The sequence below is a fragment of the Hypanus sabinus genome, chromosome 26, assembly GCF_030144855.1.
Source record: "Hypanus sabinus isolate sHypSab1 chromosome 26, sHypSab1.hap1, whole genome shotgun sequence".
Taxonomy (NCBI): domain Eukaryota; kingdom Metazoa; phylum Chordata; class Chondrichthyes; order Myliobatiformes; family Dasyatidae; genus Hypanus; species Hypanus sabinus.
In genome coordinates, this window is record NC_082731.1 from 17,752,598 (window position 1) to 17,823,142 (window position 70,545).

At 49.3% G+C, this 70,545-nt stretch overlaps 2 long non-coding RNA genes across 2 annotated transcripts; both read right to left on the minus strand.

The window, feature by feature from the left end:
• Nucleotides 1–6,789: 6,789 nt before the first annotated feature.
• On the minus strand, nucleotides 6,790–11,935 carry LOC132381844 (uncharacterized). The gene is made up of 3 exons (XR_009508132.1): nucleotides 11,883–11,935; nucleotides 8,063–8,120; nucleotides 6,790–6,827 (listed from the first exon to the last, which is right to left on the minus strand). It is a non-coding gene; the product is annotated as an uncharacterized LOC132381844 (long non-coding RNA).
• Nucleotides 11,936–20,582: 8,647 nt separating this feature from the next.
• Nucleotides 20,583–54,885, minus strand: LOC132381843 (uncharacterized). The gene is made up of 5 exons (XR_009508131.1): nucleotides 54,856–54,885; nucleotides 54,321–54,381; nucleotides 27,710–27,738; nucleotides 21,452–21,498; nucleotides 20,583–20,617 (listed from the first exon to the last, which is right to left on the minus strand). It is a non-coding gene; the product is annotated as an uncharacterized LOC132381843 (long non-coding RNA).
• Nucleotides 54,886–70,545: the final 15,660 nt, after the last annotated feature.

Consider the following 70,545-nt stretch of genomic DNA (forward strand, 5'->3'; position numbering starts at 1 on the left):
CTTCAGTGTTAAGCCTGAAAGCTGTGCTGCCACACACGATGGCAAATGTCCATGCTTCCATACCAATCTGCTATTCGATACACATAAAATTCCCAAAATCTTGTTGAAACACCTACAATACAGTAACAACAACTGGAGCACCTGTGGTGGTCTGAAAGCAGTTGTGTTGCTACTAGGACTGCAGTTCAGATACACCAAGTAGTTACTTCAATTGTGAACGGGACAGCTGTGCTAAAGACCCTCATTACATTAAAAAGGACTGGCCACTCCAGAAGCAGTTGGTTCCAGGGCAGAAAAGTGTGGCACAAATGCCACCTGCAGACCAAATAAAAGATATTTTGCCTCTGCTTCATATAAAACTGGGGCTGTTGAAAACTTTTGAGAAAGTGTTGAACAAGGAAGGTGAAGGATTTTGAAATTTGAGTTAGGTAGATAAATGCTTTATTGATCCCAAAGGTATTGGTGTCACAGTAGCATTATAAATATTAGAAGAGAGGAAGGAATAGAAACTAAGTTACCTCAAGCCGTCTTACAGGAGGAGGGTCATCACTGTCCCGGCTGTAGGTTGACTCATCATAGAGGGTAAGAATGACCTCATGTAGTGCTCTTTGGAGCAGCACAGTTGTCTTGGTCTATTACTAAAAGTGCTCCTCTGTTCAACCAAGGTGGTACACAGAGGGTGAGAAACATTGTCCAGAATTGCCAGGATTTTCCATAGGGGCTTTTGGGCTAACAGAGCCTCCAGTGTGTTTAGTTTGGCTCCTGTAACAGAGCCAGCCTTTCTGATCAGTTTATTGAGCCTGTTGGCATCACCTGTGTTGATGCCATTGCCCCAGCACACCACCGTATAGAAGATTGTACTGGCAACAACAGACTGGTAGAACATGTGAAGGAGAGGCCTGCATAACCCAAAAGAATTCAGTCTCCTCAGGAAGTAGAGGCAACTCTGGCCCTTCTTGTCCACAGCCTCGGTGTTGGTGATCCATTCAAGTCTGTCATTCAGGTGCACCCTTAGGTACTGGTAGGTCCTCACCACATCCACGTCCTCACCATCAATAGTAACAGGCTTGGTCTATCATCATCTACTTTGTCTTACTGATGTTGAGCTGCAGATGATTCAGCTTGCACCTCTTGACAAAATCCTCCACCAGGGTCCTGTGTTCATCCTCCCACCCTCCCTTTATATACCCAACTATTGCTGAGTCAACAGAGATTTCCACAGATGACATGACTCAAATGTTGTAGCTAAAGTCTGAGGTATACAGGGTAAACGGAAAGGGAGCCAATACAGTCCCCTGTGGGGCCCCAATGCTGCTTATAGCAATGTCTGAAACACAGCTCTGATGTTTCCCAGAATAACTGATGTCAAGATTAAGGAACGTATTTTTGTTGGTCCACAAATCAAACAGGTCATCAATGACAAGTAATTCAAAGAACTTCTCGTAAGACTGGAGAAAATCACATGGAAGACATTCAAGGGTGTTGTTGAAAACATAGTTGCAACTATGTGCAGCTGGCTGACAACGTGCTTCAAGCATACAAAACCATGAAGTGTAAGATGTCAGTAAAGAACATTGCAGTCGAGGAGAAGTGGGATCAGGGCAACTGGAATCCATCAATGCTTGCTGATTATTGTTGAAGCCTCAGACACTCAGTGCGAACAAAAATCAACAAAATATTTTTAACTTAGTTAAACTATTGCAAAGTGACAGCACCATTATGCAATTCAACACAAAATATTAGTGCTCAGCTTCAAGCAATCTACCATAACCACAGAAAATTTCTGAGGAAGCAACACTTTTGAAAACATTTTCTGTCCAGTGAAATAAATAAATAGTGCAAAAGATGAATAACGAGGGACAGGCAGAAGGTATGGGACAGGTGAGTGGGGAGTGGGTTCAAGGCCCATCTCATGACATTTATTGTGAGAACCAGAAGTCATTACTCTGCCCGAGACACCCTGGGAGAGTTCTGGCAGGTGGAGGTACTCCACGAGCAGTAGACTTACCCCCTAGCTGCAGTGGGTCGGTGTAGGTTCCAATCGCTGACTGAACTGTACTGTGAGAGAGCAGCCTAAAATCTCCGAGCCCCTGGGATTGCGAGGAGTCTCGACCTCTACTCAGGGAGAGGGTGAGCAGGGTCGGTGTTCTGCCCAGCGACCTGAGGAAGAGATGGTGATATTAACCTCCTCCAGCACAGAGCTCCAGGGCAAAATCGATACCTGAGTCCCCGCGCTAGAGTTAACCTGATTTCTAGCCCCCGTTAACCTTCAGATTCCCAATCCCTATAGTTAAACCTGACTCCCAGCCCCCAAACAACCCTCCCATCCCCAGCCCCAAGTTCACCTGACTCTCAGTTAAATCCCACCACCAACTCCCAGATTTAACTCCGACTCTAGAGTTAACCCTCTGACTCCCAGTCCTCAGAATTAACTCTAAACGGAGTCTCTAAATTAACCTCAAACTCCCAGTCCCACTAGATAACCCGATAACCAGTCAACACATGATCCCAGTCCTCACAGTTAACCCCCAACAACTCCCACAACATCCAGACCTCAGAATTCACCCCACTCCCAGTCTCCAGAGTTAACCACCCCCCACCCCCACCGATTCCCAGTCCTCATGCTTAACGTCCCACAGGAACATCAGAAGTGTTTCAATAAAGCATAGAAGTGGACACAGAGTGTGATGTATATACTCAGCATATCAGACAGCGGACAAGCAGAGTTAACAATTCACGTCGACAATCTGAACTAGGACAAACTGCTGGAGGAGCTCAGCAGGTCAGGCAGCAGCTAAGGAAAAGAGTAAACAGTCAACATTTTGGGCTGAGATCCTTCATCAGGACACACAAAATGCTGGAGGAACTCAGCAGGTCAGGCAGCATCTATGGAATTGAATAAACCGTCAGCCTGAAAGGTTGACTGCTTACTCTTTTTCCTAAATGCTCCCTGGCCTGCTGAGTTCCTCCAGTCAGTTGGTGTGTGTTACTTTCACTACCAGCATCTGCAGCTTTTCTCATTGTCAAATTGTCAAATTTTGTGACAATTTGAATTACACATTTTAAATTGCAGAGAAAAGGAAAGATCGGAAAAGGATATCCGTGACAGGCTGGAGAACGGGAAAGACTGACTGATGTGCCTGCTGGGAAATGGGGGTGAAGGCTTGTCCTTTGCAGCTGACCTGAATGGGGAGCAGGTAGGAGGAGGGAGGGAGGAAAAATGTGAAAGAACAAGAGAATAGAAAATCTGCAGGCATGGATATCTGAAATAAAAATAGGAAGAGGAGGCCCATGGAAGAAGAATCAGTAAATGCCTCAGATCTGGGACCCTTCATCAGAAAGCAAAAGAGCTGAACTGTAGCATGAAGAAGATTAGAGAAGTAAAACACTGCAGATGCAGGAAGTCTGGAATAAAAAAACAAAGGAACCTGTAAACACTCAGTGAATCAGTCAGCAGCTGTAAAGAAGGGGAACAGAATTAATGTTTCAGGTTGACAACCACTCATCAGAATTGGAAAGTAAAGCACTGGGAAGGGTTTGGGTAGCAAGAATACACAGGACTGTCAGCATCGAGTTTGGAAACAAGGAGAAAACTGAATGAGATCAGTTGAGGAGGTAAGACACAAAATGCCGAAACACACACTAAGTGCTGGAGGAACTCAGCAGGTCAGGCTGCAGCTAAGTCGATGTTCCATGTTGAGACTCTTCATCAGAATTGAAAGCAATGGGGAAGAAGCCAGGATAAGGTGGGGGGAGGGGAGGGAAGGAATACAAACTGGCAAATGGTAGCTGAGACCAGGTGAGGGAGAAGGTGAACAAGGAGGAGAATGAAGTGAGAAGCTGGGAGTTGATAGGTGGAAGAGGTAAAGAACTGAAGACAAGAAATCTAATAGGAGAGGACAGTAGACCATGGAATAAAGGGAATGAGGAGGAGAACCAAAGTGAGGAGATGGTCAGGTGAGAAGAGAAAGCGTAAGAGAGAAGCCAGAAATGGGGAATGGAAAAAGGGAAAGGAGAGGAGGAAAATTATCAGTAGTTTCAGAAATCAATGTTCATGCCATCAGATTGGAGGATACCCAGTTGGAATATAAAGTGTTGCTTCACAAAACAGAGTGGCTTGTTAATGGCAACAAAGGAAGGTACATTAGGATGGGAATGGGAAGTTAATTAAAATGGGTGACCACTGTGAAATTCCGCCTTCCATGGTGGACACAGCCAATGTGCTTGACGAAGTGGTCCTCTAATCTACATTGTGTCTCAGTGACGTTGAGGAGGACGTACTGACAGCACCGGATACAGTACATGACACCAAGAGACTTACAGGTGAAGTGTCACCTGACCGGAAAGGAGTGTTTGGGGCCTTGAAGGGTGGTGAGGGAAGAGGTCTAGGGGTAGGTGTACCACTTGTTCTGCTTGTAGGGTTAAGTGCCAGGAGGGAGATCATTGGGGAAGGATAAGTGGACAAGGCAGTCATGAAGACCACCATCCCTGCAGAAAGCAGAGAGTGGGGGGGGGGGCAGGAGAGAGGAAAAAGGTGTTTAGTGGAAGATGGCGGAAGCTGCAGAGAATGATGCGCTGGGTGTGGATGCTGTGGGGTGTTTGGTAAGGACAAAAAGAACTGTATCCCTGTTACAGCAGCGGGAAGATAGGGTGAGGGCAAATGTCTGGGAAACGGAGGCAATGCAGGTAAGAGCCACATTGATGGTAGAAGAAAGGAAGCCCCATTCTTTGAAGGTGTACATTTCAGATTATCACTGCCATACAACATGAAATTTGGTGTTTTGCAACAGTTGTGCAGCACAAAGACATAAAAATCTACAAATGACATAAATTTAAAAATATTTCACGAAAGGGAATAACAAGGCAGTGCTGACGGACTGTTAAGAAATCTGCTGAATGACGGCTGAAGAGGTACAGACCCCTTGGACGGCACAGTAGCGTAGTGGTTAGCACAACGCTTTATAGTACCAGTGACCGGGTTCAATTCCTGCTGCTGCCTGTAAGGAATTTGCACGTTCTCCCTGTGACTGTGTGGGTTTCTTCCGTGTGCTCTGGTTTTCTCCAAAAGACGGTTTCCTCCTAACCCTAACACTGTCCTGTGATCAGGCTAGAATTAAACTTGGGATTGCTGGGTGGCACGGCTTGAAGGGCCGGAAGAGGATGGATGGATAAAGATTAACAGGAATAAAGAACTGCGATGCGCTGAAATAAAAGTGCTGTAAATATTCAACTTATAGACAGAATCTGTGAAAGAAGGAATGGAGTAAGTATTTGAGATCAGTGGGTTTTTCTCAGTAATTTGTTTATAAGTTAAACTTTGACATCATATGTGATGTGGTAGAACAGTAGGCAGAGCTGCTGTCCAACACCTCCGGAAACCTAGATTTAGTGCTGACATTTGTGTGCAGTTTGCACGTTCTCCCTGTGACCTCGTGTGTTTCTCTAGGGGGCCTGGTTTCCTCTGACAACCCAGAGAGGTAGGTTAATCAGTCTCCGCAGTGTGAGTGAGGGGCAGAGTCTGGTGGGAGTTGATGGACACATAAAGGCAATGAAATGGGATCAGTACAGACGGCTCACATGGACAGTGGGCTGAGGGGCCTGCCTGTATGCTGGATGAATCTATAAGGTCGGGTAAGTGGTGACCTTTATTGACATGGCATAGCATACCTGCTTCCCCCTGAAACCCGTCTAGCACTTAGAGTCCAGACTGGGGCTGTATTTGCGGCACTGTGATCCCCTACCTTCACCCAGGAGTGACACAGGAACATAAGATATAGGACATGTGCTGGCCATCTGGCCTGTCCAGCCTGCACCACCATTAAATAATATCATGACTATCTGGTCATAGATTCAGCCCCACCAACCTGCCTTCTCCCCTTTATTCCTCTGCTACTTGAAACTCTTTATTAAATACATTTAATGAGGCAGACTCTACTGCCTCTCTGTGCAGAGAACTTCACCGATACCCTAGTCTCCGGGAAAAGCAGTTTTTCCTCATTTTTATACTAAAACCATTCACCTGGATCTTGAGGCTATGTCCCCTAGTTCTAGACTCACCTTTCAAAGGAACAACTGTCTTGCCTCAATCTTATATACCTGTTTTATAATTTTGTATGTTTCTATAAAACCAAAGCAAATAAGGGGGAACCCCACGGACACAGGGGCAAGGTGCAAACTGAACACACTGGAGGCCAAGATCGAAATGGGATCCCTGGAGCTGTGGTGCAACACTGTCTTGCTCCATTTCTCAAACACAAGGGGTTGTCCCAGCTGCTTCATAATCCTCTTCAGGATCAGCACCAAGGGGAACAGCATTGGTCGGGATTCTTCCCCTCAGCTGTTGTAGTTGCCTGCTTGGACGGAAGGGATAGGTGAGGCAGAGAGAGGGGAAGGTGAGCAATATAGAGAGGGAAAGTGAGGCAGAGAGAGGGAGGAAGTGAGGCAGAGAGGGGGGAGGTGAAGCAGACAGAGAGGTTGAGTCAGCGAGTGGGGCTGTTGAGACACAGAGAAGGGGAGGTGAGGCAGAGAGCGGGGGAAGGTAAGGCAGAGGAGGTAAGGCAGTGAGTGGGGGAGTTGAGGTATAGGGAGGGGGGAAAGTTATGCAGAAACAGGGGGAGGCGAGTCAGAGAAAGGCGTAGGAGAGGCAAAGAGGGTGGAGGTGAGGTAGAGAGAGAGGGGAGGTGAGGCAGAGAGAAAGGGGGAAGGTGAGGCAGAGATAGTAGCAGTGAGTCTGAGAGTTAGTGAAGAGGAAGGTAGTCAGGGACCAAGTCAGAGGCTCTGTCATTACCTGTACAATAAACTGTCTCCAGACTCTGTAGAAGGTGAATCTGAAATGAAAAGGAATTTGTTACTGCTAGGAAAGACAGACACTATCAAATCTCAGTAGGTCACAACGCCAGGAGCAGCAGCAGCTCCACAAACTGCACAGCCCAAGGTTTCCAAACTTGCCTGCAGCACTATCTGATTGCAGGTAAAGGAACTGGTCTCACTGGACGGATGGACTCACGCACACACAAACTCCTAAAGGCTTAAAGGAGTTCCTGTCACTGCCCACAACATAGAGATCACAGGCATGGGGTGGAGGCAACTTTCCAGAAGAGGAGCAAGGCCACACCAGCTGATGTTGAGGATTTACCAGAATTTTGCAGTGACTTGCGAACTGGAGTTATAGGGGAGAGGTTGGGCAGAACAGGGCTTCGTTCCTCGGAACATCTGACACCGAGGAGTCATCGCAGGGAGATGTCTAAAATCATAAGGATCACAGATAGGGTGAATGCACACAATTTTTTCCCCAAGGGGAAGAGCATCAAAAACTGGAGGGCACAGGTTTAAGTTAGAAGAGAAATACTTGAAGAAGACCTGAGGAACAACTTCTTCACATGTAGAGTGGTACATACAGTATACGGCACAATCTACCAGAGATAGTGACTGATGTGGGTATAATAATAAGATTTTAAAATATTGGGAGAGGCACGTCAATAGGAAAGGTTTAAAGGGATGAGACCAATTTAGATGGGCATCTTGGTCGGCATAGCCCAACTGCACCTATGGTTTTGTTTTCATACTGGGGACCGTGGGCTATTCAAAATGATGAAGATCGGATCAGTGTGGCTCACAGTGTGCTCAGGTAGACTTCAGTCAGCCTGACCTCACACAGTGCCTCTCCCTCTGAACTCAGTTACTCCCCCTCCAGCCCATCCCTTGGTACCTCCAACTACCTCCCACACTCCCCACATCACCTCTCCTTCCCCGTGTCCTGCCCCACTTTCCTCCTCCCCAATCATCTAGAAACCCTCTCTCCTTGTGCCTCTTACCTTCTCCCTTTTCCCTGGCAACTCCCCTGCTCCATCAGAGTCCTGCTGCCCTTTTCTGTGCATCCTGCACCCACCCACCCCATCAGCACATCCTTTCCTTTAGGACCTCTCACCCCCCCATCCCACCCCTTTCCCCTTGGTTTGCCCACCCAGCCTCTCCCTAGATCCAACCTCACACATCAGGTAACTACGCCCCGCCTCAACCTGGCCCTCCCCTCCAGCACTCTCTCAGCGGGAGTCCTACTCACTCATGATGATATCCCGAGGTGTGCTCCTCCCTGAGGCCACTGAGCTCCCCCTGGATGCCTGCAGGCAACAGAGAACAAGCTTACACCATCATCAAATCACCTTTGGCTTATTTTGGTGAGAGGAAGAGGGTTCAAAGGGAATCAGCTTTTGAACCAACCTAAACAATGCTACACTACTTCAGTCTAACAGATTGAGATTTATCATCACCGACATACCTTGTGAAATTTGTCATTTTACAACAGCGGTACAGTGCAAGACATAAAAGAAGTATTTTCTTAATTAAACGAAATAAATTTTATTCATAATAAAAATTATTTATGAACTTCCATTCATCACATACATGGTCAATGCTTTCCATACTTTTTTAGGACTGCTGACACATAAGTGGCACACTGGGGTTTTATATTAGATACAATATCTGAGGAGCTTCCTCCCCACAGCCAGACCCTCCCTCTCCAGTAGGTGGACTTCCCTACAGAGTGCTCATATGAACAATTAAATTGTGCAAAGAGCAGAATAGTGAAGCAGTGTTCGTGGGTTCACAGGCTGTTCAGAAAACTGATGCAGGAGGGCAAGGAGCTGTTCCCGAAACGTTGAGTGTGGGTCTTCAGGCTCCTGTGCCTGCTCTCTGATGGTAGTAACGAGAAGCAGGCACGTCCCTGATGGTGAGGGTCCTTAATTATGGATGCTGCCTTTTTGAGGCACTGTCTCTTAAAGGTGTCCTCGATAGTGGAGAGGCATGTGCCCACGAGAGAGGTGACTGAGCTTTCAGCACTCTGCAGCTGCTGTGATCCTGAATCTTGGAGCCTCCATACCAGTCAGAATGCTCTCTACCATACATCTGTAGGAATCTGCTGGACCAAATTAACACCGCCAAACCCACTTGCACTGCAGAGGACCTGTTTTTGTACCGTTCTGTTTTGTAAAGTTTGTGTATATTTAACTTGTGTTTTTCCTTATGAATACTGTGCATCTGATTATCTGCAGCCACGGTAACGCTGCTGCAAGGAAGCTTTTCTCATCCAACTTATGCATACATGCACTTGTGCAGATGACAGTGAACTTGACTTTAATGATATTTATTATAGTTTTGTGGAGGCATGGTTACCGTATCAAGTGAGTTCTGATGGTTGTTTTATACATTACTTAGGAATGCCCTGTTCTACGTCTGAACAGTAATTTTACAGACACTTGAAAAGGCAAGGTGTAGAAGCCCAAATGCTGGCAAGTAGGATCACTGAAGATGAGCAAAAAACGTCAGTTTGGACTCCTGATGAATGTTTTCGACCTGAAACATCGTCACTACCTCTTCCCTTAGATACTGTCTGGCCTGCTGAGTTCTGCCAGCATTTTGTGTTTTTATTTATCTCCAGCATCTGCAGATTCACTCGTGTGTCAGTTTAGATGGTTTGGGATGAAGAGCTTGCTTCTGTATGACGCTGTGACTCCTTTTTGTCCTTGCTCACCAGGTCTCCCGAGGAGAATGATTGCTCAGGAGAGCATCTGGAACCATCAGTCACACACAGCCTCCCTGGGCTGCCCCCCCCCCCCACCCCATCTGACAGAGCAGGCAGGCAAGCTGCAAACAACAGCAGGCCGCCCACCAGATGGTGGGTCCCCCCCCACCTTCCTCCCTCCTCCACCCACCTACCGCTCTAGTGGGATCTGCGAATGGCCTGGTCGAGGGTGGTACCATCCAGGTATGAGGGGCGTGAGTTAGGGAGGGGAGCACAGGGGCTTCAGCTGAGGCCAAGTGGGCAGCAGCAATCAAATACACAATCTCCTCTCCTGCAGTAAGGCACGGTGGTAAGGAGGGCTTCAATGCGCTGGATCAAAAGAGGCTGCAAACACTCACATCCAAATCATTCACGTAATGATTGAGTAACAGACAGCTCACCACTAGTCACAGGCCTCCAGTTGGAGAATCAACCTTGAACCAGCTTCCTATCATCAGCTTTGAATAAGGCTGCCCTTCAATCTTTGAAACATCAAGGAACACAGGCTCAAACTATTTAGAATCTCTTAGCAGGAAAACCCTCCTCCCAAAACCAGACTGTGCACCTCTGTTGCAGGGGAGAGAGAGAGAGAGAGAGAGAGAGAGAGAGTGAGGTTACTGTTTGCCTTAAGTGCTTGTTGGACATTCCTACCAGCTCATGCACCTAGACAAGGCATTCCCAACCTTTTTTTATGCCAGGGACCATTACCATTAAGCAAGGGGTCTGTGGATGCCAGGTTGGGACCCCCTGGCCATTTACTGTCTTTCTCTCTGTGCTGATGGTGATCACCCTTTTGATTGCTGTTGCTTATGGTGTGTGACCCTGACACTGTCGCTCCAGCTCATTGAAGTCAATAGTGCACTGATCCCTCTGGTCCTACTGGTACCTCTTTCTAGCCTGAAAAGGACCCTCTAATTCCATCGCTAAAAAGCAGCCATCTCTCAATCCACAGAGGCAAAGCCAAATACACATGCTGCATACCCGAACAATCAATCGAATGCTGGAGGAACTCAGATGGTCAGATGTTATTTAAGGAAGGAAATGGATAGTTAATGTTTCAGGATAGAGTGAAGGGCCCCAACTATTCATCATGTCAACTGTCTATTTCCTTCCATTGATGGTGCCTCACCTGCCGGGAATTAGAGCAAATCTGTCAACCATGCCTCACTTTCCGTAAAACCTGGAGGACTTCATTTGATAATATTAAGAGGGAGGAAGGGATGGGCAATGACCAAAGGGTGAAGTCACACTACACAGGGTCAGATACCAGAGGGAGAGGTCAAACTAAATAGGGTTATGGACCAGAGGAGGGAGAGGTCAAACTACAAAGGGTCATGGACCAGAGGGTGAGGTCACACTAGACAGAGTCACTGACCAGTGGAGGGTGAGGTCACACTATACAGGGTCACAGACCAGAATAGGAGGTCACACTACACAGGGTCACAGACCAGAGGGTGAGGTCACACTATACAGGGTCAGATACCAGAGGGAGAGGTCACACTATACAGGATCACAGACCAGTGGAGGGTGAGGTCACACTTCAAAGGGTCACAGACCAGAAGAGGGAGAGGTCACACTATACAGGGTCACAGACCAGTGGAGGGTGAGGTCACACTATACAGGGTCACAGACCAGAGGAGGGAGAGGTCACACTATACAGGGTCACAGACCAGTGGAGGGTGAGGTCACACTATACAGGGTCAGATACCAGTGGAGGGTGAGGTCACACTTCAAAGGGTCACAGACCAGAAGAGGGAGAGGTCACACTACACAGGGTCACAGACCAGTGGAGGGTGAGGTCACACTTCAAAGGGTCACAGATCAGAAGAGGGAGAGGTCACACTACACAGGGTCACAGACCAGAAGAGGGAGAGGTCACACTATACAGGGTCACAGACCAGTGGAGGGTGAGGTCACACTACACAGGGTCACAGACCAGAAGAGGGAGAGGTCACACTATACAGGGTCACAGACCAGTGGAGGGTGAGGTCACACTATACAGGGTCAGATACCAGAGGGTGAGGTCACACTACACAGGGTCAGATACCAGAGGATGAGGTCACACTATACAGGGTCAGATACCAGAGGGTGAGGTCACACTATACAGAGTCACAGACCAGAGGAGGGTGAGGTCACACTATACAGGGTCAGATACCAGAGGAGGGTGAGGTCACACTATACAGGGTCAAAGACCAGAGGAGGGTGAGGTCACACTATACAGGGTCAGAGACCAGAGGACAAATAGGTCACAGAGACAGGAATCAAAGTAGGGTGAGGTCACATTGCACAAAGACAGGGACCAGAAGGGATGGTACCTACTTACCACCAGCCCTCCAGACCTTGAAACGCTGCTCCCAGTCACTTGTGATATTAACTCAGATCTGGAAATTGAAAAAGTCATGGAGAAACTTAAATCTGTTGAATTTTTTCCAACATTACCCCAGATGTTAGCAAGTCCACTTCAGTGTATACTCTCAGGAAATCTGTCTCTACAGTCCCCATGAATGCTTCCTGCTGTATCTCACTCCACCTCAATCTGGTGTGCATTTAGACATGACCTAATTAAACAGTGTCCTAAAACACTGTTTTAATGCCAGTGGAGAATTATTCCCAGAATTCTGAGGCAGCTAATATTCATCGCCCAGATAATGATTTAGTAGAATACTAAATGGGGAAACTTTGTCCAGAAGGAAAGGTCAGAACAGTGTCCTAATGCAGAATTTGGACTCAAACCATCGTTTTACCTTCACTGATGCTGCTTGACGCATGGAGGGCTCATTTCTCCAACTCGATGGGCCAGACGGATTGAAAAGGCAGGGCATCCGGACCTGTGCTGAGGGTTGGACTGGTTCCGCTCTCCACTCCATGACATTAATTTGACTCTGTGCTGAAGTTAGGCTGAGGCCCGCTCCGATTGCCGATGTCTGAGGGCTCTGTGCCATTTAGAAACACAGAAAAACTACAGCACAATACAGGCCCTTCGGCCCACAATGCTGTGCCAAACAATTTATAAATTACCTAGGGTTACCCATAACCCTCTATTTTTCTAAGCTCCACATACCTATCCAGGAGTCTCTTAAAAGACCCTATCGTATCCACCTCCACTACTGTCGCTGGCAGCCCATTCCACACACTCACCACTCTCTGCGTAAAAACTTACCCGACACCTCCTCTGTACCTACTCCCCAGCACCTTGAAACTGTGTCCTCTTGTGTTAGCCATTTCAGTCATGGGAAAAAGCCTCTGACTATCCACACGATCAATGCCTCACATTATCTTGTACACCTCTATCAGGTCACCTCTCATCCTCCGTCACTCCAAGGAGAAAAGGTTGAGTTCACTCAACCTATTCTCATAAGGCATACTCCCCAATCCAGGCAACATTCTTGTAAATCTCCTCTGCACCCTTTCTATGGTTTCCACATCCTTCCTGTACTGAGGCGACCAAAATTGAGCACAGTACTCCAAGTGGGGTCTGACCAGGGTCCTATACAGCTGCAATATTACCTCTCAGCTCTTAAGCTCAATCTCACAGTTGATGAAGGCCAATGCACCGTATGCCTTGTTAACCATACAGTCAACCTGCATAGCAGCTTTGAGTGCCCTATGGACTAGGACCCCAAGATCCCTCTGATCCTCCACACTGTCAAGAGTCTTACCATTAATACTATATTCTGCCATCATATCTGACCTACCAAAATGAACCACTTCACACTTATCCAGATTGAACTCCATCTGCCACTTCTCAGCCCAGTTTTGCATCCTATCTATGTGCCGCTGTAACCTCTGACAGCCCTCCACACTAGCCACAACACCCCCAACCTTTGTGTCATCAGCAAACTTACTATCCCATCCCTCCACTTCCTCATCCAGGTCATTTATAAAAATCATGAAGGGGTCCCAGAACAGTTCCCTGAAGCACATCACTGCTCACCAACTTCCATGCAGCATCTACAATCATTTTTTGCCTTCTGCGAGCAAGCCAATTCTGGATCCACAAAGCAAGGTCCCCCTGGATTTCATGCCTCCTTACTTTCTCAATAAACCTTTCATGGGGTACTTTATATAATGCCTGCTGAAATTGATATACACTACATGCACTGCTCTACCTCCCTGCCAGGAAATTAGTCACCCATGGATTCATTTATCCTCCACCTCACTCTTTTCCTATGTTCACTGTTGTGTGGCACAGTCAGTAATCCTGACAGTACTACCTTTAGAGGTCCTGCTTCTCAACTTCCTTCCTAACTCCCTGTAGTCTGTTTTCAGGACCTCCTCCTTTTTCCTACCTATGTCGTTGGTACCAATATGTACCACAACCTTCCCACTGTTCCCACATGCAGGTGGAACTCAGCAGGTCAGGTATCAACTATGCAGGAGAATAAACAGTCGAAGTCAGTCTCTGCCCAAAACATCAACTGTTTGACTGTTTATTCTCCTCCACAGATGCTGCCTGTGTTGCTTTGGATTTTCAGCATCTGTTCACCTTCCCACTTCAGGATATTGTGGACGAGATCAGAAACATCCCAGACCCTGGCACCTGGGAGGTAAACAATCATCCGTGTTTCTTTCCCGTGTCCACAGAATCGCCTGTCTGACCCCCTAACTATAGAATCCCCTATTACTGCTGCCTTCCTTTCCCTACTCTTCTGAGCTACAGTGCCAGACTCTGTGCCAGAGGCGTGGCCACTGTTGCTTCCTCCAGGTAGGCTGTTCTACCCCCCCCCCCCAACAGTACTCAAACAGGAGTACTTATTGTTAAGGGGGAACAGCCACGGGGTACTCTTTAATATCTAACCCTTGCCCTTCCCTCTCCTGATTGTTACCCACTTATCTATCTCCCGAGGCCCCAGTGTGACTGCTGGCCTATAGCTCCTCTCTATCACCTCTTCTCTTTCCCTGACCAGATGAAGGTCATTGAGCTGCAGCTCTCGATGTTTTAGGATCCGCTTTTCCCCCTCCTCCCCCAGATTTCTGAATGGCCCATGAATGCTACCTTGTTATTCATCTTTACTCTACTTACTTTGTAACTGACAAGAAATTTTATGTTTTGCACTGTTGCTGAAAAACAATGAACTTCTCAACATGTGTCAGTGATAATGCAGGTGGAACTCAGCAGGTCAGGTATCAACTATGCAGGAGAATAAACAGTCGAAGTCAGTCTCTGCCCAAAACATCAACTGTTTGACTGTTTATTCTCCTCCACAGATGCTGCCTGTGTTGCTTTGGATTTTCAGCATCTGTTCACCTTCCCACTTCAGGATATTGTGGACGAGATCAGAAACATCCCAGACCCTGGCACCTGGGAGGTAAACAATCATCCGTGTTTCTTTCCCGTGTCCACAGAATCGCCTGTCTGACCCCCTAACTATAGAATCCCCTATTACTACTGCCTTCCTTTCCCTACTCTTCTGAGCTACAGTGCCAGACTCTGTGCCAGAGGCGTGGCCACTGTTGCTTCCTCCAGGTAGGCTGTTCTACCCCCCCCCCCCAACAGTACTCAAACAGGAGTACTTATTGTTAAGGGGGAACAGCCACGGGGTACTCTTTAATATCTAACCCTTGCCCTTCCCTCTCCTGATTGTTACCCACTTATCTATCTCCCGAGGCCCCAGTGTGACTGCTGGCCTATAGCTCCTCTCTATCACCTCTTCTCTTTCCCTGACCAGATGAAGGTCATTGAGCTGCAGCTCTCGATGTTTTAGGATCCGCTTTTCCCCCTCCTCCCCCAGATTTCTGAATGGCCCATGAATGCTACCTTGTTATTCATCTTTACTCTACTTACTTTGTAACTGACAAGAAATTTTATGTTTTGCACTGTTGCTGAAAAACAACGAACTTCTCAACATGTGTCAGTGATAATGCAGGTGGAACTCAGCAGGTCAGGTATCAACTATGCAGGAGAATAAACAGTCGAAGTGAGTCTCTGCCCGAAACATCAACTGTTTGACTGTTTATTCTCCTCCACAGATGCTGCCTGTATTGCTTTGGATTTTCAGCAGCTGTAGAATATCTCATGTCAGTAATAATAAATCTGATTCCAAATCAATTCCCAATCCAAGCAGCCATGCCACGGTGAATCCCACGGTAGATTAGTGCTGCGCATTCCTCTTCTATAATGAAGGCTGCTGGGCAAGGATCACTGGCTGGCCCCTGGATTATGTAGCTGGATCAGCAAGAGGCCTCTCAAAACTGTTATGCCACTTAATGAGGTTGTGGCTGATCTGGTCGTACTTTCATCCCCACGTTCCCACTCCAGTGATGTTTCATGACATCCGCCCCTGCTGTACGAAGAACAGCAGAGTGGTGCTAGTCACAGCTCCAGTGACCCAGGATAAAGCCCCGCCACTAGCACCGTCTCTGTGTGTGCATGTTTTTCCTGCAACTGGTGGGTTTCTCTCGTTCCCTCCCTGTCCTTCACCATACCCCCACGCCTTCATCCCCCTTTGGCAATCAGCAGGGATCGGAGGGGGAAAAGTTCCACCCTCTGTTCCCAAGAAAAGGAAGACTCATCATGCCTCACAGCTTAAACATTCAATCCTGGCTATGTGTGGGTTTATGTTCTTCCTTTGACCTATGCATTTCCACTGGCAGCTCCAGATCCTTCTCAAGAAATGAGTTGTCCATCGTGTGTGTGTGTGTGTGTGGCGGATTCTGGGGGAGTTGATGGGAATGGGATCAGTGAGTTGAGGTGCTGGGAACATGAGAGAATTAAAGTGGGATCAGTGCAGGGAAATGGGTGCTTGATGGTTGGTGCAGACCCAGGCCAAAGGGCCTATATCCAAGTTTGATGACTCCACAGTCTACCTACCTGTGACAGACGTCCGCAGGCTCTGTTCCCACCACCCTTTGTATCAAACCAGAACCAAGTTCACTATCACTGGCATATGCTGTGAAATATATTGCTTTGCAGCAGCAGTACGTTACAACACATCATTAAAAACTAATTATAATAAGAAATATATACAGTATATAAAAATAATTACATTTGTAATGCAAAATGAGCAAAAAAAGAGAGGTAGTGTAATGGGTTCTTTGTCCATTCAGAAATCTGATAGCGATGGAGAAGCTGTTCCTAAAACATTGAGTGTATGTCTTCAAGTTCCTGTACCTCCTTGAGGGTAGCAATGAGAAGGGGGTATGTCCTGAATGATGGGGGTCCTTCGTGACAGTGCTGCCTTTTTGAGGCATTGCCTTTTGAAGATGTCTTCGATGTTGAGGAAGCTTGTGCCTATACTGGAGCTGGCTCAGTATGCAACTTTCTGAGGCTTTTTCCAATCCTGTGCAGCGGTCCCTCCATCATCCAGAGGTGATGCAAACAATCACAGTACATCCGTAGATATTTTCAAGAGTTTTTGATGACATACCAAGTCTCCTCCAATTCCCAATGAAATATAACTGCTGCCATGCCTTCTTTGAAATTGCATCAATATGTTAGGTCCAGGATAGTTTCAGAGATGTCTGCACTCAGAAGCCTGAAACTGCTCATCCTTTCCACTGCTGATCCCTCCGTATGTGTTCCTTCAACTTCCCCTTCCTAAAACCCACAATCAATTCCTTAGTCTTACTGACACTGAGTGCAAGATCAATGTTTTTCCATTACTCAACCAGCTGCTTTGTGTCACTTCTGTACACCTCCTCATAACCATCTGAAATTCTGCCAACAGTAGTTGAATCACCGGCAAATTTATAGATGGTGCTTGAGCTGTTCCTAGACACACAAATGATGGGTGTAGAGAGAGTAGAGCAGTGGGCTAAGCACATATTTTTGAGGTGTGCCAGTATTGATTGCCAGTGAGGAAGAGATGTTATCCCCAGAAGGTCATAACATATAGGAGCACATTCACGCTATTTGGCCCATCACGTCTGCTCTGCCATTTCATCACAGCTGATCTAATTTTCCTCTCAGTCCCAATCTCCTGTCATCTCCCTGTACCCTTGCATGCCCTGACCAATCAAGAATCTATCAACCTCTGCCTTAAAAATATATATATAAAGACGGTCTCCACAGCTGAGTGTGGCGAAGAATTTCACAGATTCAGCACCCTCTGGCTAAAGAAATTCCTCAATTCCATTCTAAAAGGACGCCTCTCTATTCTGAGGATGTGTCCTCTAGTTTTAGACTCTCCCACCATAGGAAACATCCTCTCTACATCCACCCTATCAAGGCCTTTCACCATTTGACAGGTCTCAATTAGGTCACCCTTCATTCTTTTGAGTGAAGACAGGCCCAGAGCCATCAAATGCTCTTCATATGACAAGCCATTCAATCCTGCAATACTAGAATTTCGTGAACCCTCTTTGAATCCTCTCCAGTTTCAGCACATTCATTCTAAGATAAGGGGCCCAAACCTGCTCACAACACTCCAAGTGAGGCCCCACCAGTGCTGTATAAAGTCTCAACGTTACATCCTTGCTTTTATATTCTAGTCCTCTTGAAACAAATATTAACATCGCATTTGCCTTCCTCACCACAGACTCAATCAACCTGCAAATTAACCTTTAGGGAATCCTTCACAAGGATTCCCAAGTCCCTTTGTATCTCAGTTTTTTGTATTTTCTCTCCATTTAGAAAAGTCAACCCTTTAATTTCTTCTACCAAATACATGACAATCCACATCCCCACACTGCATTTCAACTGCCATTTCTTTGCCCATTCTTCTAACCCGTCTACCCTTCTGTAGCTTCTCTACTTCCTCAAAACCACCTGCCTCTCCACCTTGCTTCATATCGTCTGCAAACTTTGCAACACAGTCATTAATTTCCATCATCCAAATCATTGACATATAAAAAGAACTGGTCCCAACACAGACCCCTGTGGAACACCACTAGCTACGGCAGCCAGCCAGTAAAGGCTTCCTTTATTCCCACTCTTTGCCTCCTGCCAATCAGCCACTACTTTATCCATGCTAGATTATTTCCTGTAATACCATGGGCTCGTAGCTTGTTAAAGAGCCTCATGTGTAAAGGCCTTCTGAAATTCCAAGCACACATCAAGCAATTCTCCTTTTCTATCCCACTTGCTATTTCTTCAAAGAATTCCAAAATATTTGGCAGGCAAAATTTTCCCTTGAGGAAATCATGCTGACTGTGGCTTATTTTATCATGAGCATAAAATTCCGATTGTATTGACTGGGCAAGGCGAGCATCCAGTTACAGAGGGAGGTGCAGAGGCACAGGTTTTGGAGCTTGTTGAACAGTACTGAGGGGGTGATGGTGTTGAACATTGAGCTCTAATCGACCATCAGCAGCCTGATGCAAATACCGCTACTGTCTACATGGTTCAAGTCAGTGAGGCTGCATCCCTGTAGACTTATTGTGTCAACAGGCAAATTGCAGTGGATCCAAATCCTCACTTAGGGAGGAGCTGATTCTTGCCATGACCAGACCAGCCTTCATCCCAATAGATGTGAGTGCAACTGGGTAACAGTCATTGAGGCAGCTCACCCTGCTCCTCTTGGCTGCTGGTATGATTGTCGCACTTTTGAAGCAGGTGAGATATTGAAGATGTCCTTGCACACACCCACCAGTTGGTTGGCACAGGTTTTCAATGTCCTACCAAGAACACCATCAGGGTCTGTAATGCCTTGAGAGGGTTCATCCTAATGGAAGCTGTTTTGATGCCGACCTCCAGACAGAGATCTTCTGAGGAAGAGAGTTCCAAACACTCACTCCACCCCATTTTTCCCTTCTAGATGGACCACCCCTTTATCTTTACACAGGGATCTACAGAAGAAACGCTTCTGGTGGACGTGCAGCACAACTTTCTGAGCTCTGCCTCCATCCCCGTACCCATCTGGACCTCCAGGGTCCCTCTTGCATTCTGCCTGCAGTCACGGACACCAGCAGCAGGAAGGAGAGCTGCTGCTTAACATTAGGTCAGGAGGGAAGGTGGGCAGTGTGCTGAGTACCACCTTTATTCTCCCACCACCTGTGCCCCCACAAACCCAGCTCTTTGCTGATCCCAACCTCACAGGGAGGCTGCCAACACCCTTGACTCCTCTCTGCCCAATCTGTGCTATCAGTTCTGCTGTGGGAGGGTGTCGGCCTTTCTCAGCCTCATCCAGTAGGCAGGAGTCCCCCAGTCCCTCAAACCACGTCCCTTTTGGTGAGCTCAGCTCCTCGCACTAAGACCACTATCACCTCCATTCCCCCTCTGCCTGTGTTGCCACCAATCTGTGTGGGCTGGAGGGTTCCTGCAGGAAGGGAAGAGAGGCTGATGGAGGGAGAGAAGGGGAGAGGGAAGGAAGGGGAGTGGAGATGAGGAAAGGCAGAGAGAGGAATGAGAAGGGAGAAGGTGGAAGGTGAAGGGAGAGGAAAGGGGGTAAGGGAGGAAGGAGTAGGAGAGAGGACAGGTTGACGAGGGGCAGAAAGAGAGAGAGAGAGGCCAATGATGAAAGGAGAGAGAATTTGGGTTAACAGAAATTGGAAGGAGGGAGGCCAGGGTGAGAGGGCAAGAGGGAGGAGAGATCGGGTTGTGAGAAAAAAAGAGTATAAGAGAGAGAATGAGAGAGAGTGAGAGAGAGAGAGGGGGGGAGAGAGGGGGGAGAGAGAGAGGGGGGGAGGGAGAGAAGGGAGGAGGGAGGGAGGGAGAGAGAGAGGGAGGGAGGGAGGAAGGGAGAGAGGGAGGGAAAGGGAGGAGAGGGGGAAAGAGAGAGAGAGAGAGAGAGAGATATTCAGATAGAAACAGACAGTGACTGGGACGTAGGAGTGGGGACAAGTGCTCCCCTGTTGATATTCATGCCCTAACAGCATAACATACCTCTCACCATCCCACTTCCCATTTCTACAACCTCCCACAGACTGCCCTACCAAACTGTTAGCCTGAAAGATTTGGAAATCCCTCTACACCTGACCGTGGACGCCTGCTTTACCACCATACATCACCCCACCCCACCCCACCCTCCACCCCGCAACACTGGCAAGAGGCATCTCGCGAACCTGAGCCCTGGAGATCTGGCTGTACACAGACCGGAACGCACACCCCTCCCTTCCACGCTGCCCACTTCATGTACCTGCTGGCGTTGATGATGCCCTGTGGTGTTCGCTTGGGTGTGACTGGTGTGGAAGACAAGATTCATGTCAGCAACAGGACATTCTTATCAGCATCAATTCCCCCCACCCATCCTGATCCCAACCAGACACATGGCTCCCACCTACCCCTCCCCACTGGGATCTCCAGGGTCACTCAACCCAGGCTAGTTCTTGCCCACTGTCAGTCACGGATGGGGTTTGGGGTTTGGGGTATGAGATCCCACGCATTGTGGGCGATATAGACAGAGAGTAGTTATATCCTGTCAGTCAAAGAGGGGTTTTCAGATATTAGATCCCACCTACTTTGGGAGTTACATGGCAGGGGGAGCGGTTCTGCCCTCCATAAGTCACCCATGGGATCTGGAGTATAAGATCCACCCAATGTGGGGAATGGAGGGGGGGGGGGTTGGGCAGTTCTTTCCTTTTGGTTGGGGGGGGGGGTCTGGGGTATTAGATCCCACCCACTGGGGGAGGGTCTGGGGAATGAAGACCCACTGACAAAAAGACAGACAGATAGCTTCAACTGCCCTTCTCTTTCCACCCAGACTCCTGCCCCCTGAAGGCAGCTGGCTCAGAGGGAGACTCGGTGATCAGACCTATCACATGGAAACAAGGAGGAGACCATTCAGCCCCTCCTGTGCCTGTCAGCAGGACTCCCAGCTCGGTATCTTTCTGCCTTCACCCAGGTGAGAGGGTTGACTAAGTCCAAGATTCCTTGGCCTGTGGACAAGCCATACGCTATTGCTGTGGGATCTCTCGCATTTCCTCCCCTCTCCAGTGACCTATCGGAGGAAAGTGGTGAACAGACCTCAGACCTCTGGAGAACAGAGGGAGCACTCCCAGGTGTAATTCACTTACCCCTGCTGGAGGGAGGAGTGATGGCGATAGGTCGCGGTGTCGTGGACCTGCAGGGGGAGAAGGCATTTAGTAAAGAGAGGTATGGAGGCTGGAGGCTTGACGCAAAGAACCTCAGCCCTGCCTCTTTCAACATCACCACCTCATCTTTCAAATTATCTGAACAAATTAACTCTGGTTTGCTCTGGGGAGAGGGCAGGAAGCAGAGACGTCCTGGTTGCACAGATCACACTGATGGTAACAGAACACAGGCCCTTCAGTTCGCCATGTGTGTGTTGACCTTACTGACTTTAACCAATCCCATCTGCCTGCAGATGGTCCATACAGTGCCTATACTAAGTATTACCCCTCCCCCGCCTGAAGTTTTACAGTATTGAATCACAGTGGATTTAATTTGGCTTTTTTTTACACTGATTTAATTTAGCTTCTTTCATGTCAAAGTAAAAACAGATCTCTACAAAATGATCAAAATTAATTACAAATATAAAACACAAAATAATTGATTGCATAACTATTCACCCCTTCAAGTTAGTACTTAGTAGATGCACCTTTGGCAGCAATTACAGCTTTGAGTCTGTGTGGATGGGTTTCTATCAGCTTTCCACATCTGGACACTGCAGTTTTTCCTCATTCTTCTTTACAAAACTACTCAAGCTCTGTCAGATTGCATGGGAATCGTAAGTGCACTGCCCGTTTCAAGTCCAGCCACAAATTCTCAATTGGATTGAGGTCTAGACTCTGATTTGGCCACTCCAGGACATGAACTTTGTTGTTTTTAAGCTTTGGCTTTATTTTTAGAGTCATTGTCTTGCTGGAAAACAGATCTTCACCCAAGTTGCAGTTCTCTTGCAGACTGCATCAGGTTTCTCTCTGGAACTTCCCTGTCACTCATTTTACCCTCTACCTTCACAAACCTTCCAGGGCCTACACCAGTGAAGCATCCTCACAGCATGATGCAGCCACCACCAAGCTTCACGGTAGGGAGGATGCATTCTTGAAGATGAGCTGTGTTTAGCTTACGCCAAACATAGCACTTAAGTCTAATGTGCCAAAAAGCTCAATTTTGATTTCATCAGACCATAGAACCTTCTTCCAACTGACTTCAGTCTCCCAACTGCCTTTTGACAAACTCTAGCTGAGAGTTCATGAGATTTTTTTCAACAGTGGCTTTCTCTTTGCCACTCCCCCACAAACCTGTGACTGGTGAAGCACCCAGGCAACAGTTGTATGCACAGTCTCTCCCATCTCAGCCACTGAAGCTTGTAACTCCTCCAGAGTTGCCATAGGTCTCTTTGTGGCCTCCCTCACCAGTCCTCTTCTTGCATGTCACTCAATATTTGAGGATGGCCAGCTCTAGTCATATTTTTCCATTTCTTGATGATTGACTTAACTGTATTCCAAGGGATATTCAGTGACTTGGAAATGGATTTGTATCCATTTCCTGGCTTGTGCTTTTCAGCAATTTTTTTGCAGTGCTGCTTGGAGTGTTCTTTTGTCTTCATGGTGTAGTTTTTGCCAGGATACTGACACATTAGCAGATGGACCTTCCAGATACAGGTGTATTTTTACAACAATCAATTGAAACACCTTGACTGTACAGAGGTCTCCAAAAACAGATCTCAATTTAACTAACACACACAAAATGCTGGTGGAATGCAGCAGGCCAGGCAGCATATATCCCTTATTTATTTATTTACTTACTTTTCCCCCTCCTTTTTTTCTCTCTCTGCCCCTCTCACAATCGCTCCTTGCCTGTTCTCCATCTTCCTCTGGTGCTCCCTTCCCCCTTTCTTTCTCCCTAGGCCTCCTGTCCCATGATCCTTTCCCTTCTCCAGCTCTGTATCCTTTTCGCCAATCACCTTTTCAGCTCTCAGCTTCACCCCAGCCCCTCCGGTCTTCTCCTATCATTTCGCATTCCCCCCCCCCCTACTTTCCAATCTCTTACTATCTTTTCTTTCAGTTAGTCTTGACAAAGGGTCTCGGCCCGAAACGTCGACAGCGCTTCTCCCTATAGATGCTGCTTGGCCTGCTGTGTTCCACCAGCATTTTGTGTGTGTTGCTTGAATTTCCAGCATCTGCAGATTTCCTCATGTTTGCTCAATTTAACTAATTAAGTAACTTCTAAAACCAACTGGCTGCACCAGTGATGATTTGGTGTGTCATATTAAAGGGGGGGTGGTGAATACTTAAGCAATCAATTACTTTGTGTTCTATAATTTATGATCAATGTCTATCACTTTGTAGAGCTCTCTTCACTTTGACACAAAAGTGCCTTTTCCTGTTGATCAGTGTCAGAAAAGCCAAATTAAATCCACTGTGTTTCAATGTTGTAAAACAATAAAGCATTCACCTGGGGGGTGAATACATTGTTATCTCCCCATTCCAAGCACCTGTAAACATGCCTCTAAACTTTGTTGTTTTATCTGTTTCTACCACCTCCCCAGCTGCCAATTCCAGGCACCAGCACTCCCCATGTAAAAAAAACTGCCTCATAAAATCTCCTTTAAACTTTCCCCTTTACACCGAATATTAGAAATTGCTAGCCTAGGGAAACAGATTTGTCTACACCAGGGGATCCCAACTTTTTAATGCCACGGATGCCTGTCGTTAATCGAGGGTCTATGGATCCCAGACTGGGATGCCCTGATCTACACTAATAATGTCCCTCATAATTTTATATATTTCCATCAAGTACAGTTTCTGAGTCTCCATTTCTGAATTCTTCAATTGTTTTAAACCTCTTGATCTGCTTAAGCTCAAAAGAATGAAAGCCTGCACTATGCACCCAGACTCCTTAGTTTAACCCTTGCAGCCCCAGTATTGCCCCATTCCCTTCTCTCCAACTGGGATATCCTGCCTGAGCTGAGCAGCCAGCTGTTTATTTTTATAACCTGAAGCAACTTTTCTGTCTCGCACTGTAGCATTGCAGTTAAAAAAAATTCATAACATATGTCAGTAATAAAAATGAATGGCAGGATTCTTAGCAGTGAGGAGGTAAAGGGTCGTGGAGGCCACGTCTATAGATCCCTCAAAATTGACTGGGTGGTAAGAAGGCATATGGTGTGATGGCTTTCATAAATCCGGAGATTGAGTTTAAGAGTGCAGCTCCATAAAACTCTGGTTATATCACACATGCAATATTATATTCAGTTCTGGTTGTGGAATTACAGGATGGATGTGAAATCTGTAGAGAGGTGCAGAGAAGCTTGACCAGAATGCTGCCTGGATTAGAGATCATATCTGAAGTGGAAAGGTCAAACGGGCTGGAACGAAGGAGGACTGACAGAGTGGACAGCCAGTGCCTTCTTTCCCCAGGGCAGCCAGGGCAAACACCATTAAGGTGGCGGAGGAAAGTGGAGGGGAGATGTCAGAAGGAGGTTGAATTACACAGACGAATACCTGGAATGCACTGCCGGATGGTGGTTGTTGTGCCGATCCAATTAAATCAGCAATCAAATGGCCAAACGAACTAATCCCCTCTGCAGACATAATCCAGCTACCTTTCCATTTTGCTCACAATCATGTGCCTATCTAAAAGTCTTTTAAACATCCCGAATGTGTCTGCCTCGACCATCACCCCAGGCAGTGCATCCTGCACACCTACAACTCTATGTCTCATGTCTCCTTTGAAAATACAACCTCTCACCTAGACAGTATGTCTCTGGAATTACACATATCAATTTGACAGTTCTCTGCTTCTTCCCAGCTCTACTCCTTCTTCTGCTTGGCAAGATTAAGTTAATGGGAGGGAGGAGAGGGGGGACTGTGTGAGAATAGAAGAGGGGACAGTGAGAGAAGGGGGAGGGGGCAAGAGACAGAAGGGGGTAGAGGGGAGGGGGATGAGACAGTGATGGAAGAGGTAGGGGATGGGACAGTGTGGAACGGGGAAACGGGACAGTAAAGGGAGAGGGGAGGAAGGGTACAGTGTGCAGATGGGGGGAGGGAACAGTGTGGGGAGGGGGAAGGGAGGGGACAGTGTGCAGATGGGGGGGGAGGGAACAGTGTGTGGAGAGAGGAGGGGGAGAGGACAGTGTGCGGAGGGGAGGAGGAAAGGACTTTGTGGAGAGGGGACGGTAGAGGACAATGTAGGGAGGGGCAGGGTGAATGAGAGAGGACAGAGTGGGAAGGGGAGGGGGATAGGACAGTGTGGGGAGAGGGGAGGGGGAAGGGACAAAACAGGGACAGAAGAGGGGGCACGGACAGCGTGGGGAGAGAGGAGAAGAGGGGACCGTGTGAGCAGAGGGGAGGGAACAGTGTGAGGAGAAGGAACAAGTGGGGACAAGTCTGAGAGGGGTGGGGGAAGGGAGAGGGTGGGAGGGAAGTGTGGGAGTGGGGGGAGGTGGGGTCAGTGTAAGGAGGGGGGAGGGGAAGGGGACTGTGGGAAGAGGGGATAGGAAGGGGACAGTATGGGGAGTAAGAAGGGGTGGGGTCAGTGTAGGGAGGGGGGACACTATAGTGTGAGGAGAGGGCAGGGATTGTTGACAGTGTGGGGATGTTGAGAAGAGGGGACAGCGTGGTAAAAGAGGAGGGGGAGGAGGGGATGTTGTGGGCAGAGTGGAGGGGGAGGAGATAGTGTGGGGAGAGGGGACAGTGAGGGGTGAAGGGAAAATACTGGGTAGGGAGGTGGAGAGAACAGCGTGGGGAAGAGGAAACGGACAGTATTGGGAAAGTGGGCAGAGTGGGGAAGGGAAGGGGACGGCGGGGAGGGGAGTGGAGGTGGAGGGAACAGGGTGCTGCAAAGGGAGGGGGAGGGGACTGTGTGGAGAGGGGAGAGTGAGGTCAGAAAGAGGAGAGGAGAGTGAGATGGGATATTGAGGGGAAAGGAGAAGTAGGGAGGGACAATGTGGGGAGAGGGGAGGGGGAGGGAACTGTGGTGATAATGAAGAGTGAGGGTACAGTGTGGGGAGGGGTTCTTGAGTAGCCAGGGCATCAAAGGGTATGGGGAGAAGGTAGAGGAGTGGGGATGACTAGAAGAATTGGATCAGCCCATGAGTGAATGGCAGAACAGACGCAATGGGCCGAATGACCCACTTCTGCTCCTATATCTAATGGTGTTATAGGTCAGTGTGGGGAGAGGGGAAGGCAAGGGGCAGTAGGGAGGGGGAGAAGACAGTGTGTTGGGAAGAGGAGGGGATAGTGTGGGTACAGGAGAGGGGAAAAGGACAGTATGCGTAGAGGGGGAGGGACCGTCTGGGGGTGGGGAGGGAGAGGATACAGTGTGGGCAGTGAGGAGGGGTCAGTGTGGGTCAAGGGGAAGGGACAATGAGGGGAGAGGGAGGGGACTGTGAGAACAGTGGGGAGTGGGAGGGGGTCTTTGTGGGGAGAGGGAACAGTGTGGAGAGGAAAGGGAAGAGGACAGAGAGGGGAGGGGAATGGAACAGTGTGGGGAGAGGAGAAAATGGTGAGAGGGGAGGGGTCAGTGTGGGGAGAGGAGGTTGGGACAGTGTGAACAGAGGAGAAGATGGAGTGGGAGGAGAGGGGATGGAACAGTGTGGGGAGGGGTAGAGGGGTAGAGGACAGTACGATGAGAGGGAAGAGCCCAGGAACAATGTGGGCAGATGGGAGGGGGAGGTGGCAGTGTGGGGGAAGGAGAAACAAAAGTGAGTGGTGACGGGAGGAGGACAGAGTGGGGAGGGAACAGTGCGGTGAGAGGAAGGGGAGAGGACAGTGAGGAGAGAGTGGAGTAGGAGGGGATGTTGCGGGGACAGGGGACGGAGTGGGAAAAGGAGAAGATGGGACAGCTTGGAGAGGGGTAGCGGACAATACTTTGAAAGGGGAGAGCCGGGGGACAATGTGGGAAGATGAGAGGAGAAGGGTCAGTGTGGGGAGGGGGGAGCAGGAGAGTGGGGTGGGTGGAACGGGTAGCCTGGGGATAGAGGAGTGGGAGAGTGAGGGGAGAGGGCAGGCGGAGGGGAGAGTGTGGGAAGTGGGGAGAGGGGGTGGTGTGGAGAGCAAGGAGTGGGAGGGGGCACAGTGGCTGGAGGGAAGGGGTAGTACAGTGCTACTGTTGATGTTGTGGATAGCTCTGTGACTACGTTGCGTATCAGCTATGGTGTTTGGGATCGTGTGTGAGCGCCTGCTCCCCGACAGGTTCAGCAAAGCCAGGATCGATGCACAGAATCACACGGTTCCTATCCTCCCCCTGGGGAGATGTATGTAAAAGAACCAGAAGGGCTTCTACTGGAAGTCAATGGTCAAGGGCAGAAGGCAGCGAGTAGGAATTCTGGCTGAATATTATCACATGCTGGATAAATGACTGACCTTCTGAGCTGGCTTATGTTGGGTGAGACCTGCAGCAGACAGAAAGAAAATAATAAAAGACGCTACACCGATGAGGGCCTGGACAATCACAGCAAGTTGAAATCATATGGTGAAAAAACAGAGCAAAATCATCAAAGCTGCATTTCCATCCATTATGGGGGACCGGATCTGCACACACAGATTCTCAGTGTAAAGGGTCTGGGAGGTGGGGTTCAGTAGGTGTCAGAGTGGAGACACTCAGTGTAAAGGGTCTGTGACGTGGGGTTCAGTAGGTTTCCGAGTGAGGACTCTCAGTGTAAAGGGTCTGGGAGGTGGGGTTCAGTAGGCGTCAGAGTGAGAACTCACAGTGTAAAGGGTCTGGGAGGTGGGGTTCACTAGGTGTCAGAGTGAGAACTTTTGGTGTAACGCGTCTGGGAGGTGGGGGTTCAGTAGGTGTCAGAGCGGGGACTCTTAGTGTAAATGGTCTGGAAGGTGGGGTTCAGTAGTTGTCAGAGTGGAGACACTCAGTGTAAAGGGTCTGGGACGTGGAGTTCAGTAGGTTTCCTAGTGAGGACTCTCAGTGTAAAGGGTCTGGGGGTGGGGATCAGTAGATTTCAGAGTGAGGACTCATATTGATTGTAAAGGTTCTGTTGGGTGGTGTTCTGTTGGTGTCAGAGTGATCACTCTCAGTTTAAAGCGCCTGGGATGTGGGGTTCAGTAGGTGCTACAGTGCTGACTCTCAGTGTAAAGGGTATAGGAGGGCGAGTTCAGTAGGTGTCAGTGGGGACTCTCAATGTAACGGGTCTGGAAAGTGCGGTTCAGTAGGTGTCAGTGACTACTCTCAGTGTAAAGGCAGTGGGAGGTGGGGTTCAATAGATGTCAGACAGGACTCACAGTATAAAGGGTCTGGCAGGTTGGGATCAGTAGGTTTCAGAGTGAGGACTCATATTGACTGTAAAGGGTCTGGGAGGTGGGGTTCAGTAGGTGGCAGAGAGGGGACTCCCAGTGTAAAGGGTCTGGGGGATGTGGTTCAGTAGGTGTCAGAGTGGGGACTCTCAGTGTAAAGGGTCTGGGACGTGGGGTTCAGTAGGTTTCCGAGTGAGGACACTCAGTGTAAAGGGTCTGGAAGGTGGGGTTCAGTAGGTGTCAGAGTAGGGACTCTCAGTGTAAAGGGTCTGGAAGGTGGGGTTCAGTAGGTGTCAGAGTGTGGACTCAAAGTGTAAAGGGTCTGGGAGGTGGGGTTCAGTAGGTGGCAGAGTGGGGACTCTCAGTGTAAAGGGTCTGGGGGATTTGGTTCAGTAGGTGTCAGAGTGGAGACACTCAGTGTAAAGGGTCTGGGACGTGGAGTTCAGTAGGTTTCCTAGTGAGGTCTCTCAGTGTAAAGGGTCTGGGAGGTGGGGTTCAGTAGGTGTCAGAGTGAGAACTCTCGGTGAAAAGCGTCTGGGAGGTGGGGGTTCAGTAGTTGTCAGAGTGGGGTCAGTGTAAAGGGTCTGGAAGGTGGGGTTCAGTAGGTGTCTGAGTGGGGACTCTCAGTGTAAAGTGTCTGGGAGGGGGGGTTCAGTAGGTGTCAGAGTGGGGACTCTCAGTGAAAAGGGTCTGGGAGGTGGGCTTCAGTAGATGTCAGAGTGGGGACTCACAATGTAAAGGGTTTGCGAGGTGGGGATCAGTAGGTTTCAAAGTCAGGACTCATATTGACCGTAAATGGTCTGGGAGGTAGGGTTCAGTTGGGGTCCGTGTGGGGACTCTCAGTGTAAAGGGTCTGGGGGGTGGGGATCAGTAGATTTCAGAGTGAGGACTCATATTGATTGTAAAGGGTCTGTTGGGTGGTGTTCTGTTGGTGTCAGAGTGATCACTCTCAGTTTAAAGCGCTTGGGAGGTGGGGTTCAGTAGGTGTTACAGTGCGGACTCTCAGTGTAAAGGGTATAGGAGGGCGAGTTCAGTAGGTGTCAGTGGGGACTCTCAGTGTAACGGGTCTGGGAAGTGCGGTTCAGTAGGTGTCAGTGACTACTCTCAGTGTAAAGGCAGAGGGTGGTGGGGTTCAACAGGTGTCAGACAGGACTCACAGTGTAAAGGGTCTGGGGGATGTGGTTCAGTAGGTGTCAGAGTGGGGACACTCAGTGTAAAGGGTCTGGAAGGTGGGGTTCAGTAGGTGTCAGAGTGGGGACTCTCAGTGTAAAGTGTCTGGAAGGTTGGGTTAAGGAGGTGTCAGAGTGGGGACTCTCAGAGCAAAGGGTCTGGGAGGTGTGGTTCAGTAGGTGTCAGAGTGGGGACTCTCAGTGTAAAGGGTCTGGGAGGTGGGGTTCAGTAGGTGGCAGAGTGGGGACTATCAGTGTAAAGGGTCGGGGGATTTGGTTCAGTAGGTGTCAGAATGGAGACACTCAGTGTAAAGGGTCTGGGACGTGGAGTTCAGTAGTTTTACTAGTGAGGACTCTCAGTGTAAAGGGTCTAGGAGGTGGGGTTCAGTAGGCGTCACAGTGCGGACACTCAGTGTAAAGGATCTGGAAGGTGGAGTTCAGTAGGTGACAGAGTGAGAACTCTCAGTGTAAAGTGTCTGGGAGGGGGGGTTCAGTAGGTGTCACAGTGGGGACTCTCAGTGTAAAGGGTCTGGGAGGTGCGGTTCACTAGGTGTCAGAGTGAGAACTTTTGGTGTAACGCGTCTGGGAGGTGGGGTTTCAGTAGGTGTCAGAGCGGGGACACTTAGTGTAAATGGTCTGGAAGGACGGGTTCAGTAGGTGTCAGAGTGGGGACTCTCAGTGTAAAGTGTCTGGGAGGGGGGGTTCAGTAGGTGTCAGAGTGGGAACTCTCGGTGTAAAGCGTCTGGGAGGTGGGGGTTCAGTAGGTGTCAGAGCGGGGACTCTTAGTGTAAAGGGTCTGGGAGGTGTGGTTCAGTAGGTGTCAGAGTGTGGACTCTCAGTGTAAAGTGTCTGGAAGGTTGGGTTAAGGAGGTGTCAGAGTGGGGACTCTCAGAGCAAAGGGTCTGGGAGGTGTGGTTCAGTAGGTGTCAGAGTGGGGACTCTTAGTGTAAAGGGGCTGGGAGGTGGGCTTCAGTAGGTGTCAGAGTAAGGACTCTCAGTGTAAAGGGTCTGGGGGATATGGTTCAGTAGGTGTCAGAGTGGGGACTCTCAGTGTAAAGGGTCTGGGAGGTAGGGTTCAGTAGGTGTCAGAGTGGAGACTCACAATGTAAAGGGTCTGCGAGGTGGGGATCAGTAGGTTTCAAAGTCAGGACTCATATTGACCGTAAATGGTCTGGGAGGTAGGGTTCAGTTGGGGTCCGTGTGGGGACTCTCAGTGTAAAGGGTCTAGGGGGTGGGGATCAGTAGATTTCAGAGTGAGGACTCATATTGATTGTAAAGGGTCTGTTGGGTGGTGTTCTGTTGGTGTCAGAGTGATCACTCTCAGTTTAAAGCGCTTGGGAGGTGGGGTTCAGTAGGTGTTACAGTGCGGACTCTCAGTGTAAAGGGTATAGGAGGGCGAGTTCAGTAGGTGTCAGTGGGGACTCTCAGTGTAACGGGTCTGGGAAGTGCGGTTCAGTAGGTGTCAGTGACTACTCTCAGTGTAAAGGCAGTGGGAGGTGGGGTTCAATAGATGTCAGACAGGACTCACAGTGTAAAGGGTCTGGCAGGTTGGGATCAGTAGGTTTCAGAGTGAGGACTCATATTGACTGTAAAGGGTCTGGGAGGTGGGGTTCAGTAGGTGGCAGAGAGGGGACTCCCAGTGTATAGGGTCTGGGAAGTGCGGTTCAGTAGGTGTCAGTGACTACTCTCAGTGTAAAGGCAGTGGGAGGTGGGGTTCAATAGATGTCAGACAGGACTCACAGTGTAAAGGGTCTGGCAGGTTGGGATCAGTAGGTTTCAGAGTGAGGACTCATATTGACTGTAAAGGGTCTGGGAGGTGGGGTTCAGTAGGTGGCAGAGAGGGGACTCTTAGTTTAAAGGGGCTGGGAGGTGGGGTTCAGTAGGTGTCAGAGTAGGGACTCTCAGTGTAAAGGGTCTGGAAGGTGGGGTTCAGTAGGTGTCAGAGTAGGGACTCTCAGTGTAAAGGGTCTGGAAGGTGGGGTTCAGTAGGTGTCAGAGTGTGGACTCTCAGTGTAAAGGGTCTGGGAGGTGGGGTTCAGTAGGTGGCAGAGTGGGTACTCTCAGTGTAAAGGGTCTGGGGGATTTGGTTCAGTAGGTGTCAGAGTGGAGACACTCAGTGTAAAGGGTCTGGGACGTGGAGTTCAGTAGGTTTCCTAGTGAGGACTCTCAGTGTAAACGGTCTGGGAGGTGGGGTTCAGTAGGTGTCAGAGTGAGAACTCACAGAGTAAAGGGTCTGGGAGGTGGGGTTCAGTACGTGTCTCAGTGGGGTCTCTCAGTGTCAAGGGTCTGGCAGGTGGGGTTCAGTAGGTGTCAGAGTGGGGACTCACAATGTAAAGGGTCTGGGAGGTGGGGTTCAGTACGTGTCACAGTGGGGACTGTCAGTGTAAAGTGTCTGGGAGTGGGGGTTCAGAAGGTGTCAGAGTGTGGACTCTCAGTGTAAAGGGTCTGGGAGGTGGGGTCCAGTAGGTGGCAGAGTGGGGACTCAGTGTAAAGGGTCTGGGGCATTTGGTTCAGTAGGTGTCAGAGTGGAGACACTCAGTGTAAAGGGTCTGGGAAGTGGAGTTCAGTAGGTTTCCTAGTGAGGTCTCTCAGTGTAAAGGGTCTGGGAGGTGGGGTTCAGTAGGTGTCAGAGTGTGGACTCTCAGTGTAAAGTGTCTGGAAGGTTGGGTTAAGGAGGTGTCAGAGTGGGGACTCTCAGAGCAAAGGGTCTGGGAGGTGTGGTTCAGTAGGTGTCAGAGTGGGGACTCTTAGTGTAAAGGGGCTGGGAGGTGGGCTTCAGTAGGTGTCAGAGTAAGGACTCTCAGTGTAAAGGGTCTGGGGGATATGGTTCAGTAGGTGTCAGAGTGGGGACTCTCAGTGTAAAGGGTCTGGGAGGTAGGGTTCAGTAGGTGTCAGAGTGGAGACTCACAATGTAAAGGGTCTGCGAGGTGGGGATCAGTAGGTTTCAAAGTCAGTACTCATATTGACCGTAAATGGTCTGGGAGGTAGGGTTCAGTTGGGGTCCGTGTGGGGACTCTCAGTGTAAAGGGTCTAGGGGGTGGGGATCAGTAGATTTCAGAGTGAGGACTCATATTGATTGTAAAGGGTCTGTTGGGTGGTGTTCTGTTGGTGTCAGAGTGATCACTCTCAGTTTAAAGCGCTTGGGAGTTGGGGTTCAGTAGGTGTTACAGTGCGGACTCTCAGTGTAAAGTGTATAGGAGGGCGAGTTCAGTAGGTGTCAGTGGGGACTCTCAGTGTAACGGGTCTGGGAAGTGCGGTTCAGTAGGTGTCAGTGACTACTCTCAGTGTAAAGGCAGTGGGAGGTGGGGTTCAATAGATGTCAGACAGGACTCACAGTGTAAAGGGTCTGGCAGGTTGGGATCAGTAGGTTTCAGAGTGAGGACTCATATTGACTGTAAAGGGTCTGGGAGGTGGGGTTCAGTAGGTGGCAGAGAGGGGACTCCCAGTGTAAAGGGTCTGGGGGATGTGATTCAGTAGGTGTCAGAGTGGGGACACTCAGTGTAAAGGGTCTGGAAGGTGGGGTTCAGTAGGTGTCAGAGTGGGTACTCTCAGTGTAAAGTGTCTGGAAGGTTGGGTTAAGGAGGTGTCAGAGTGGGGACTCTCAGAGCAAAGGGTCTGGGAGGTGTGGTTCAGTAGGTGTCAGAGTGGGGACTCTTAGTTTAAAGGGGCTGGGAGGTGAGGTTCAGTAGGTGTCAGAGTAGGGACTCTCAGTGTAAAGGGTCTGGAAGGTGGGGTTCAGTAGGTGTCAGAGTGTGGACTCTCAGTGTAAAGGGTCTGGGAGGTGGGGTTCAGTAGGTGGCAGAGTGGGGACTATCAGTGTAAAGGGTCGGGGGATTTGGTTCAGTAGGTGTCAGAGTGGAGACACTCAGTGTAAAGGGTCTGGGACGTGGAGTTCAGTAGTTTTATTAGTGAGGACTCTCAGTGTAAAGGGTCTAGGAGGTGGGGTTCAGTAGGTGTCACAGTGCGGACACTCAGTGTAAAGGATCTGGAAGGTGGAGTTCAGTAGGTGACAGAGTGAGGTCTCTCAGTGTAAAGTGTCTGGGAGGTGGGGTTCAGTAGGTGTCACAGTGGGGACTCTCAGTGTAAAGGGTCTGGGAGGTGCGGTTCACTAGGTGTCAGAGTGAGAACTTTTGGTGTATCGCGTCTGGGAGGTGGGGTTTCAGTAGGTGTCAGAGCGGGGACACTTAGTGTAAATGGTCTGGAAGGTCGGGTTCAGTAGGTGTCAGAGTGGGGACTCTCAGTGTAAAGTGTCTGGGAGGGGGGGTTCAGTAGGTGTCAGAGTGGGAACTCTCGGTGTAAAGCGTCTGGGAGGTGGGGGTTCAGTAGGTGTCAGAGCGGGGACTCTTAGTGTAAAGGGTCTGGGAGGTTGGGTTAAGGAGGTGTCAGAGTGGGGACTCTCAGAGCAAAGGGTCTGGGAGGTGGGGTTCAGTAGGTGGCAGAGTGGGTACTCTCAGTGTAAAGGCTCTGGGGGATTTGGTTCAGTAGGTGTCAGAGTGGAGACACTCAGTGTAAAGGGTCTGGGACGTGGAGTTCAGTAGGTTTCCTAGTGAGGACTCTCAGTGTAAACGGTCTGGGAGGTGGGGTTCAGTAGGTGTCAGAGTGAGAACTCACAGAGTAAAGGGTCTGGGAGGTGGGGTTCAGTACGTGTCTCAGTGGGGTCTCTCAGTGTCAAGGGTCTGGCAGGTGGGGTTCAGTAGGTGTCAGAGTGGGGACTCACAATGTAAAGGGTCTGGGAGGTGGGGTTCAGTACGTGTCACAGTGGGGACTGTCAGTGTAAAGTGTCTGGGAGTGGGGGTTCAGAAGGTGTCAGAGTGTGGACTCTCAGTGTAAAGGGTCTGGGAGGTGGGGTCCAGTAGGTGGCAGAGTGGGGACTCAGTGTAAAGGGTCTGGGGCATTTGGTTCAGTAGGTGTCAGAGTGGAGACACTCAGTGTAAAGGGTCTGGGAAGTGGAGTTCAGTAGGTTTCCTAGTGAGGTCTCTCAGTGTAAAGGGTCTGGGAGGTGGGGTTCAGTAGGTGTCAGAGTGTGGACTCTCAGTGTAAAGTGTCTGGAAGGTTGGGTTAAGGAGGTGTCAGAGTGGGGACTCTCAGAGCAAAGGGTCTGGGAGGTGTGGTTCAGTAGGTGTCAGAGTGGGGACTCTTAGTGTAAAGGGGCTGGGAGGTGGGCTTCAGTAGGTGTCAGAGTAAGGACTCTCAGTGTAAAGGGTCTGGGGGATATGGTTCAGTAGGTGTCAGAGTGGGGACTCTCAGTGTAAAGGGTCTGGGAGGTAGGGTTCAGTAGGTGTCAGAGTGGAGACTCACAATGTAAAGGGTCTGCGAGGTGGGGATCAGTAGGTTTCAAAGTCAGTACTCATATTGACCGTAAATGGTCTGGGAGGTAGGGTTCAGTTGGGGTCCGTGTGGGGACTCTCAGTGTAAAGGGTCTAGGGGGTGGGGATCAGTAGATTTCAGAGTGAGGACTCATATTGATTGTAAAGGGTCTGTTGGGTGGTGTTCTGTTGGTGTCAGAGTGATCACTCTCAGTTTAAAGCGCTTGGGAGTTGGGGTTCAGTAGGTGTTACAGTGCGGACTCTCAGTGTAAAGTGTATAGGAGGGCGAGTTCAGTAGGTGTCAGTGGGGACTCTCAGTGTAACGGGTCTGGGAAGTGCGGTTCAGTAGGTGTCAGTGACTACTCTCAGTGTAAAGGCAGTGGGAGGTGGGGTTCAATAGATGTCAGACAGGACTCACAGTGTAAAGGGTCTGGCAGGTTGGGATCAGTAGGTTTCAGAGTGAGGACTCATATTGACTGTAAAGGGTCTGGGAGGTGGGGTTCAGTAGGTGGCAGAGAGGGGACTCCCAGTGTAAAGGGTCTGGGGGATGTGATTCAGTAGGTGTCAGAGTGGGGACACTCAGTGTAAAGGGTCTGGAAGGTGGGGTTCAGTAGGTGTCAGAGTGGGTACTCTCAGTGTAAAGTGTCTGGAAGGTTGGGTTAAGGAGGTGTCAGAGTGGGGACTCTCAGAGCAAAGGGTCTGGGAGGTGTGGTTCAGTAGGTGTCAGAGTGGGGACTCTTAGTTTAAAGGGGCTGGGAGGTGAGGTTCAGTAGGTGTCAGAGTAGGGACTCTCAGTGTAAAGGGTCTGGAAGGTGGGGTTCAGTAGGTGTCAGAGTGTGGACTCTCAGTGTAAAGGGTCTGGGAGGTGGGGTTCAGTAGGTGGCAGAGTGGGGACTATCAGTGTAAAGGGTCGGGGGATTTGGTTCAGTAGGTGTCAGAGTGGAGACACTCAGTGTAAAGGGTCTGGGACGTGGAGTTCAGTAGTTTTATTAGTGAGGACTCTCAGTGTAAAGGGTCTAGGAGGTGGGGTTCAGTAGGTGTCACAGTGCGGACACTCAGTGTAAAGGATCTGGAAGGTGGAGTTCAGTAGGTGACAGAGTGAGGTCTCTCAGTGTAAAGTGTCTGGGAGGTGGGGTTCAGTAGGTGTCACAGTGGGGACTCTCAGTGTAAAGGGTCTGGGAGGTGCGGTTCACTAGGTGTCAGAGTGAGAACTTTTGGTGTATCGCGTCTGGGAGGTGGGGTTTCAGTAGGTGTCAGAGCGGGGACACTTAGTGTAAATGGTCTGGAAGGTCGGGTTCAGTAGGTGTCAGAGTGGGGACTCTCAGTGTAAAGTGTCTGGGAGGGGGGGTTCAGTAGGTGTCAGAGTGGGAACTCTCGGTGTAAAGCGTCTGGGAGGTGGGGGTTCAGTAGGTGTCAGAGCGGGGACTCTTAGTGTAAAGGGTCTGGGAGGTTGGGTTAAGGAGGTGTCAGAGTGGGGACTCTCAGAGCAAAGGGTCTGGGAGGTGTGGTTCAGTAGGTGTCAGAGTGGGGACTCTTAGTGTAAAGGGGCTGGGAGGTGGGCTTCAGTAGGTGTCAGAGTAAGGACTCTCAGTGTAAAGGGTCTGGGGGATATGGTTCAGTAGGTGTCAGAGTGGGGACTCTCAGTGTAAAGGGTCTGGGAGGTAGGGTTCAGTAGGTGTCAGAGTGGAGACTCACAATGTAAAGGGTCTGCGAGGTGGGGATCAGTAGGTTTCAAAGTCAGGACTCATATTGACCGTAAATGGTCTGGGAGGTAGGGTTCAGTTGGGGTCCGTGTGGGGACTCTCAGTGTAAAGGGTCTAGGGGGTGGGGATCAGTAGATTTCAGAGTGAGGACTCATATTGATTGTAAAGGGTCTGTTGGGTGGTGTTCTGTTGGTGTCAGAGTGATCACTCTCAGTTTAAAGCGCTTGGGAGGTGGGGTTCAGTAGGTGTTACAGTGCGGACTCTCAGTGTAAAGGGTATAGGAGGGCGAGTTCAGTAGGTGTCAGTGGGGACTCTCAGTGTAACGGGTCTGGGAAGTGCGGTTCAGTAGGTGTCAGTGACTACTCTCAGTGTAAAGGCAGTGGGAGGTGGGGTTCAATAGATGTCAGACAGGACTCACAGTGTAAAGGGTCTGGCAGGTTGGGATCAGTAGGTTTCAGAGTGAGGACTCATATTGACTGTAAAGGGTCTGGGAGGTGGGGTTCAGTAGGTGGCAGAGAGGGGACTCTTAGTTTAAAGGGGCTGGGAGGTGGGGTTCAGTAGGTGTCAGAGTAGGGACTCTCAGTGTAAAGGGTCTGGAAGGTGGGGTTCAGTAGGTGTCAGAGTAGGGACTCTCAGTGTAAAGGGTCTGGAAGGTGGGGTTCAGTAGGTGTCAGAGTGTGGACTCTCAGTGTAAAGGGTCTGGGAGGTGGGGTTCAGTAGGTGGCAGAGTGGGTACTCTCAGTGTAAAGGCTCTGGGGGATTTGGTTCAGTAGGTGTCAGAGTGGAGACACTCAGTGTAAAGGGTCTGGGACGTGGAGTTCAGTAGGTTTCCTAGTGAGGACTCTCAGTGTAAACGGTCTGGGAGGTGGGGTTCAGTAGGTGTCAGAGTGAGAACTCACAGAGTAAAGGGTCTGGGAGGTGGGGTTCAGTACGTGTCTCAGTGGGGTCTCTCAGTGTCAAGGGTCTGGCAGGTGGGGTTCAGTAGGTGTCAGAGTGGGGACTCACAATGTAAAGGGTCTGGGAGGTGGGGTTCAGTACGTGTCACAGTGGGGACTGTCAGTGTAAAGTGTCTGGGAGTGGGGGTTCAGAAGGTGTCAGAGTGTGGACTCTCAGTGTAAAGGGTCTGGGAGGTGGGGGTTCAGTAGTTGTCAGAGTGGGGTCAGTGTAAAGGGTCTGGAAGGTGGGGTTCAGTAGGTGTCTGAGTGGGGACTCTCAGTGTAAAGCGTCTGGGAGGTGGGCTTCAGTAGATGTCAGAGTGGGGGGACACAATGTAAAGGGTCTGCGAGGTGGGGATCAGTAGGTTTCAAAGTCAGGACTCATATTGACCGTAAATGGTCTGGGAGGTAGGGTTCAGTTGGGGACCGTGTGGGGACTCTCAGTGTAAAGTGTCTGGGGGGTGGGGATCAGTAGATTTCAGAGTGAGGACTCATATTGATTGTAAAGGGTCTGTTGGGTGGTGTTCTGTTGGTGTCAGAGTGATCACTCTCAGTGTCAAAGTGTCTGGGAGGGGGGGTTCAGTAGGTGTCAGAGTGGGGACTCTCAGTGTAAAGGGTCTGGGAGGTGGGGATCAGTAGGTTTCAAAGTCAGGACTCATATTGACCGTAAATGGTCTGGGAGGTAGGGTTCAGTTGGGGTCCGTGTGGGGACTCTCAGTGTAAAGGGTCTGGGGGGTGGGGATCAGTAGATTTCAGAGTGAGGACTCATATTGATTGTAAAGGGTCTGTTGGGTGATGTTCTGTTGGTGTCAGAGTGATCACTCTCAGTTTAAAGCGCCTGGGAGGTGGGGTTCAGTAGGAGTAACAGTGCGGACTCTCAGTGTAAAGGGTATAGGAGGGCGAGTTCAGTAGGTGTCAGTGGGGACTCTCAGTGTAAGGGGTCTGGGAAGTGCGGTTCAGTAGGTGTCAGTGACTACTCTCAGTGTAAAGGCAGTGGGAGGTGGGGTTCAATAGGTGTCAGACAGGACTCACAGTATAAAGGGTCTGGCAGGTTGAGATCAGTAGGTTTCAGAATGAGGACTCATATTGACTGTAAAGGGTCTGGGAAGTGGGATTCAGTAGGTGGCAGAGAGGGGACTCCCAGTGTAAAGGGTCTCGGAGGTGGGGTTCAGTAGGTGGCAGAGTGGGGACTCTCAGTGTAAAGGGTCTGGGGGATTTGGTTCAGTAGGTGTCAGAGTAGAGACACTCAGTGTAAAGGGTCGGGGACGTGGAGTTCAGTAGTTTTACTAGTGAGGACTCTCAGTGTAAAGGGTCTGGGAGGTGGGGTTCAGTAGGTGTCAGAGTGAGATCTCTCAGTGTAAAGGGTCTGGGAGGTGGGGTTCAGTAGGTGTCAGAGTGGGGACTCTCAGTGCAAACTGTCTGGGAGGGGGGGGTTCAGTAGGGGTCAGAGTGTGGACTCTCATTATAAAGTGTCTGGGAAGTTGGGTTAAGGAGGTTTCAGAGTGGGGACTCTCAGTGTAAAGGGTTTTGGAGGTGGAGTTCAGTAGTTTTACTAGTGAGGACTCTCAGTGTAAAGGGTCTGGGAGGTGGGGATCAGTAGGTGTTAGAGTGAGGACTCTCAGTGTAAACGGACTGGGAGGTGGGGATCAGTCGGTGACAGAGTGGGGACTCTCAGTGGAAAGGGTCTAGGAGGTCGTCTTCAGTAGGTGTCAGTGTGGGGACTCTAAGTGTAAAAGTACTCGGAGGTGGGTATCAGTAGGTTTCAAAGTCAGGACTCGTATTGACTGTAAAGGGTGTGGGAGGTATGGTTCAGTAGGTGTCAGAGTGGAGACACTCAGTGTAAAGGGTCTGGGACGTGGAGTTCAGTAGGTTTCCTAGTGAGGTCTCTCAGTGTAAAGGGTCTGGGAAGTGGGCTTCAGTAGATGTCAGAGAGGGGACTCACAGTGTAAAGGGTCTGGGAGGTGGAGTTCAGTACGTGTCACAGTGAGAACTCTCAGTGTCAAGGGTCTGGGAGGTGGGGTTCAGTAGGTGGCAGAGTGGGGACTCTCAGTGTAAAGGGTCTGGGGGATTTGGTTCAGTAGGTGTCAGAGTGGAGACACTCAGTGTAAAGGGTCTGGGACGTGGAGTTCAGTAGGTGTCAGTGTGAGAACTCTCAGAGAAAAGTGTCTGGGAGGTAGGGTTCAATAGGTGTCAGAGTGAGAACTCTCTGTGTAAAGCGTCTGGGAGGTGGGGGATCAGTAGTTGTCAGAGTGGGGACAGTGTAAAGGGTCTGGAAGCTGGGGTTCAGTAGGTGTCAGAGTGGGGACGCTCAGTGTAAAGTGTCTGGGAGGGGGGGTTCAGTAGGTGTCAGAGTGGGGACTCTCAGTGTAAAGGGTCTGGGAGGTGGGCTTCAGTAGATGACGGAGTGGGGACTCACAATGTAAAGGGTCTGGGAGGTGGGGATCAGTAGCTTTCAAAGTCAGGACTCATATTGACCGTAAATGGTCTGGGAGGTAGGGTTCAGTTGGGGACCGTGTGGGGACTCTCAGTGTAAAGGGTCTGGGGGGTTGGGATCAGTAGATTTCAGAGTGAGGACTCATATTGATTGTAAAGGGTCTGTTGGGTGGTGTTCTGTTGGTGTCAGAGTGATCACTCTCAGTGTAAAGTGTCTAGGAGGGGGGGTTCAGTAGGTGTCAGAGTGGGGACTCTCCATGTAAAGGGTCTGGGAGGTGGGCTTCAGTAGATGTCAGAGTGGGGACTCACAATGTAAAGGGCCTGGGAGGTGGGGATCAGTAGGTTTCAAAGTCAGGGCTCATATTGACCGTAAATGGTCTGGGAGGTAGGGTTCAGTTGGGGTCCGTGTGGGGACTCTCAGTGGAAAGGGTCTAGGAGGTCGTCTTCAGTAGGTGTCAGTGTGGGGACTCTAAGTGTAAAAGTACTCGGAGGTGGGTATCAGTAGGTTTCAAAGTCAGGACTCGTATTGACTGTAAAGGGTCTGGGAGGTGTGGTTCAGTAGGTGTCAGAGTGGAGACACTCAGTGTAAAGGGTCTGGGACGTGGAGTTCAGTAGGTTTCCTAGTGAGGTCTCTCAGTGTAAAGGGTCTGGGAGGTGGGGTTCAGTAGGTGTCAGAGTGGGGACTCTCAGTGTAAGTGTCTGGGAGGGGGGGTTCAGTAGGTGTCAGAGTGGGGACTCTCAGTGTAAAGGGTCTGGGAAGTGGGCTTCAGTAGATGTCAGAGTGGGGACTCACAATGTAAAGGGTCTGGGAGGTGGGGTTCAGTACGTGTCACAGTGGGGACTCTCAGTGTCAAGGGTCTGGGAGGTGGGGTTCAGTAGGTGTCAGAGTGAGAACTCTCAGTGTAAAGGGTCTGGGAGGTGGGGTTCAGTAGGTGGCAGAGTGGGGACTCTCAGTGTAAAGGGTCTGGGGGATTTGGTTCAGAAGGTGTCAGAGTGGAGACACTCAGTGTAAAGGGTCTGGGACGTGGAGTTCAGTAGTTTTACTAGTGAGGTCTCTCAGTGTCAAGGGTCTGGGAGGTGGGGTTCAGTAGGTGTCAGAGTGAGATCTCTCAGTGTAAAGGGTCTGGGAGGTTTGGTTCAGTAGGTGTCAGTGTGAGAACTCTCAGAGAAAAGTGTCTGGGAGGTAGGGTTCAATAGGTGTCAGAGTGAGAACTCTCGGTGTAAAGCGTCTGGGAGGTGGGGTTCAGTAGGTGTCAGAGTGGGGACGCTCAGTGTAAAGTGTCTGGGAGGGGGGGTTCAGTAGGGGTCAGAGTGTGGACTCTCAGTGTAAAGTGTCTGGGAGGGGGGTTCAGTAGGTGTCAGAGTGTGGACTCTCAGTGTAAAGTGTCTGGGAGGTGGGGTTCAGTAGGTGTCAGAGTGGGGACTCTCAGTGCAAACTGTCTGGGAGGGGGGGTTCAGTAGGGGTCAGAGTGTGGACTCTCATTATAAAGTGTCTGGGAAGTTGGGTTAAGGAGGTGTCAGAGTGGGGACTCTCAGTGTAAAGGGTTTTGGAGGTGGAGTTCAGTAGTTTTACTAGTGAGGACTCTCAGTGTAAAGGGTCTGGGAGGTGGGGATCAGTAGGTGTTAGAGTGAGGACTCTCAGTGTAAACGGACTGGGAGGTGGGGATCAGTCGGTGTCAGAGTGGGGACTCTCAGTGGAAAGGGTCTAGGAGGTCGTCTTCAGTAGGTGTCAGTGTGGGGACTCTAAGTGTAAAAGTACTCAGAGGTGGGTATCAGTAGGTTTCAAAGTCAGGACTCGTATTGACTGTAAAGGGTGTGGGAGGTATGGTTCAGTAGGTGTCAGAGTGGAGACACTCAGTGTAAAGGGTCTGGGACGTGGAGTTCAGTAGGTTTCCTAGTGAGGTCTCTCAGTGTAAAGGGTCTGGGAAGTGGGCTTCAGTAGATGTCAGAGTGGGGACTCACAGTGTAAAGGGTCTGGGAGGTGGGGTTCAGTACGTGTCACAGTGGGGACTCTCAGTGTCAAGGGTCTGGGAGGTGGGGTTCAGTAGGTGTCAGAGTGAGAACTCTCAGTGTAAAGGGTCTGGGAGGTGGGGTTCAGTAGGTGGCAGAGTGGGGACTCTCAGTGTAAAGGGTCTGGGGGATTTGGTTCAGTAGGTGTCAGAGTGGAGACACTCAGTGTAAAGGGTCTGGGACGTGGAGTTCAGTAGGTTTCCTAGTGAGGTCTCTCAGTGTAAAGGGTCTGGGAAGTGGGCTTCAGTAGATGTCAGAGTGTGGACTCACAATGTAAAGGGTCTGGGAGGTGGGGATCAGTAGGTGTTAGAGTGAGGACTCTCAGTGTAAACGGACTGGGAGGTGGGGATCAGTCGGTGTCAGAGTGGGGACTCTCAGTGGAAAGGGTCTAGCAGGTCGTGTTCAGTAGGTGTCAGTGTGGGGACTCTAAGTGTAAAAGTACTCGGAGGTGGGTATCAGTAGGTTTCAAAGTCAGGACTCGTATTGACTGTAAAGGGTCTGGGAGGTGTGGTTCAGTAGGTGTCAGAGTGGAGACACTCAGTGTAAAGGGTCTGGGACATGGAGTTCAGTAGGTTTCCTAGTGAGGTCTCTCAGTGTAAAGGGTCTGGGAGGTGGGGTTCAGTAGGTGTCAGTGTGAGAACTCTCGGTGTAAAGCGTCTGGGAGGTGGGGGATCAGTAGTTGTCAGAGTGGGGACAGTGTAAAGGGTCTGGAAGGTGGGGTTCAGTAGGTGTCAGAGTGGGGATTCTCAGTGTAAAGGGTCTGGGAGGTGGGGTCCAGTAGGTGGCAGAGTGGGGACTCAGTGTAAAGGGTCTGGGGCATTTGGTTCAGTAGGTGTCAGAGTGGAGAAACTCAGTGTAAAGGGTCTGGGACGTGGAGTTCAGTAGGTTTCCTAGTGAGGTCTCTCAGTGTAAAGGGTCTGGAAGGTGGGGTTCAGTAGGTGTCTGAGTGGGGACTCTCAGTGTAAAGGGTCTGGGAGGTGGGCTTCAGTAGATGTCAGAGTGGGGACTCACAATGTAAAGGGTCTGGGAGGTGGGGATCAGTAGCTTTCAAAGTCAGGACTCATATTGACCGTAAATGGTTTGGGAGGTAGGGTTCAGTTGGGGTCCGTGTGGGGACTCTCAGTGTAAAGGGTCTGGGGGGTGGGGATCAGTAGATTTCAGAGTGAGGACTCATATTGATTGTAAAGGGTCTGTTGGGTGGTGTTCTGTTGGTGTCAGAGTGATCACTCTCAGTTTAAAGCGCCTGGGAGGTGGGGTTCAGTAGGTGTTACAGTGCGGACTCTCAGTGTAAAGGGTATAGGAGGGCGAGTTCAGTAGGTGTCAGTGGGGACTCTCAGTGTAACGGGTCTGGGAAGTGCGGTTCAGTAGGTGTCAGTGACTACTCTCAGTGTAAAGGCAGTGGGAGGTGGAGCTCAATAGGTGTCAGACAGGACTCACAGTATAAAGGGTCTGGCAGGTTGGGATCAGTAGGTTTCAGAATGAGGACTCATATTGACTGTAAAGTGTCTGGGAGGGGGGGTTCAGTAGGTGTCAGAGTTGGGACTCTCAGTGTAAAGGGTCTGGGAGGTGGGCTTCAGTAGATGTCAGAGTGGGGACTCACAATGTAAAGGGTCTGGGAGGTGGGGATCAGTAGGTTTCAAAGTCAGGACTCATATTGACCGTAAATGGTCTGGGAGGTGTGGTTCAGTAGGTGTCAGAGTGGAGACACTCAGTGTTAAGGGTCTGGGACGTGGAGTTCAGTAGGTTTCCTAGTGAGGTCTCTCAGTGTAAAGGGTCTGGGAGGTGGGGTTCAGTAGGAGTCAGAGTGGGGACTCTCAGTGTAAGTGTCTGGGAGGGGGGGTTCAGTAGGTGTCAGAGTGGGGACTCTCAGTGTAAAGGGTCTGGGAGGTGGGGTTCAGTAGTTGTCAGTGTGAGAACTCTCAGAGAAAAGTGTCTGGGAGGTAGGGTTCAATAGGTGTCAGAGTGAGAACTCTCGGTGTAAAGCGTCTGGGAGGTGGGGGATCAGTAGTTGTCAGAGTGGGGACAGTGTAAAGGGTCTGGAAGCTGGGGTTCAGTAGGTGTCAGAGTGGGGACGCTCAGTGTAAAGTGTCTGGGAGGGGGGGTTCAGTAGGGGTCAGAGTGTGGACTCTCAGTGTAAAGTGTCTGGGAGGGGGGGTTCAGTAGGTGTCAGAGTGGGGACTCTCAGTGTAAAGGGTCTGGGAGGTGGGCTTCAGTAGATGTCAGAGTGGGGACTCACAATGTAAAGGGTCTGGGAGGTGGGGATCAGGAGGTTTCAAAGTCAGGACTCATATTGACCGTAAATGGTCTGGGAGGTAGGGTTCAGTTGGGGTCCGTGTGGGGACTCTCAGTGTAAAGGGTCTGGGGGGTGGGGATCAGTAGATTTCAGAGTGAGGACTCATATTGATTGTAAAGGGTCTGTTGGGTGGTGTTCTGTTGGTGTCAGAGTGATCACTCTCAGTGTAAAGGGTCTGGGAGGTGGGGTTCAGTAGGTGGCAGAGTGGGGACTCTCAGTGTAAAGGGTCTGGGGGATTTGGTTCAGTAGGTGTCAGAGTAGAGACACTCAGTGTAAAGGGTCTGGGACGTGGAGTTCAGTAGTTTTAGTAGTGAGGACTCTCAGTGTAAAGGGTCTGGGAGGTGCGGTTCAGTAGGGGTCAGAGTGGGGACTCTCAGTGCAAAGTGTCTGGGAGGGGGGGTTCAGTAGGGGTCAGAGTGTGGACTCTCAGTATAAAGTGTCTGGGAAGTTGGGTTAAGGAGGTGTCAGAGTGGGGACTCACAGAGCAAAGGGTCTGAGAGGTGCGGTTCAGTAGGTGTCAGAGTGGGGACTCTCAGTGTAAAGGGTTTTGGAGGTGGAGTTCAGTAGTTTTACTAGTGAGGACTCTCAGTGTAAAGGGTTTGGGAGGTGGGGATCAGTAGGTTTCAAAGTCAGGACTCGTATTGACTGTAAAGGGTCTGGGAGGTGTGGTTCAGTAGGTGTCAGAGTGGAGACACTCAGTGTAAAGGGTCTGGGACGTGGAGTTCAGTAGGTGTCAGAGTGGGGACTCAGTGTAAAGGGTCTGGGAAGTGGGCTTCAGTAGATGTCAGAGTGGGGACTCACAATGTAAAGGGTCTGGGAGGTGGGGTTCAGTACGTGTCACAGTGGGGACTCTCAGTGTCAAGGGTGTGGGAGGTGGGGTTCAGTAGGTGTCAGAGTGAGAACTCTCAGTGTAAAGGGTCTGGGAGGTGGGGGATCAGTAGTTGTCAGAGTGGGGACAGTGTAAAGGGTCTGGAAGCTGGGGTTCAGTAGGTGTCAGAATGGGGACGCTCAGTGTAAAGGGTCTGGGAGGTGGGCTTCAGTAGATGTCAGAGTGGGGACTCACAATGTAAAGGGTCTGGGAGGTGGGGATCAGTAGGTTTCAAAGTCAGGACTCATATTGACCGTAAATGGTCTGGGAGGTAGGGTTCAGTTGGGGTCAGAGTGTGGACTCTCAGTGTAAAGTGTCTGGGAGGGGGGGTTCAGTAGGTGTCAGAGTGGGGACTCTCAGTGTAAAGTGTCTGGGAGGTGGGCTTCAGTAGATGTCAGAGTGGGGACTCACGATGTAAAGGGTCTGGGAGGTGGGGATCAGGAGGTTTCAAAGACAGGACTCATATTGACCGTAAATGGTCTGGGAGGTAGGGTTCAGTTGGGGTCCGTGTGGGGACTCTCAGTGTAAAGGGTCTGGGGGGGTGGGGATCAGTAGATTTCAGAGTGAGGACTCATATTGATTGTAAAGGGTCTGTTGGGTGGTGTTCTGTTGGTGTCAGAGTGATCACTCTCAGTGTAAAGTGTCTGGGAGGAGAGGGTGTTCAGTAGGTGTCAGAGTGGGGACTCTCAGTGTAAAGGGTCTGGGAGGTGGGCTTCAGTAGATGTCAGAGTGGGGACTCACAATGTAAAGGGTCTGGGAGGTGGGGATCAGTAGCTTTCAAAGTCAGGACTCATATTGACCGTAAATGGTCTGGGAGGTAGGGTTCAGTTGGGGTCCGTGTGGGGACTGTCAGTGTAAAGGGTCTGGGGGGTGGGGATCAGTAGATTTCAGAGTGAGGACTCATATTGATTGTAAAGGGTCTGTTGGGTGGTGTTCTGTTGGTGTCAGAGTGATCACTCTCAGTTTAAAGCGCCTGGGAGGTGGGGTTCAGTAGGTGTTACAGTGCGGACTCTCAGTGTAACGGGTCTGGGAAGTGCGGTTCAGTAGGTGTCAGTGACTACTCTCAGTGTAAAGGCAGTGGGAGGTGGAGCTCAATAGGTGTCAGATAGGACTCACAGTATAAAGGGTCTGGCAGGTTGGGATCAGTAGGTTTCAGAATGAGGACTCATATTGACTGTAAAGGGTCTGGGAAGTGGGATTCAGTAGTTGGCAGAGTGGGGACTCTCAGTGTAAAGGGTCTAGGGGATTTGGTTCAGTAGGTTTACTAGTGAGGACTCTCAGTGTAAAGGGTCTGGGAGGTGGGGTTCAGTAGGTGTCAGAGTGTGGACTCTCAGTATAAAGTGTCTGGGAAGTTCGGTTAAGGAGGTGTCAGAGTGGGGACTCTCAGAGCAAAGGGTCTGAGAGGTGCGGTGCAGTAGGTGTCAGAGTGGGGACTCTCAGTGTAAAGGGTTTTGGAGGTGGAGTTCAGTAGTTTTACTAGTGAGGACTCTCAGTGTAAAGGGTCTGGGAGGTGGGGATCAGTAGGTGTTAGAGTGAGGACTCTCAGTGTAAACGGACTGGGAGGTGGGGATCAGTCGGTGTCAGAGTGGGGACTCTCAGTGGAAAGGGTCTAGCAGGTCGTGTTCAGTAGGTGTCAGTGTGGGGACTCTAAGTGTAAAAGTACTCGGAGGTGGGTATCAGTAGGTTTCAAAGTCAGGACTCGTATTGACTGTAAAGGGTCTGGGAGGTGTGGTTCAGTAGGTGTCAGAGTGGAGACACTCAGTGTAAAGGGTCTGGGACGTGGAGTTCAGTAGGTTTCCTAGTGAGGTCTCTCAGTGTAAAGGGTCTGGGAGGTGGGGTTCAGTAGGTGTCAGAGTGGGGACTCTCAGTGTAAGTGTCTGGGAGGGGGGGTTCAGTAGGTGTCAGAGTGGGGACTCTCAGTGTAAAGGGTCTGGGAAGTGGGCTTCAGTAGATGTCAGAGTGGGGAATCACAATGTAAAGGGTCTGGGAGGTGGGGATCAGTAGGTGTCAGAGTGAGAACTCTCAGTGTAAAGGGTCTGGGAGGTGGGGTTCAGTAGGTGGCAGAGTGGGGACTCTCAGTGTAAAGGGTCTGGGGGATTTGGTTCAGTAGGTGTCAGAGTGGAGACACTCAGTGTAAAGGGTCTGGGACGTGGAGTTCAGTAGTTTTACTAGTGAGGACTCTCAGTTTAAAGGGTCTGGGAGGTGGGGTTCAGTAGGTGTCAGAGTGAGATCTCTCAGTGTAAAGGGTCTGGGAGGTGGGGTTCAGTAGGTGTCAGAGTGGGTACTCTCAGTGTAAAGGGTCTGGGAAGTGCAGTTCAGTAGGTGTCAGTGAGGACTCACAATGTAAAGGGTCTGGCAGGTGGGGATCAGTAGGTTTCAGAGTCAGGACTCATATTGACTGTAAAGTGTCTGGGAGGTGGTCTTCAGAATGTGTCAGAGTGGGAACTGTCAATGTAAAGTCTCTGGGAGGTGGGGTTCAGCAGGTTTCCAAGTTGGGACTCTCAGTGTAAAGTGTCTGGGAGGTATGGTTCAGTAGGTGTCAGAGTGAGGATTTTCAATGGAAAGGGTCTGGGAGGTGGGGTTCAGTAGGTGTCAGAGTGGGGACTCTAAGTGTAAAGGGACTCGGAGGTGGGGATTACTAGTTTTCAAAGTCAGGGCTCGTATTGACTGTAAAGAGTCAGGAAGGTGTGGTTCAGTAGGGGTCAGTGTGGGGACTCTGAGTGTAAAGGGTCTGGAAGGTGGGGATTAGTAGGTTTCAGAGTAAGGACTCATATTGATTGTAAAGGGTCTGTTGGGTGGGGTTCTGTAGGTGTCAGAGTGATGACTCTGAGTTTAAAGCGCCTGGGAGATGGGGTTCAGTCGGTGTCAGAGTGAGGATGTTCAGTGTAAAGGGACTGGGAGCTGGGGTTCAGTAGGTGTTAGAGTGAAAACTCTCAGTGTAAAGGGTCAAGGAGTTGGAGTTCAGCAGGTGTTAAGAGTGACAACTCTCAGTGTAAAGGGTCTGGGATGTCGGGTTAAGTAGGTGTCAGACTGGGGACTCTCAGTGTAAAGGGTCTGGAAAGTGCGGTTCAGTAGGTGTCAGTGACTACTCTCAGTGTAAAGGCAGTGGGAGGTGGGGTTCAGTAGGTGTCAGACAGGACTCACAGTGTAAAGGGTCTGGCAGGTTGGGATCAGTAGGTTTCAGAGTCAGGACTCATATTGACTGTAAAGGGTCTGGGAGGTGGGGTTCAGTAGGTGTCAGTGAGGACTCACAGTGTAAAAAGTCTGGGAGGTGGGGTTCAGAATGTGTCAGAGTGGGGTCTCTGAGTGTAAAGAGTCGGAGAGGTGGGGTTCAGTAGCTTTCAGAGTGAGGACCCCTATTGACTGTAAAGGGACTGGGAGGTGTGGTTCAGTAGGTGTCAGAGTGAGGGCTGTCAGTGTACAGGGTCTGGGAGGTGGGGTTCAGTATGTGTCAGAGTGGGGACTCTCAGTGTAAAGTGTCTAGGAGCTCGGGTTCAGTAGGTCTCAGAGTGGGGACTCTAAGTGTAAAGGGACTCTGAGGTGGGGATCAGTAGGTTTCAATGTCAGGACTTGTATTGACTGTAAAGGGTCTGGGAGGTAGGGATCAGTAGGGGTCAGTGTGGGGACACTGAGTATAAAGTGTCTGGGAGGTGGGAATCAGTAGGTTTCAGAGTGAGACCAAAGTGTAAAGTGTTTGGGAGTTAGGGTTCAGTAGGTGTCAGAGTGGGGACACTCAGTGGAAAGGGTCTGGAAGGTGGGGTTCAGTATGTGTCAGAGTGGGGACTCTCAGTGTGAAGTGTATAGGAGGTCAGGTTCAGTAGGTGCCAGTATGGGGACTCTCAGTGTAAAGGGTCTGGAAGGTGGGGATCACTAGGTTTCAGAGTCAGGACATATTGACTGTAAAGGGTCTGGGAGGTTGGGTTCTGTAGGTGTCAGTGAATGCTCTCAGTGTAAAGCAGTGGCAGGTGGGGTTCAGTAGGTGTTAGAGTGAGGACCCTCAGTGTAAAGGGTCAAGGAGTTGGAGTTCAGCAGGTTTTAGAGTGACAACTCGCAGTTTAAAAGTCTGGGAGGTCGGGTTCAGTAGGTGTCAGAGTGAGGATTTTCAGTGTAAAGGGTCTGGGAGGTGGGGTTCATTAGGTGTCAGAGTGGGGACTCTAAGTGTAAAGGGACTCGGAGGTGGGGATGAGTAGTTTTCAAAGTCAGGACTCGTATTGACTGTAAAGAGTCTGGGAGGGAAGGTTCAGTAGGGGTCAGTGTGGGGACACTGAGTATAAAGGGTCTGGGAGGTGGGGATCAGTAAGTTTCAGACGGAGGACTCATATTGATTGTAAATGTCTGTTGGATGGGGTTCTTTCGGGGTCAGAGTGATGACTCTCAGTTTAAAGCGTCTGGGAGGTGGGGTTCAGAAGGTGTCAGAGTGAGACATCTCAGTGTAAAGTGTTTGGTAGTTGGGGTTCAGTAGGTGTCAGAGTGGGGACTCTCAGTGGAAAGGGTCTGGAAGGTGGGGTTCATTATGTGTCAGAGTGGGGACTCTCAGTGTGAAAGGTATAGGAGGTCGGGTTCGGTAGGTGTCAGACTGGGGACGCTCAGTGTAAAGGGTCTGGGAGGTGGGGATCAGTAGGTTTCAGAGTCAGGACTCATATTGACTGTAAAGGGTCTGGGAGGTTGGGTTCAGTAGGTGTCAGTGAATGCTCTCAGTGTAAAGCAGTGGGAGGTGGGGTTCAGTAGATTTTAGAGTGAGGACTCTCAGTGTAAAGGGTCCAGGAGTTGGAGTTCAGCAGGTGTTAGAGTGACAACTCGCAGTGTAAAAGGTCTGGGAGGTCGAGTTCAGTAGGTGTCAGAGTGGGAATTCTCAGTGTAAAGGGACCAGGAGGTCGGGTTCAGTAGGTTTCAGAGTGGGTACTCTCAGTGTAAAGGGTCTGGGAAGTGCAGTTCAGTAGGTGTCAGTGAGGACTCACAGTGTAAAGGGTCTGGCAGGTGGGGATCAGTAGGTTTCAGAGTCAGGACTCATATTGACTGTAAAGTGTCTGGGAGGTGGTCTTCAGAATGTGTCAGAGTGGGAACTGTCAATGTAAAGTCTCTGGGAGGTGGGGTTCAGCAGGTTTCCAAGTTGGGACTCTCAGTGTAAAGTGTCTGGGAGGTATGGTTCAGTAGGTGTCAGAGTGAGGATTTTCAATGTAAAGGGTCTGGGAGGTGGGGTTCAGTAGGTGTTAGAGTGAAAACTCTCAGTGTAAAGGGTCAAGGAGTTGGAGTTCAGCAGGTGTTAAGAGTGACAACTCTCAGTGTAAAGGGTCTGGGAGGTCGGGTTAAGTAGGTGTCAGAGTGGGGAAACTCAGTGTAAAGTGTATAGGAGGTTGAGTTCAGTAGGTGTCAGACTGGGGACTCTCAGTGTAAAGGGTCTGGAAAGTGCGGTTCAGTAGGTGTCAGTGACTACTCTCAGTGTAAAGGCAGTGGGAGGTGGGGTTCAGTAGGTGTCAGACAGGACTCACAGTGTAAAGGGTCTGGCAGGTTGGGATCAGTAGGTTTCAGAGTCAGGACTCATATTGACTGTAAAAGGTCTGGGAGGTGGGGTTCAGAATGTGTCAGAGTGGGGTCTCTGAGTGTAAAGAGTCGGGGAGGTGGGGTTCAGTAGCTTTCAGAGTGAGGACCCCTATTGACTGTAAAGGGACTGGGAGGTGTGGTTCAGTAGGTGTCAGAGTGAGGGCTGTCAGTGTACAGGGTCTGGGACGTGGGGTTCAGTATGTGTCAGAGTGGGGACTCTCAGTGTAAAGTGTCTAGGACAGAGGTCGGCAACCTGCGGCTCCGGAGCCACATGCGGCTCTTTGATCTCTGTGATGCGGCTCCCCGTGGTTTGTTAGCTTTTGAAATGTAATTCGAAATTTGAAGATTATGGTGATCTTGTACAATCTGAAAACTTTGTGGAGACACCGTTTCCTGGCACATCCGAACCGGCTCACAATTAGCCACCGTTCCGGCTAAGGGAGATAGCCTACGGGGGTTTGTGAGTACGTGACTTTTGGAGCATCCGCGCCCACGGGGACAGGTTGAGGGAGACTTTAAAGCAAGGCTGTTTTGTTTGAATAACGTTACCTTTGACTGCAGTCTTTATTTTAGCGCTGCGTGTAGCGCTACACCGCTACGTGTTTTTTTATCGCTATTAATATACATCACAACTGCCAATGCCTGACACCCGCCAGTGCGCGCATTCTTTTAATTCTTCGATCCAAGGTAGGCTAACTATGGAGTAACCTTCAACCCAACGTCTTTTTTTCGGAGTTCAAAATGTTTTTGTTGCATGCAGAAATGTAATTTCGTTTTCTCTGCAGGAGTTCATCAATTTCATAAATGCAACACATTATAGTTTGTTTATACATAGCATAAAGACAAAAAAAACCCGTTGTATGCAGTGTTATTTCATTTTGTGGCTCCCAGTGTTTTCTTTTCTGTGGGAAATGGGTCCATATTGGCTCTTTCAGTGGTAAACGTTGCCGACCCCTGGTCTAGGAGCTCGGGTTCAGTAGGTCTCAGAGTGGGGACTCTAAGTGTAAAGGGACTCTGAGGTGGGGATCAGTAGGTTTCAATGTCAGGTATTGACTGTAAAGGGTCTGGGAGGTAGGGATCAGTAGGGGTCAGTGTGGGGACACTGAATATAAAGGGTCTGGGAGGTGGGAATCAGTAGGTTTCAGAGTGAGACCTCAGTGTAAAGTGTTTGGGAGTTAGGGTTCAGTAGGTGTCAGAGTGGGGACTCTCAGTGGAAAGGGTCTGGAAGGTGGGGTTCAGTATGTGTCAGAGTGGGGACTCTCAGTGTGAAGTGTATAGGAGGTCGGGTTCAGTAGGTGTCAGACGGGGGACTCTCAGTGTAAAGGGTCTGGAAGGTGGGGATCACTAGGTTTCAGAGTCAGGACATATTGACTGTAAAGGGTCTGGGAGGTTGGGTTCTGTAGGTGTCAGTGAATGCTCTCAGTGTAAAGCAGTGGCAGGTGGGGTTCAGTAGGTGTTAGAGTGAGGACTCTCAGTGTAAAGTGTTTGGTAGTTGGGGTTCAGTAGGTGTCAGAGTGGGGACTCTCAGTGGAAAAGGTCTGGAAGGTGGGGTTCAGTATGTGTCAGAGTGGGGACTCTGTGTGAAAGGTATAGGAGGTCGGGTTCAGTAGGTGTCAGACTGGGGACTCTCAGTGTAAACGGTCTGGGAGGTGGGGATCAGTAGGTGTTAGTGAATGCTCTCAGTGTAAAGCAGTGGGAGGCGGCGTTCAGTAGGTGTTAGAGTGAGGACTCTCAGTGGAAAGGGTCCAGGAGTTGGAGTTCAGCAGGTGTTAGAGTGACAACTCGCAGTGTAAAAGGTCTGGGAGGTCGGGTTCAGTAGGTGTCAGAGTGGGAATTCTCAGTGTAAAGGGTCTGGGAAGTGCAGTTCAGTAGGTGTCAGTGAGGACTCACAATGTAAAGGGTCTGGCAGGTGGGGATCAGTAGGTTTCTGAGTCAGGACTCATATTGACTGTAAAGGGTCTGGGAGGTGGGGTTCAGTAGGTGTCAGTGAAGACTCACAGTGTAAAGTGTCTGGGAGGTGGGGTTCAGTAGGTGTCAGAGTGGGGACTCTCAGTGTAGTGTCTGGGAGGTGGGGTTCAGTAGGTGTCTGAGTGGGGACTCTAAGTGTAAAGTGACTCAAAGGTGGGGATCAGTAGGTTTCAAAGTCAGGACTCATATTGACTGTAAAGGGTCTGGGAGGTAGGGTTTCTGTAGGGGTCAGAATGATGACTCAGTTTAAAGCGTCTGGGAGGTAGGGTTCAGTAGGTGTCAGTGTGGGGACTCTCAGTGTAAAGGGTCTGGGAGGTGGGTATCAGTAGGTTTCAGAGTGAGGACTCATATTGATTGTAAAGGGTCTGTTGGGTGGTGTTCTGTAGGTGTCAGAGTGATGACTCTCAGTTTAAAGCGTCTGGCAGATGGGGTTCAGTAAGTGTCAGGGTGAGGATTTTCAGTGTAAAGGCTCTGGGAGCTGGTGTTCCGTAGGTGTCAGAGTGGGGACTCTCAGTGTAAAGGGTCTGGGAGGTGGGGTTCAGTAGGATTCCGAATGAGGATGCTCAGTGTCAAAGGTCTGGGAGGTGGTGTTCAGTAGGTGTCAGAGTGAGGACTCTCAGTCTAAAGTGTCTTGGAGCTGTGGTTCAGTAGGTGTCAGAGTGAGGACTCTCGGTGTAAAGGGTATAGGAGGTCGGGTTCAGTAGGTGTCAGAGTGGGGACTCTCAATGTAAAGGGTCTGGGAAGTGCGGTTCAGTAGGTGTCAGTGACTACTCTGAGTGTAAAGGCAGTGGGAGGTGGGGTTCAGCAAGTGTCACAGTGGGGACTCTCAGTGTAAACGGTCTGGGAGGTGGTGTTCAGAATGTGTCAGAGTGGGGACTCTGAGTGTAAAGATTCGGGGAGGTGGGGTTCAGTAGCTTTCAGAGTGGGGACCCCTATTGACTGTAAAGGGTCTGGGAGGTGTGGTCCAATAGGTGTCACAGTGGGGACTCTCAGTCTAAAGGATCTGGGAGGTGGGGTTCAGTAGGTGTCAGTGAGGACTCACAGTGTAAAGGGTCTGGGAGGTGGGGTTCAGTAGGTGTCAGAGTGAGGACTCTCAGTGTAAAGGGTCTGGGAGGTGTTTTTCAGTAGGTGTCAGAGTAAAGACATACTGACTGTAAAGGGTCTGGGAGGTGTGGTTCAGTAGGTGTCAGTGAGGTCTCTCACTGTAAAGGGTCTGGGAGGTGGGGTGCGGTAGGTGTCAGAGTAGCATCTCTGTCTTTAAAAGAGCTAGGAGGTGGGCTACAATGGTGTGAGGGAAATTGTGAGGGTAAGGGTTTGGGCAGGAGGGTGTGTGAAATTTTTCAGGGTACAAGGATGGTGAGGGTAAGAGGAGGACAGCAGAGTCAGGGTGCGAGGAAAGGAAATACTAGAGGAGATGCACCCAGGAAACAAAGGCCCTGAAGGATAGCATTCTGTCCCTTAATCCCTCTGGTGTCGATTCTGTCACAGGTGAAGACTCACCTTTTTGAGGGCTAACATCGTCTTCATGTCGCTAAGTTGGTTCTTCAGTGCTGCTGATTCCCTGCGGGTTAACGTTCCAGTTAAATATTCCAGACATGTATAGTACCACTGTGGTTTGATAGTCCAGTTAGATAGAGTCCACACACCCCTGCTTAACAGTATTAGTCCATGGTATAACAAAGGTTGGAAATCCCTGACTTAGCTGTAGCATTACTGCAGTTTAATATCAGTCAGACCATCCCTGATCTTACAGACAGTTGGGCATTGAACCTTAACCAAAAAGAGGACTGAAATATGTAACCTCTTTCTGCAGTTCTGGTAAAATCTCACTAAAAATAGGCTGATCAGGTGATGCTACTGCAGAACATGAGGCCAGTGATGAACAGGTTAGACTTTAGCTTTCCCCATGGGAAGGCAGATAAAACCTGCTGCACTGTAGCAGGTCAATATGACACCTCCCCGCAGCTGCTGCCCCGTGTTGGGCAGCTGCACTGGACAAAAGCTGATGTCAGCCCCCTGGGACAAACTGACCTACCTTCACTGCCTTGCACCCTGCGATTCCTGCGCCATGAGATCGGGAGCTACTGTGCTGAGGGTCAGGGTCCACACAACCAATAAGAAGTATTAAAGCACAGTAATAATGACTGTATGGAAATCCACATCACAGCAATAATTAACATTTGGGTAAAATTAAATCATAGGGAGAGTGATGTTGGTCAGAATATTGAGTCAGGAGGCTAACAATCCACAGGGATGGATCCAGGAGGAATAATGAATAGTGATGAGGTAGCCAGGCAGGAATGCAGAATGCCGACAATAAAGCACAACGAAGAGCAAACCCTGGTTGACGCTGACAGAAACACTCACTTCTCCTGCATTTGGATTTTGTTCTGGGCCTCCTGCAGAGCCAACTCAGTTCTAGAAAGCTTGTGCTTGTAGAAGGCAAGCAGCATCTCAGTCTGCTTCCATTGGAATCTGGTCACCTGGGAAGGAGCAGCAAGAGAGAGAAGTAGGTACCAGAAAACCAGGGCTGTTCACTGACCCCACTGTCCCAGAGATCAAACAGTTTAAATCAGGGCTTGTCACTGACCCCACCGTCCCAGAGACCAGACAGTTTAAACCAGGGCTTGTCACTGACCCCACCATCCCAGAGATCAAACAGTTTAAATCAGGGCTTGTCACTGACCCCACCGTCCCAGAGATCAAATAGTTTAAACCAGGGCTTGTCACTGACCCCACCGTCCCAGTCATCAAACAGTTTAAATCAGGGCTTGTCACTGACCCCACCATCCCAAAGATCAAATAGTTTAAACCAGGGCTTGTCACTGACCCCACCGTCCCAGACGTCAAACAGTTTAAACCAGGGCTTGTCACTGACCCCACCATCCCAGAGACCAGACAGTTTAAACCAGGGCTTGTCACTGACCCCACCGTCCCAGACATCAAACAGTTTAAATCAGGGCTTGTCACTGACCCCACCGTCCCAGAGATCAAATAGTTTAAACCAGGGCTTGTCACTGACCGCACCGTCCCAGAGACCAGACAGTTTAAACCAGGGCTTGTCACTGACCCCACCGTCCCAGAGATCAAACAGTTTAAATCAGGGCTTGTCACTGACCCCACTGTCCCTGTGCTGCCTTTATGGTAGTTATTTAGTTTATAATATTTTCACTTAGTGATTCGTTTGTTAGCATTCTAGTTAAAGTTAGGATTGTTTAAAGTTGTCTCCAAGAGATCGCGGCATGCGATGACGTCACATCCGGTTTCGCCGCGTCCTGTGGGAAAATACCGGTTTGGAAAAATGGAAGGTGGGGGCCGACATGTGCGAGCAAGCAGCAGCAAAGTTTTCTCCCTACGCACCAGAAACACTGTGAAAGCAACACTTTTTCACCATACGTCAATGTGCAAGAGTGAACAGTGAACGGTTAATCTTACTGTGATCCTGTCGTTATTGACAAAGGTTTATCTCGGTGTTTAGTTCCGCGTTATCTTACACGCCGAGCAAGAACAGTACAGTCCCAGAGACCAGACATTTTAAACCAGGGCTGTTCACTGACCCCACTGTCCCAGAGATCAAACAGTTTAAACCAGGGTTTGTCACTGACCCCACTGTCCCAGAGACCAGACAGTTTATACCAGGGTTGTTCACTGACCCCACCGTCACAGAGACAAAAAGTTTAAACGAGGGCTTGTCACTGAACCCAGTCGCACAAACCAGACACTATAAACCCAGGGATTAATCAACCAATGCATCGGAAGTAGAAATGTTAATACACAGAAGCTTCCTCTGAATAGTATACCTACTCCTGAGGATTACTTTAAATTGGATTTCCATTGCATATTATGGGGGTGTGGTCTGAATTAATTCTGTCGCAATCCGTTTAAACATACAACTCTCTTGTAGTTTAATTCCTTCACTACTCCTACATTATCCATCTGTCTGAACAAATCCAGGTGTTTGCAGTGACGGGAAGTTCTCAGATTCCTTGCCTGAACAAACCAAGGCCCTGGCAAGACGCCCCCTGGAATACTGTGTACGGGTCTGGTGTCTGACCCAAGGAAGAGGAAATTTGCAATATAGGGAGTATAAGAGTAGAACCACATATACAAAATGCTGGAGGAACTCAGCAAGTCAGGCAGCATCTGTAAAGGGTATAAACAGTCGTAGTTTCAAGAGGGTTTGTCAACTGTTGATTCCTCTTCATAGATGCTGCCTGGCCTGCTGAGTTCCAGTATTTTGTGCGTGTTGCTCTGGATTTCCAGCATGTGCAGAATCTCTTGTGTTAGCGTTATAGCAGAGTTGTCTTTCTATAACTATACAGAGTCCTGGTGACATAGCACTTGAAATATTGTGTACCGGTTTGGACCGCAGTGCAGGCTCGCTACCTCAGTTCCTGAGATGGGGTAACGAGGATGAATTGTCCCATGAGGAGACAGTAAGCAGACTAAGCTTGTCTGCCAGAGCTTGGGAAAGCCAAGTGAAATAAGCAAGTCTCTCTTGGGTTCAACAATGTGGACACAGAGACATTTCACCTGATAGGGACATCCAGATTGGAGAGGGGTTTAAAGTTAACAAATTTCACGACATATGCCTGTGACATTATATCTGATTCTGGGATCAGCTGTTAGGGCAGAGTCAGGGAATTTTAACCCCCAGGAGGGCTGGGAGAATCTCTCGAATGCACTGACTTAGAGGCTATGGGGTTCCGTCACTGAGTACATCTGTATATTTTTGGACATGAAGAGAGGTGAGGGAGATGGGGGCCAGTGCAGGAACGTGGTGCTGAGGGAGAAAGGTCAGTTGCGATACACCGCTGGTGCAAGGGCGCCAGCCGTCAGGTCCTTGTTAGTGGCAGCCATAACCTGCCAGGTTCCAGTGCACAGATCTGTTTGTGACACTACCCTCGCGGGAGACGGCCACTCACCTGCGCGATGTGCTCCAGGTATTTCCGACAGATGTCTGATGGTTTCCTGAAGTACATTCGTTCGTGGGCCGCCATCTGCAGGGGAACAGAGGGGTTGGAGTCTTCTCTTGTGTCAACCCCGCCCCACCTGAAGGATTGCCTGTGTAAGGGGTGGCATCCACCATACTTGCACCTTTCCCATCTAATTCACCTCCAGGCTCAAGGGAATTGCAGCAAAAAAGAGGCATTGGAAAGTCTCTCAGCATCTGTGGAATGAGTACGAGAGTTTGTACCTCAGGTCGACTCCAATGAGGTCTTCATCCTGAAGAGTTATCTCTGCTCCTCTTTCCACAGATGGTGCCTGACCTTTACAGATTTTTTTCCCAGTTTGTGTTTCAGATTTCCAGTGCTTGCCAATTCCTGATCTCACGATGTGAGCTGCCATTGAGGCAGCCTATCACTGTGAAGTTCTGGTAATTTATCCCCAGCTCTCCAATCAACTCATCCCCTGGAATACAATCCCATCCTCCGCTTTTACTTGTAAAATTCTGATCATCTGCAATCCCAGTCATGGTCAGGTTTACCAGGCGATGTTTACTGTTTTCCCTTCCAACACACCAAGGGTCCTTGCTGTCCCAGTACTTCCCTGAATATTCCTGATTCTCTGATTGTCAGTGGAGCCCCGGTTCCCTGAATCTCACCAGAGTCCCAAATCCCTGAATCTCACCAGAGACCCGGTTCCCTGAATCTCACCGGAGACCCGGATCCCTGAATCTCACCGGAGACCCGGATCGCTGAACCTCACCGGAGACCCGGTTCCCTGAATCTCACCGGAGACCCGGATCCCTGAACCTCACCGGAGACCCGGATCCCTGAATCTCACCGGAGACCCGGATCCCTGAACCTCACCGGAGACCCGGATCCCTGAATCTCACCGGAGACCCGGTTCCCTGAATCTCACCGGAGACCCGGATCCCTGAACCTCACCGGAGACCCGGTTCCCTGAATCTCACCGGAGACCCGGTTCCCTGAATCTCACCGGAGACCCGGTTCCCTGAATCTCACCGGAGACCCGGATCCCTGAACCTCACCGGAGACCCGGATCCCTGAATCTCACCGGAGACCCGGTTCCCTGAACCTCACCGGAGACCCGGATCCCTGAACCTCACCGAAGACCCGGATCCCTGAATCTCACCGGAGACCCAGTTCCCTGAATCTCACCGGAGACCCGGATCCCTGAATCTCACCGGAGACCCAGTTCCCTGAATCTCACCGGAGACCCAGTTCCCTGAATCTCACCGGAGACCCGGATCCCTGAATCTCACCGGAGACCCGGATCCCTGAATCTCACCGGAGACCCGGATCGCTGAACCTCACCAGAGACCCAGTTCCCTGAACCTCACCGGAGACCCGGATCCCTGAACCTCACCGAAGACCCGGATCCCTGAATCTCACCGGAGACCCAGTTCCCTGAATCTCACCGGAGACCCGGATCCCTGAATCTCACCGGAGACCCGGATCCCTGAATCTCACCGGAGACCCGGATCGCTGAACCTCACCAGAGACCCGGATCCCTGAATCTCACCGGAGACCCGGTTCCCTGAATCTCGCTGGACACCTGGATCTCTGAAACTCACAAGCACACCAGCTCCATATTTCACCAGGGTCTTGTTTCGAAAGTTGCCTTTGAAATCCTGTGCCCTTTTCCAAGTATGAAAGACCAGCTTTTCACTGTATCTCAGGATATGTAACAATAATATGTGAATTTCAATTCCATGCCCTTTAAAACGATTGTTTACTTAATAAAATACCGTATAAAGTTAAAAGAAAACTTGAATTAAAATTACATTGGAGTATTAATTCTGGGGAAAATCAGCAAAGGCAGGACCAATAACCAGTTTATTGGAGCTTTACTGTATGTACAAAGCTCCACCTCAACCTCAGTTCCCTGAAACTTAGGGCTACCTGCTAACCTCTTGAGTACAGCAACAAATTCTTCCTCAGATGGACTGGCAACCCAGGCAGGTAAGGGTCATCATGTTACTTGCTCTAAGTTACCCCAGATACAATTTCCTGAAGAAGGAGGGCCAGACTTTGTAGATGCTTACTTTGTCTGACAGTGGCAAATATTTGCAGGCTGAACCACAGACACTGCATTTATCTGTAAGGCAGAGAAACAGAAAAACCACATTGTCATTCTGGAACCATTTAACACCCACACGGCTGGATAATGAATTCTGCAACTTTATATAATTCACTCTTTCATAGTTGTCCATTAGATACAGGCCCTTTGGCTCCCCAAACCCATGCTGGCAATCAACGCAGTCCAGGTTAAGGGTTTTGACCCAAAATGCTGCCTGGACAGTTCTGTCCACAAATGTGCCATACCTGCTGAGTTCCTCCAGCAGTTTGTAATTCAAACCCCCGTTTACACTGATGAAACCCATTTCATTCTCCCTACTAACTCTGCCCCTCCCAGCAGCTGATAAATCCACAGGAAATGCTGGAGGAATTCAGCAGGTCAGAGGGTATCTATGGAAAGGAATAAAAAGTTGACATTTTAGCCAAAACCCATCACTAGGACAGATGCTCCCTGACCTACTGAGTGCTTCCAGGATTTTGTGTGTGCGACTCTGGATTTCCAGCATCTACAGGATCTCATGTTCAAGGAGACGATGAATGTTTCGTGGCTGTTAGGGGAAATGGCTATTGTTTTAGTTTAGTGGCACAAGCATTACTGGCCAATTAATAGCCCTTGCCTGAATGTTGTCTACATCTAATGTACACAGGCATGGGTTGCTTTATTGACTTGAGGTGTAATGTGAAGGGTTAACTTACTTGCCAGTCAAAAGTCACTTCCGCCATGCTGGCTATTGATAGGCCCATTCAAAGGATGTGGCCACTCTCTTTCACACCATGGCACTGGCTTCCAGTTTGTTGCAAGAATAGTGCGTGCAAGAACCCGTCTCTTTTCGCTAGGGGCTCCCCTTCAAACTGGGTTGCTACCAAGGCTGAAGGACCATTGGGATTGTGTACTGCAGAAAGGAGGGCCTGTGCACACATTAGTCAAAAATCTGTTTGTTGTATGCTTAGTGTTGTAGCTGTGTAACCTGAGGGAACTTAATGAGGTACCTGTTTGAGTTAGAAGTGTTACTGAATGTTTAGCGTAGAAGTTTTATAACTCAGGGGAGCTTAGATAAGTACTTGTTTGACTTAGGTGTTTGGTTGAATGTTTCACTGTTTGTTTGTAAATAGTTAACGTGCTTACTTGCAATCAGGGTCTTCTGTCCATTTACCAGATTTGCAAATCTATTTCAGTGTAACATGAGGTGATAACACATTCAAGACTTTTGGGATGGAAACAGGTTGGAGAAGGATTTGTACTTGCGAGGATGGTGCTATCAGTGAGGACAATCCTTGGAGAGATGAGATTTGTTGTGATTACATTCCCCAATTACTGTATGCCACCGGTCTGTTGTGATTATTCTTCCCCAATACCACAGTGCCACTCTTTTGCTGTGATTACTCTTCCCCAGTGCAGCCACTCTTCTAAGATTATGAAATTAATCTTTCCCGATGCACCTTTACAGCAACATTCAAACTGAGGTGGTCCATTCCTGGTGTTTCCTTGACTCTGAAATGTGATCCTCCTCCTCCCTGTGATACCGACCGCCCACTGCCTCCCTGTTCTGGACAGTTTAAGTCTGTAGTCCAAGGCTATCAGCTCATTCCTTTAACCATCCTTACCTCGGCCGATGCACTTGTGGCAGAGGATGTGCTGACAACTGGAGATGCTGAAGCAGACGGTGCTTGCAGGCTTCTGGTAGCACTTATTGCAGTGGAACCAATCCATCCCTCTGACCGCTGCAGGGCTGAACAAGAGTGGATCAGTTTGCAACACCTGTAATTCAAACAATTCTCCACACACTCGCCAAGTTCCCCAATACTTTCCTCTGCAGAAATGGCCAGTGAGGTTATCCACATGAAATACTCTCCATTTCCTATATTTTTTTATTGCAGATTCCAGCATCTGCTTTGCTCCCTCACCAGCCCAGCCTTGTTTTCTTCTTTCTTTGTTATTCATCTACACTACCCCCAGGAAGAGCAGTTGTGAAGAACAAGCCTTCACACCTCTACTGACTCTGTCTTCCCACTACCTGGGAAAGCAGCCAACATAACTGATGACCCCTCCCACTGTGACCATTCTCCCTTCTGCCCCCCCCACAGGCAGAAGATACAACAGTTTGAGAATATGAGCCATCATTCCTAAACGGTATTGTTATTGAAACTGTTTACTATCCAAACACATGCTTACATCAAGTCTGCGAGGACTGCAAAGCATTATCATCCAATGTCACATGTACTCACAACCTTGTAGCTGGTACCAAGCCAGCATGAGATATTTCCTGTGAAAACACCTCATAGCTCTGAGACTGTGAAAAATCATTTGCTCTTTCATTCGGCTGTAAAGATACTCGGGCTGGGGCTTGAAGAATTAGGAGCGGCACTGCATGCTGTGTGCTAACAGTTTTTATTTGTGTGCACCACCCTGAGTACGTGCCACAGGTTCACCACCCCTGAGCACTATCTTGCTCTCCCAATCTACCTCATCACGCCCCTTTTATTTGTCTACCTGTACTGCATTTTATTTGTAATTTTTTTTGTATATAAATAAGGAATGAAATGTCACTGTATTTTGGTGCGTATGGTGACAATAAATAAAGCCAGTGTGGCATGGTAGTGTCGAGATGAATACAGCATTTGACAGTGCTGTAAGATTGAGGTTCAACTCCCACCACTGCCTGCAGGGACTTTGTACATTGTCTTTGCGACTGTGTGGGCTTCCTCCCACTTCTCAAAGACGTATGGTTAGGCTTACTAAGCTGTGGGCATGCTACATTGGTACCGGAAGTGTGACGACACTTGCCAGCAAAATCTTGAGTTCAAAGTAAAATTTATTATCAGAGTACATTCAATACACACCACGTACAACTGAGATTCTTGTTCTGCGGCCATTTTTAGCAAATCTGACGCAGTGACACATTTCACTGTATGTTTCAATTTACATACAAGCTAATCTTCATCTTTACATCAATTCAGTCTCTCACCATCTCCTGCCCTGAAACATAGTTCCTTCTGCTTTCTCCACCCCTCCATTTCTCTAACCTTTCCTGATAAAGATCCTCATGTCATGAAACTCCTGTCTTCTCTCCAGATATTGCCGGCCAGTTGGGACAGAGGTATGTTTACCATTGTGTTACATCATCTTTCCTTTTAATAACACTATTTAATCGTTTTGGAACTGAGGATACTAATTGTAGTAGATTTGCAATTGGAAATTTCATCCATTCTTGCTTGATACAAGACTTCAGCTGCTCGACAGTCCGCGGTCTCTGTTGTCTGCTTCTCCTCTTCATGATACGCCATACATTTTCAATAGGAGATAGAGCTGGACTGGCAGCAGGCCAGTCAAGCAAACGCACTCTGTGACTACAGAGCCATGCTGTTGTAGCCTGTGCAGAATGTGGTCTGGCATTGTCCTGCTGAAATAAGTGTAACACTTACCCAACAGGCTGGTATATGTCTAGGGCAGGGGTCAGCAACCTTTACCACTGAAAGAGCCACTTGGACCCGTTTCCCACAGAAAAGAAAACACTGGGAGCCGCAAAACCCGTTTGACATTTAAAATGAAATAACACTGCATACAACGTTTTGTTTTGCCTTTATGCTATGTATAAACAAACTATAATGTGTTGCATTTATGAAATTGATGAACTCCTGCAGAAAAAACGAAATTACATTTCTGCATGCAACAAAAACATTTTGAACTCCGAAAAAAAGAGGTTGGGTTGAAGGTTACTTTTAAGTAAAATACTCAATGTCTATTTGAGTTCTTCTTGTATTTATGAAAAACGCCAAACTTAAATTTGCCGCCAGCAGCAAACCAAAAATAACGTCAGCCAGCTGTCAACCTGAAAAATAAAAGGACTATTTCACTGAACAATGAAAACATATGAATATACGTAAAATAATAGGCAATTAAAATATTTATCATACTTGTTCAGGTTGACTCACACCTGACAATGCAGTCGTATTCAGTAGGGATGGATCGATGCTTAGGGGAGTGACCAGGAAGGATAATGTGTTTTTTTCCTCTCTGAACTCACAGAAGCGTTTCCCAAACGATGTTTGCATTGCGATGATTGCAGAATGTAAATACTCCGAATTTATCATGTCGTGACCTTGTTTGAACTCTCTCAAATTGGGGAAGTGAGACAAAGTGCCTTTCTGTAAATCTCTGGCAAGCACTGTCAACTTGCGCTCGAATGCCAAGACATCCTCCAACATGTGCAGGGCTGTACGTCCTTACCCCTGAAGAGCTGTGTTCAGCGTGTTCAGGTGCGCTGTCATGTCTACCATGAAGTGTAGCTTTTCCAGCCACTCTGGCTGTTCCAGCTCAGGAAAGGTGAGCCCTTTGCTGCCCAGGAAAGTTTTCAGTTCTTCCAGACACGCGACAAAGCGTTTCAGCACCTCCCCTTTGGACAGCCACTGGACTTTGTTGTGCAGCAGGAGATCAGAATATGCGCTTTCCAGCTCGTCCAGTAACAAACGGAATTGACGGTGATTTAAACTTTTTGCCATTATTTTATTGACAATCTGAATGACAACATCCATTACTTCTGTGCATTCCGGAGGAAATGTTTGAGCGCACAGTGCCTCTTGGTGCAAGATGCAGTGAAAAGTCAGCAGCTTTCTGTCCAGCGACTTCTGCAGTAAAGCCACAAATCCCTTGTGCGTTCCCGTCATATTCGGTGCCCCATCAGTAGCTACTGACACCAGATGGGTGGTCTTTATTCCTTTGGCTCTTAAACAATTCAAGACAGCCTCACAGATGTCCTCCCCCCGTGTTTGGTCTTTTAGAGGTATCAACTCAATCAGTTCTTCCTGTGGCCCGGCAGAGTTTACATACCGGCAGAACAACGCTATTTGTTCAATATCACCTTTGTCTTTAGACTCATCACAGGCAATCGAGTAGGCCACAGCTGAATTGATGTCTTTAATTTGCTGTCTTGTGATGTCTTCTGCCATTTTTATGGTTCTGTCTTTGACAGTCTTTGCAGAGAGGGGCATATCCCTGATTTTCTGCACAATTTCACTCTTGTTTTTAAAGTCCGTGAATAGATGTTCTGAAATCTTAATGAAAGATTCTTTTATATATTCACCATCTGTAAACTGCTTCCCGTGCCTGACTATTTCCTGAGCGGCAATATAACTGGCGTATGTCGTTGATTTTCCAGACTTCATCCATTTCTGGAAATGATTTTTGCTCAGATCAACCTTCCGCATCAGTTCCGAAACGGCTTTTTTTCTCTCATCTCCATCCGGATATTTTTGAGCAAAGGCTGCGTGTTTATTCTGGAAATGCCTTGCGACATTTGACTTTTTGTTGTTTGCTAGTTTCTCATTGCATATTAAGCATACCGGTAAACCAGTCTCGTCAACAGTGAAAGCAAATGAATCTGTCCACGTATCATTAAACGTTCTGTTTTCTTCAGTCACTTTTCTTTTTTTAGAATTCTCCATAGTTGGCTTACCTTGGATCGAAAAATTAAAGAAATCGCGCACTGGCGGGTGTCAGGTATTGGCAGTGGTGACGTATATTAATAGCGATAAAAACACGTTGTAGCGGTGTGCTCACGCAGTCAGTAAACTGCAGTCGAATAACTTTATTCGAACTAAACAGCCTTGCTTTTAAGCCTCCCTCAACCCAGCCCCCATGGACGCAGATGCTGCAAAAGACGCGTACTCACAAACCCCCGTAGGCTATCTCCCTTAGCCGGAATGCTGGCTAATTGTGAGCCGTTTTGGATGTGCCAGGAAATGTGTCGCCACACTTAGATTGTTCAAGATCACCATAATCTTCAAATTTAGAATTACATTTCAAAAGCTAACAAACTAACATAAAATACATTTTAATTAAATACTGACCAATTATTTCCCAAAGCCACAGGGAGCCGCAGCACAGAGGTGAAAGAGCCACAAATGGCTCGGGAGCCGCAGGTTGCCGACCCCCGGTCTAGGGGAAAAGGAGATCCAGCCACTCACCAAACCCACCTCCCGTACACGCAGGTGCTGTGAGAATCAAGTTTATGCCTCGCACCCGCACACAGTATCAAATTCACACCAGATACCGTTACAGAATACACTTTAAAGATTTTATTAAAGCTAAAAAAGTACTATGCAATACAGTATATATGAAGGAAAAGAAAATAAAGCAAAAAGCGCCAACTTATCAAAGGTCAGTCAGTTTAGTGCACATTGTTGGAGCTCAACCATCGAACCATTCGACCCCTCGTCACTTTCCTCTGACCTCCATGTCCTCGCACCGGGGACCACCCCCGGTGGTAGACCGAGCAGTGCAGCGCACGTCCACCTTCCTCAGCGTCTCCTTCCTGCCTCCTCTCAAAAGACCGCGAAAACCCCCAAGCTCCCAGCCCCACAAGACAAAATAACATTCCCCATTGGTTAACAAATGAATACAATCCCCATATCAGCAAGTCCAAAGCTAAACAACTGTGAGAAAAAACACTTATCAGACATAAAAGCATTCCTACTCTAGAAAACCAAAGAAGCCATCTTGATTACATACACAGTACATTGTACATTCTTCCCTCACCAGCAAATGTCATGACCTCATGACATTACCAGAGTTCCCCAAGGCTTCTTGCAACACACAAAACCCAACCCAGGTGCAGAAAGCAGCGACATAACTACCCAGAGCAGTAGAAATCACACTCGGTTCTCCTGGCACCACATATGTCAACCGGTCTGGGGGGGCGCCTACTCCTCTGAGATCTCCGTACCCCTTCTGCCGACCCTTCCACTTCACTGGGCTCCCTCTTCACCTGCGAACCCTCTGCCTCGGACACCCCAGGTGTACCTGTCAGATCCTCACTCCCTCCCTCACGGGGATCACCCCTCACCTGACAACTCTCTGACTCATGTTCGGGTACCACCCTCTCTCCGCGCAATGCTGGCTGCCTCTCCATCTGACCACCAACACCTTCCCTCCTCTTGCCCAACTCAGTAGGGGAAGGGCCAGGAGCCTCCTCTTCTGGTACTGAAACACCAGCGAATAGGAGCAGGGGCTATTGGAGTATAAAAGTTGCAGTGTTTGTTGTGTAACCAAAACTATGTAGTCAGCTTTGAGCTTGCTATTTGCTATGCATGTATCCAATTTAGTAGGAGAATGAAATCTTAAGAATGCAGAAGATAATGGGGTATTAATGAGAGGCTAGCTAAAAGATGTAGATTACAATGGTGTGTTAATGAGAGGTAGCTAAGAGATGTAGATTAGAACATAATTAAGTCAATGGGTAGAAACAATAGTGGCTGATGTACTTGTGATATGCAACTATAGACCATTGGATATGCTAATGCATTTAAACCAGGAGATTGCTATAAAAAATGCTATGTACAAGGATCGGTGGGCAATCAGGGACTAGCTCATTGACTGTCTCAGCTTTGGTTTGCAAATTAAAGTTTAATACTTCTTGAAGAATCTTCTGCGCCTTCTGGTCGTTTGTGGGGCATGAGAAATCACGACAGGGCCACTCATCTGAGTCGTCCTCTTCCGAATCGGTATCCATTCCCGGGTTAGGGACCCGCCCCCGCTCTTCAGCAGCGGGCTCTTCCCTCGCTCCGCGCCCTCGCAGAGTCCTTGTACTAGGCACAACCTCCCACTCGGGCTCCTTATCCACCCGCACCGCTTGGCCCAGGGGCAGCAGGTGATTCCGATGGAGTACCTTGATAGGCCCATTCCCATCCTCAGGTTTCACCCGGTAAACTGGTAGATTTGGCATCTGGCTCTCTATTACATAGGGGCTGGCCGCCCATCAATCTGCCAACTTGTGCTTACCAGGGAGTCCCAGATTCTGTAAAAGGACCCGGTCACCCGGCAATAATTGGGGAAACTTCACCTTTTGATCATATCTCATCATATTCCTCTGATTTTGTTTGGTAGCCGCCGCCTCAGCCAACTCGTACGCCCTTTGTAACTCCTTCTTCATATCTGACACATACTTTAGATAGGGCTTCCTGGGTAATTCACCCACCTCAGCCCCAAAACACTAGTCAATGGGCAACCTCGCTTCCCGCCTGAACATCAGATAATAAGACGAGTACCCTGTAGCATCATTGCGAGTACAATTGTAACAGTGAACCAAATGTCCAATATGACAACTCCGCTTATTTTTCTGCCCAATCTCCAGCGTCCCGAGCATATCCAACAGGGTCCTGTTGAACCTCTCTGGCTGAGGATCTCCCTGTGGGTGATAAGGGGTAATCCTGGATTACTCAACCCCAAGCATAGTCAGTAATTCATGGATAAGACGGCTCTCAAAGTCCCGCCCCGATCACTATGGATTCGCCTGGGAAGGCCATAATGAACAAAATACTTCTCCCATAACACCTTCGCCACTGTCGTCGCCTTCTGATCCTCAGTGGGAAATGCCTGAGCATAGCGAGTGTAATGATCGGCGATGACTAAGACATTCGCGATGTTGCTGGTGTCAGGCTCAATCGACAGAAAATCCATACATACTAGGTCCAGAGGTCCCGCACTCTGCAAGTGCGACAGTGGAGCCGCCGACGCTGGCAGGGTCTTCCTCCGGATGCAACGACTGCATTTCCTACAGTATTCTTCAACCTCCCCCCTCATCCGGGGCCAGTAGAACCGGTCTTTGAGTAATCCATAGGTCTTTTCCACCCCCAAGTGTCCAGAATCATCATGTAAGGCCTGGAGTACAGTCTGCTGATATTCCTCCGGCAGGACCAGTTGCCAACGGCAGGATTGGTCCTGAGGTGCCGTGACCCGGTACAAGACTTGGTTTTTTAATTTTAACCTTATTGGAGTATAAAAGTTGCATTATTTGCTGTGTAACCAAAACTATGTAGTCAGCTTGCTATGCATGTATCCAAAATGAAATTCTAGGAATGTAGAAGACAATGGTGTGTTAAGAGAAAGCTAAGAGATGTAAATTATGTAGTCTGAGTTTGCTATTTGCTATGCATGTACCCAATTTAGCAGGAGAATTAAATATTAAGAATGTAGAAGACAAGGTAGCTAAGAGATGTAGATCATAACATGATTAAGTCAATGGGTAGAAACAATAGTGGCGAATGTACGTGTGATACGCAATTATAGACCAATTACATATGTTAATGCAACTGGACCAGGAGATTACTATAAAAAATGCTGTGTCCAAAGATCGGTGGGCAATCAGCGACTAGCTCAATGACTATCTCAGCTTTGGTTTGCAAATTAAAGTTTAACCCTTTTTGAAAAATCTTCTGCGTCTCCTAATCATTTGTGGGGCACGAGAAACCACGACAACCGAGGCCACTCCTTCAATAACAGAGGCACAGACAGGTGTTTTGCATTCTCGGCCAACGCCACATCCCCCTTCTCTGCCGCTCTCCACACAGTGCCAAGACCCGGGTCATTTTGCTGAGCAGCTGCCACTTCCCCTAGACTCAGTTCCGGCAAAGGTTTAGTCCGCAGTGCAGTAAGGTCACAGTAAGCTAAGGGTATGGTGTCATCAAAAACCCCCCAAATGGTCCACGGCTCGCTCCAGCCTCCCTCTTCCCTTGGCCTTCACGGTGATAGCAAACTGACACATGGCCTTCACTCCAGGGGCAGGGACACTCTCCCACTCCTCGTCCTTCTCCTGTTCCCCCGGCTCCCGACGTGACAAAGCATCTGCATCGACATTCTTGCTTCCTGGGCAGGACCTCAGGCTGAACTCATATACCGACAAGGCCGCCAGCCACCGATGTCCTGTGGCATCCAGCTTAGCTGAAGTCAAAATATAAGTGAGAGGATTGTTATCCGTTCTCACCTCAAACTTGGCTCCGTACAGGTAATCACTCAGCTTGTCCACCACCGCCCACTGTTCCTGGTACAGGAACAGCCCCGAGACCCTCTTGGCTGGCATCCGTGTGCAGCACATATGGCTTCTGGGGATCGGCAAAAGCCAACACCGGGGCCTGGGCCAGCACCCTTTTCAAAGATCGGAATGCCTCTTCACATCGATCATCCCATCTCGAGCCAAAAGGTTCCGCCGGGTTCCAGTATCCTCCAGCATCTTGCCTCCGGTCCCCCTTCCATCTCTTTCCCACCGGGGGATAGCCACACAACAGCTGAGTCAACGGGTAACACACTTTGGCGTATCCTTTCACGAATCGGCGGTAATACCCACAGAATCCCAAAAACGAGCGCAGAGCACCCACTTTCTGGGGTCTCGGCCAGGTGGTCACGGCCTCTATCTTGGCTGGATCAGTAGCCACTCCCTCTTGCGAAATGACATGGCCAACGCAGCTAACCGATGACTTGCATTTGTCCAGGGAAAGCTTCAGCCCTTCTTCATTAAGCCGGCCCAACACCTTCAACAGCCTCTCCTCATGTTCCTCCAAAGTCGATCCAAACACTATCAAATCGTCCAGGTACACCAGCACCTCCAACAGATTCATATCCCCCACAGTTCTCTCCATGAGCCTCTGGAAGGTGGCTGGGGCCCCGATATGCCTTGGGGCATTCATTCGAACTGGAAGAACCCCAGCGGGCAGATAAAAGCGGTCTTTTCTTTATCGCCCTCACTCATCGGGGTCTGGTAATACCCACTTCTTAAATCCAGCACACTGAACCATTTCGCTCCGCTCAGGCAGGCCAACGCGTCCCCGACCCTCGGGACGGTATATTGATCAGGGACAGTTCGCCAATTCAAAGTCCTGTAGTCAACACACATGTGCACCCTCCCATT